The sequence below is a fragment of the Pipistrellus kuhlii genome, unplaced genomic scaffold (assembly GCF_014108245.1).
Source record: "Pipistrellus kuhlii isolate mPipKuh1 unplaced genomic scaffold, mPipKuh1.p scaffold_m20_p_163, whole genome shotgun sequence".
NCBI lineage: Eukaryota > Metazoa > Chordata > Mammalia > Chiroptera > Vespertilionidae > Pipistrellus > Pipistrellus kuhlii.
In genome coordinates, this window is record NW_023425475.1 from 84,664 (window position 1) to 140,877 (window position 56,214).

A 56,214-nucleotide genomic window follows, 5' to 3' on the forward strand; every position below is an offset into this window, starting at 1 on the left:
GGGAGGGCTCCAGGGTGTGTCTGGCCCATCTCACTCAGTCCTCATTGGCTGGACCCCAGCAGCAAGCTAACCTATGGGTTGGAGCATCTGCCCCCTGGTGGTCAGTGCATGTCATAGTGAGCGGATGAGTGGCCTTAGCATATCATTAGCATATTACACTTTGTTTTTAAATATATATTTTATTGATTTTTGTTTTACAGAGAGGAAGGGGGAAAGTTAGAAACATTGATGAGAGAGAAACATCAATCAGCTGCCTCCCACTGGGGATGTGCCCGCAACCAAGGGACATGCCCTTGACCGGAATGGAACCCAGGACCCTTCAGTCCACAGGCCGACGCTCTGTCCACGGAACCACACTGGTTAGGGCAGCATATTACACTCTGATTGGTTGTACGGCCGATTGGTTGAACGGGCAACCCTGCTCTTAGGATATTACGCTTTTATTATAGGATTCGTCTCATTATTTAATCCTCGCCCGAGGACATTTTTTCCATCGGTTTTTAGAGAGTGGGAAAGACAGGGAGAGAGAAAAACATCGATGGGAGAGGACTCATTGACTGGTTTCCTCCTGCACGCGCCCTCAGCGGGGCCGGGGAGGAGCCTGCCATCGAGGTACAGGCCCTCGAATGGAGTCGAACCCCCGTGGGCGCTGTGACCCGCAGGTTAACTTTATGGGCCCCTGTGCCTGTGAGACGGACTCCGTTCACAGTCATTAAGTGACGGAAACATGACTTCAGCCGCCCTGCGGCCTAGGATCGCCCTCACGCACATTCCTCTCCGGGCCCACGCTGCCAGCAGGGATTACCCCGGGCCTCCTGGGTTCACCGTGAGCATTTGCAGGGATTAAACGGGATTAAAGGGGCAGAGCCTGCTGGCAGAGCAGCCTACCCTTTTATTTTTAAAGATGTGTTTTTAATGACTTCAGAGAGGAGGGGAGAGGGAGGGAGAGACGGAAACGTCAAGGATGAGAAATAACCATGGATCGGCTGCCTCTTGCATGCTCCACACGGGGGATTGAGCCCGAAACCCAGGCCTGTGCCCTGACCGGGGATCGAACCCTGACCTTCTGGTTCCTCGGTGGACGCTCAGCCACGGAGACACACCCAGTGGGGCCTGGCCAGGCTGTTCTTCTAGACAGTAGGGCCCAAAGCTCCTCTCCTCCTCACATCCTCTACTGGGGATGTGCCCGCCACCAAAGTACATGCTCTTGAGCGGAATTGAACCCAGGACCCTTCAGTCCCCAGGCCTATGCTCTACTCTATCTGGAGCCAAACCAGGCAGAGCTCTTGTTTCTATCTTAAGGGCAAGTAATTCCAGGGAGGCTCTGATAATTAAAGCACGGGCTTTGGAATAAGACAGTCCTGGATTCAAAGTTTGGATCTGCCAGTTTCCTAGTTGTGTGCTACAGGCTGATTTATTTATTTTTTTTTTCTGTCCTCGCTGGTTTGGCTCAGTAGTTGAGTATCAGCCTGCAGACTCAAGGGTCCCGGGTTCGATTCTGGTCAAGGGCATGGACCTTGGTTGTGGGCACATCCCCAGTGGGGAGCATTCAGGAGGCAGCTGATGGATGTTTCTCTCTTATCGATGTTTCTGACTCTCTATCCCTCTCCCTTCCTCTCTGTAAAAAAACAAACAAACAATAAAATATGTTAAGAAGAAGGAGGAGAAGAAAAGGGTTTACCGATCCTTCAACCTCGTGCACCCCCTACCCTGTGAGTGAATGCATGCGGATCACCTCCGTCGTTTCGCGGCCACCACCTTTGAGGGTTCCTTGGAGGACTAACCAGAATGGTGCGTGCTGGGCAGGTTCGAAGCCAAGCCGTGTCACCTAAGCGGCGTTTGCATCCATACCAGATCTCTTGGCTCCTCCCAGGCCTCTCTCCTCCCTCCCTCCCTCCCCTTTCCTCCCCAGCAGCGGCGGTGGCTGCGGCCCAGCGCCCGGGACGCGGAGGATGTCCGCCCAGGCGAGCAATCCATCCATCCAGAGCTGATCACAAAGCAAACGCGGGGGACCCGGGACCCGCTGCAGAGGGCGGCGCATGCTCAGTGAGGGCGGAGATGCCAGCGGCTGGAGAAATATGACAGGGGGCGTGGCCACGGGCGTGGCCTGGGAGGGAACGGAGCTGGGCATGCTCAGTGCGCCCGGGAGGCGGTGCCTGCGGCTGGAGGGGCTCCAGTCAGGGGCGGGCACGAGGGCGTGGCCGAGGGTGTGGGTGGGGCGAAAGCGAGGCCACGCATGCTCAGTGCGCCGGGTCTGGGGCGGGGATCCTTTGCGGCTGAAGGGGAGCCGGGCTGGGGCGGATCAGGGGGCGGGGACTGTCATGGGCGGGGCTTCCCCGGGGCGTGGCCTCCGGAGCGCGCATGCTCAGTGCGCCGCGCCCCGGGGCGAGGAGCCTCGCGGCTGAGGGAAAGCCGGGCTGGGGGCGGGGCTTGAAGGGGCGGGGCCTGTGCGGGGCGTGGCCGCGCGAGGGCGCATGCTCAGTGCCCGCGGCTGCTCCCTCGGTCCAGCGCCGCAGCCGGAAAACCGCAGCGGCGGCGGCGGCGGCGGCGGCGGCGGCGGCCGCGATCGGAGGCACCGGGCGTGACAGGGGGAAGCCCTGAGGGCGTCACCGGCCCGGGCGGGAGCCGGAGCCGGCGGCGGCGTCTCCGGGGCGGGCGGCGGACGCGGCGGCGGCGGGGGGCGCGGAGGAGGCCGGCCGCCGAGATTTTGACGTTTCCGGAGCGTCGCGCCGCCGGCCGCCCCCGCCCGCGCCCCCGCGCCGCGGCCCGAGGGGCAGCGCCCGCCATGGCGGGCCCCGGGCCCCGGCGCCGGCGCTGAGCCCGGCCGCGCCTGCAGCCGCCGCCCGCCGGCCCGGGCGCAGACAAAGGGGAGCGGCTCACGCGCGCTCGCGGCGGCGGCGGCCGGAGCGGGAGGCGGGAGGCGGGGGCTCCCCGCGCGCGGCCCCCGCGCCGCCCCGGCCCCGCGCGCCATGTGAGGCCGGCCCGGCGCCCGCACCCGCCGCCATGGGCGACGCCGCGGGGGACCCGCGCGAGCTGCGGCGGACGTTCATCGTCCCCGCCATCAAGCCCTTCGACCACTACGACTTCCCGCGGGCCAAGGTCGCCTGCAACCTGGCCTGGCTGGTGGCCAAGGCCTTCGGCTCAGGTAGGCGGCCCCCCGCCCTGACTCCCGCCCCCCTGACCCCCGGGAGGGAGCCCCGCGCCCCCTGACCTCCGGGAGGGCGCCCCCAGTTCCCCTGACCCCCGGGAGGGAGCCCCGCGCCCCCTGAAACCCGGGAGGGAGTCCCGCGCCCCCTGACCCTCGGGAGGGCGTCCCCCGTCCCCCTGACCCCCGGGAGGGAGCCCCACGCCCTTCTGATCCCCGAGAGGGCGCCCCGCGCCCCTCTGACCCCCAGGAGGGCGCCCCTAGTCCCCCTGACCCCCGGGAGGGAGCCCCCAGTCCCCCTGACCCCCGGGAGGGAGCCCCGCGCTCCGGCCCCGCGCCCCGCGCTCCCCGCCCTCCGGCCCGCGGGTCCGGGAGGGGAGGACGGAGGGACACGCGCGGCGGGTCGGGGCCGGGGCCCGGCGCCCTGGCCTGGTCGGAGGAGGGGGGGGGGGATGGGAGAAGATGGTCCCGACCGGCTCCTTGGATTCGATCGCGGATCTGGGATCGGGGATCGCGGATCGGTTTGATTTTAGGGCAATTTAGTCGGTTCTGACCTTTGGTTTTCATGGATGCATCCCCCGACCCCCCCTAGCTGTGCCCGCTCCGCCGGCCAGTCTGAGCCGGTGTCCCTGCGGTCGGGCCGCGGGGGGCGTAGCTCCGCCTGGATTTTGACATTTGGATCGAGGCGCCCGGAGTGGCTCGCCGAGGTTGCGGGCGCCGCGGCTGAGCCCCGGTGCCGCTTCCAGTCCGCCTCGGCCTACGGGAGACCCGTTCCTCTCCTCCTCTGCCCGGAACGGATGCGGAGGGAAAGAAGCGCTCCCGCCGCGGGATGTGTTTTATTTTTACTTTTCAAGCAGGAGAGGGCTTTCCAGGGCGCGGGCAGTGGCCGCCAATGGGCCGCAGAACAACAGGAAAAGGCCTCTGGCTGGGCCGGGAGCCCGGGTCGCTGGGAAAACGGGAGTTTTGCTGAGAGAGCCGGAGGCCGCGCCCCTTCTGGCCTGGCGGTTCCGTCCGGTGGCTTTTAGGGTCGTTTTGGAAGGTTCCGGGCCCGGTTCATCCTTCTAGGGCGTGTGGTGTGTTTGCTGGGGGAATGCCTCAGGGTTACACTCTTTTCTCCGGATGTGAAGGGAGCTCAGGGGTCCAGCTAGGAACCAGCGGGTCAGGGCTCGATGCCCGGTCAGGGCACAGGCCCGGGTTGTGGGCTCCATCCAGTGAGCGGTGTTCGGGAGGCAGCTGATCCGTGATTCTCTCTCATCACGGATGTTTCTCCCTCTTCCTCCCCCTCCTGCTCCCTTCTCCTCAGAAATCAGTTTTAGAATTTTTTGAAGATGGTTTGGGGCGGCAGGGGGTGGGGAGTGGCTTATGCCCCTTTAGAATTGTGACAGGAGGCGGGTCGGGGTTTAACGCGCGCTCGCTGCTCCGGGGTGCCCGAGGCTCTAACCCGGCGACGGGAAATCATCTGAATCCGTGTCAGGCCCGTTTCCCGTGGGTGTATTTGTATTCCTGTGACGGCTCTCTTTGCACTTGGATCCTCGGGCTTTGATACGTTTTAAAAACGGGCGTCAGGCGTAGACGTGATTTTTTTAAAAGGTCGTCTGGGGGGATGTCCGTGTCCGGGTTCCTCTGGGCCTGAGCATGTCGGGGACCCGAGGAGGGGCGCAGAGCCTGCCCGTGCGGTTTTATCTCCGGCACCTCTGCCGCCCGCGGGAGGAGAGGGCGTGTGTCTCGGTGCTGGGGTCAGCGGCCCAGGAAGCTGGACCCCCGGGAGGGTCTTCAGAGGAGGGGACGGAGGGTGCGATGGCGTGTGGATGGGCAGAGAGGCTCCTCACCGGAACCGGCCTCCTGTGTGTGTGTGTGTGTCTGTCTGTCTGTCAGGCACGTCCTCTAGCTTCTGGGCCCCGGAGGGACCCGTAGGGAACACGCTTCTGGGAGAAAGGAAGTGAAGGAATCGGATGTAAGCACAGCCCTGCTCGGCCGGCCTGGGCTCCGGGCTGTGCACTGAGCTGCCCACTTGGGATTGGGGGCTCCTGGCACCTCGGTGATGTCGGTGCTGTGTCCCCCTTTCTAGGACCCTCCCCCCCTCACCCCCACGCAGTGCACAGAGAGGCCGCACGGCTCCGCTCCTGTCACTCTCTCCCCGAGGCTGGAGGGCGGGATCTGACCGGCTCCGGGTTTGGCATGCTGCGGACGGGAGCACGTGGCTCCGTGCTTCCCACAGCACCCTCCTCCGCTGGGCTGTCCCGTTAGCGGGGGAGCAGCCGGGAGGTGCTGTGCTGGCGCTGACACATCTGGCCGCGGTGGGCCCCGTGCGCTCAGGCTCTGCCGCTGAGCCAGCCCTGCTGCCTGCCGGCTCGGCAGGCCTCTCTGCTCTCCTCCGCGGCTGTGAAGAGTGCCGGTCCAGCCTGGGAGCAGCCTCCTTTCCCTTAGAGAGCGGCCCTCTCGCCCTGTCAGCGGCCTCAATGGGTATTGTTGGCACTTAGTAACATTCGCCTTGGCAACAGTCGGAATGTACGAAAGACCAGGAAACCCCCAGCCCCGAGACCTCAGCGCGATGGAGACAAAGCGAGCGCCTCGGCAGCAGTGCTGTGCTGGCGGATTGTTTGTTTCCGAGCCAGCGTCTCAGAGCACAATGTACGGTGTGGACGGGGAAAGGGCGTTTTCCTCCTTCTGATGTCAGTGTTCTTCATTTGCTGCAGACACTTAGGCAGGAATGCTAACCGACTACATGTTTCAGAGGTCTCACCTAATAGTCAGTTAATCACTCGAAAATCAGCCCACCTTTGCTCTGGTTACTAAAATCACTTCTTTTTAAAAATATATTTTATTATTGCCGAGACCGGTTTGGCTCAATGGATAGAGCGTCGGCTTAGGGACTGAAGGGCCCCAGGTTCGATTCCGGTCAAGGGCATGTACCTTGGTTGCGGGCATATCCCCAGTAGGGGGTGTGCAAGAGGCAGCTGATCGATGACTCTCTCTCATCGATGTTTCTAACTCTCTATCCCTCCCCCTTCCTCTCTGTACAAAATCAATAAAATATATTTAAAAATAAAAAATAAAAAAATAAATAAAAATATATTTTATTGATTTTTACAGAGAGGAAGGGGGAGGGATAGAGAGCTAAAAACATCCATGAGAGAGAAACATCCATCAGCCGCCTCCTGCACACCCCCCAACTGGGGATGTGCCCGCAACCAAGGTCCATGCCCTTGACTGGAATCCAACCCGAGGCCCTTCAGTCCGCAGGCCAACGCTCTATCCACTGAGCCACACCAGTCAGGGCTAGAATCACTTCTTTAATGATGCCATTGGTATAGGGTCTTCGGGCATAGGGTTTTGTCTTTTCCCATGATAAACTGTCTAACTTCACATATTCAAGAGCAGTCCATTTTAGAAGCAGACGTTGAAAAGCCACCTACTAGGAAAACGATAGCAGAAATCCATGGTGGGCATAGAAGGAAGCGTCTGAGCCGTAACAATAAACAAAGCGGGAGCGTCTTACCTGGAAAGCAGACAGGCGGAGGCGTCGCTGAGCCCGGGTCCTGTGTCAGCTGTGAACCCCATCCTTCTCCAGACTCCAGCTGCCAGTTGTTTATTTTGTGGAAGAATGCAGACCCGGCTCTGAGGGTCAGGCGTCAGCTTGTTTGGATGCGTTGTAACCAGTAAACAGATGCTTCTCAGGACTGGGAGCGATGGGCCGGAGGAGGAGGCAGCCTGCGCCTTCTGATGGACAGCCCGCTGCCCCTCTCCCCACAAGGCCGTCCCCGCGTTGCGCCCCCGGCCGCGGAGGAAATGGTGGCGCGGAGCTTCCGCACTGAGGTCTGGTTTGGAGAGCGTGGTGGGCACTTCCTCATGCCTGCCGCGTCATCGTTTCCCTCTGTCCCATGGCGTCTCCCTCCGGCGTCTGGTTCAGCACATCAGGGCGCTGCTCTTACACACACACTGGACACTCTGTGTTTGTCCAGCACGTGCTGGGCCCAGGCTGCCTCCACGGAGCCCGCCGCGCTCATGGGGGTGAGGGCGGGCCTCAGGGGGCTCACAGCAGAGGCTGGCGTGGGAGGGAAGGGTGAGGGAGAGAGACATCAGTGATGAGAATCATGAATCAGCTGCCTCCTGCACGCCCCCTGCTGGAGACTGAGCCCGCCACCCAGGCGTGTGCCCTGATCAGAGATCCAACCGTGACCTCCTGGTTCATAGGTTGATGCTCAACCGCTGAGCATGCCCACCGGCTGCTCCCAGTTACTGGGAATTACACCTCCCGTGGCCGGCACTTCCCTGTCTTCTCTCACTGAACCCCAGGAGGCAGGGTGGAAGGAGGCTGGTCAGGGGCTGGAAACTGGCAGTCATTCCCGTTACACTGGCGGAGCCCAGGCCAGAGGCCAGGAGCTCATCACACCACCCCTCCGAGCGGAGTCTGCTCTTGACCGCCGCCCGGCGCGGGTGAGGCTGTCCGGCGCGGGTGAGGCTGTCCGGCGCGGGTGAGGCTGTCCGGCGCGGGTGAGGCTGTCCGGCGTGGGTGAGGCTGTCCGGCACGGGTGAGGCTGTCCGGCACGGGTGAGGCCGTCCGGCACGGGTGAGGCTGTCCGGCACGGGTGGAGGCTGTCCGGCGCGGTGGGGGCTGTCCGGCACGGGTGAGGCCGTCCGGCGCGGGTGAGGCTGTCCGGCGCGGTGGGGGCTGTCCGGCACGGGTGAGGCCGTCCGGCACGGGTGAGGCCGTCCGGCACGGCTGAGGCTGTCCGGCGCGGGTGAGGCCGTCCGGCACGGGTGAGGCCGTCCGGTGCGGGTGAGGCTGTCCGGTGCGGGTGAGGCCGTCCGGCGCGGGTGAGGCTGTCCGGCACGGGTGAGGCTGTCCGGCACGGGTGAGGCTGTCCGGTGCGGGTGAGGCCACCCGGCACGGGTGAGGCCGTCTGGCACGGGTGAGGCTGTCCGGCGCGGGTGAGGCTGTCCAGCATGGGTAGAAGCTCCCGGCACGGGTGAGGCTGTCCGGCGTGGGTGAGGCTGTCCGGCACGGGTGAGGCTGTCCGGCACGGGTGAGGCCGTCCGGCACGGGTGAGGCTGTCCGGCACGGGTGGAGGCTGTCCGGCGCGGTGGGGGCTGTCCGGCACGGGTGAGGCCGTCCGGCGCGGGTGAGGCTGTCCGGCGCGGTGGGGGCTGTCCGGCACGGGTGAGGCCGTCCGGCACGGGTGAGGCCGTCCGGCACGGCTGAGGCTGTCCGGCGCGGGTGAGGCCGTCCGGCACGGGTGAGGCCGTCCGGTGCGGGTGAGGCTGTCCGGTGCGGGTGAGGCCGTCCGGCGCGGGTGAGGCTGTCCGGCACGGGTGAGGCTGTCCGGCACGGGTGAGGCTGTCCGGTGCGGGTGAGGCCACCCGGCACGGGTGAGGCCGTCTGGCACGGGTGAGGCTGTCCGGCGCGGGTGAGGCTGTCCAGCATGGGTAGAAGCTCCCGGCACGGGTGAGGCTGTCCGGCACGGGTGAGGCTGTCCGGCGTGGGTGAGGCTGTCCGGCACGGGTGAGGCTGTCCGGCACGGGTGAGGCCGTCCGGCACGGGTGAGGCTGTCCGGCGTGGGTGGGGGCTGTCTGGCACGGGTGAGGCTGTCCGGCACGGGTGAGGCTGTCCGGCACGGGTGAGGCTGTCCGGCACGGGTGAGGCCGTCCGGCACGGGTGAGGCTGTCCGGCACGGGTGGGGGCTGTCCGGCACGGGTGAGGCTGTCCGGCGCGGGTGAGGCTGTCCGGCATGGGTAGAAGCTCCCGGCACGGGTGGAAGGCAGGCTGGTGGGAACGAGGCGTTAGGTCGGAGGGAGGGACCCGGTTCTGGTGACCGGACTTGGGGTCCAGGGAGGGTTTGAACTGAAGGCAGTGGGTGCGAGTGTGAGGCCACCGGAGGTCTGGGGCGCACGCGGTCCCCTGAGCTTTTGAGAGTCAGACTGGGAGGTGAGTCGTGATGCCATTGGCCAGTGGGGGCGGGGGGGAAGGGGAGAGCTTCTGGGTGGAAGCACGCCACCATTGTCTGAGGAAACCTTGAACTTGACATGTTGGCCACGTCTCTGAGAAGCCTAGGCGGCCGAGGAGGAGGGGGGGGGGATGACAGCGTGGAATTGTGTGTAAATGCGAGAGCACCTGGAGGGGAGGAGGTCCCCGGGCGAGAAGGCGCTGCAGCAGGATCCAGGGCAGCGAGCACTTCCAGTGCTTGAGGGGGGGCGGGGGAGGCCCAGATGGCAGTGGGTGTGGAGGGAACTGCAGGGGTCATTCCTCCAGGAGCTGCTCCTCTCGTGGGCAGGTCTCATGAGGCAGCTTAGAGGCTGTGCTCATTGGTGACGGAGGGAGACCCAGTGGGCGCACACACAGCTCGCAGCCTCCTCACTGTCTCCACAGGGAGATGGGAACCCCCGGCTCCTGCCCACACTGCCATTCCGGCCCCCACAGGTCATTCCGGTCTCCCCTTCGTGTGTGCGTGTGCGTGTGTGTGCGCGCGTGTGTGTGTGTGTGTGTGTGTGTGTGTGGTGGAGTGAGGCTTCCTGTGCCATGGGGAAGAGATGGAAGAGATGAGCAGCCGGAGGTGTGGTCACGGGAGGTGTGGTCACTGCAGAGCAGAGGAATGCTGCCGGCCCAGCACCTCGCCCGCCCGCCCGACATGTGATGGGAAGGAGGGAGCGAGCTCTTCCCTGGCTTCTGCTCCGAAGACTGCCCTGAGTCACTCCCGGGCGCGGGGTGCGGGCCGTCCTGGTCCTCGTCCTTGTCCTCGGGGCCAGGACCCGGACAGGGACACATGCTGCCGTCCGGAGGCCCCCGCGGCGGGCGGAGGCGCCCTGAGCACCCGAGCCGTAGGCAGTGACTGTTCTGTAGGGAATGGAGAGCACCGGGGCAGGGAGGTGCCAGTCGCTGAGCGATGGGAAGAGCCCCCATGAAGGGTGGGGAGGAGCAGCCGGGCTGCTGGGCGCAGAGGTGGCTCTGAGGGGGACACTGCGCCGGGGCGGAGAGCGGCCAGGGGGCCTTCCCTTCCGGGCGCTCGGCTGCAGCGGGCAGCCACCCAGCCTCACAGAAAACGGCCGTCGCCTGGGGCAGCACGCTGTGCCCGTTGGCGGGTTCGGACCCAGAGCCGGAGGGTCACTGCACGGTTGGCGGCTGGGCCGGGCTGGGCACGAGAAAACCCGTCGGCGTCCCTGGCAGGCCCGGGAGGGTGCTCCCTGGATCCCTCTTATCTGGGCCGCACCGGGAGCGGGCGAAACCTCTTATCGCCGTGCCTGTTTATCTCCCAGCGCGCGTTTCGGTTCACGGGTTTCAAAACGTGATGCAAGCCCGAACTGCTCTGAAAACAGAGTCCGCCTGTGGGTAGAATGAGACCTTTCCCGGTCGCACGTGACTCCTCAAGACTTGGGCCGGGACCGGTGTGGCTCAGTGGATAGAGCGTCGGCTTGGGGACTGAAGGGTCCCGGTTTCGGTTCCGGTCAAGGGCATGGACCTTGGGTGCAGGCACATCCCCAGTAGGGGGTGTGCAAGAGGCAGCTGGTCGATGACTCTCTCTCTCATCGATGTTTCTAACTCTCTATCCCTCTCCCTTCCTCTCTGTACAAAATCAATAAAATATATATTAAAAAAAAAAAAATAAGACTTGGCTGTAAAGTGACCTGCTTGGGCCCGGCCAGCGTGGCTCCGTGGCTGAGCGTCGACCTAGGAGCCAGGAGGTCACGGTTCGATGCCCGGTCAGGGCACAGGCCCGGGTTGTGGGCTCCATCCCCAGTGTGGGGCGTGCAGGAGGCAGCTGATCCCTGATTCTCTCTCATCATGGGTGTTTCTCTGCCTCTCCCTTCCTCTCTGAAGTCAATAGAAATAACATGCACATGTGCACAGCGACCTGCTCTGGAACAGTCACTGCCGCCGCGGCTTCTCTGGGGGGGAAAGGGATCTTTCGCCATTTTTGTGAAACAGCTCCTGGGTGCTGGGTGAGGTGGGTCCTCGGCTCCTGGGTGCTGGGTGAGGTGTCCCTCGGCTCCTGGGTGCTAAGCTAGGTGGATTCCCAGCGAGCGTGTCCCCTGCCCAGCAGCGGGCAGCCGGTGGCCGCTGGTGGTTGCAGCTGCGGGAGGAGCCTGCTTTCCATTATTCAGTGGGCGGCTATTTTTAGATCGCCCCCAGATCCCAGATCGCTCCGGCTACTGCTGACCCGCTTCCGGCGTCCCGCCTGGGCCCAGCTGTGCGTGGATATTTGCACTCGGCGTGGGTGCCGTCCCCTCCCCGCCCTCCCCGCCTTCCTCCGTGTGAGAGCCGAGTGCTGGCTCCGGGGGATGCTGTCCGGCTCGCCTTCGGCACCGCCGGTCCGCTCCTTCGGGAGCGAGCAGCTGCCGTCCTCTCGGGAGCCTTGGCGGCGGTGGCAGGGCCACACCGGGCACACGCGTCCTCTGCGGAAGCCTGGAGCGCCCCCTCTGCCCCCAGAGCACGTGCCCGAGGAGCTGCGGGAGCCTTTCTACACGGACCAGTACGACCAGGAGCACATCAAGCCGCCCGTGGTGCAGCTGCTGCTGTCGGCCGAGCTGTACTGCCGCGCGGGCAGCCTCATCCTCAAGAGCGATGCGGCCAAGCCGCTGGTGGGCCACGAGGCCGTGGTGCAGGCCCTGGCGCAGAAGGGGCTGTACGTCACCGACCAGGAGCGGCTGGTGACCGAGCGGGACCTGCAGCGAAGGCCCATCCAGATGGTGAGCCCCGTCCCGACGGGGCAGGGGCGGAGGGCGGGGGGGAGCGCCTGTCCGCGCACGGCCGGCGTGACCCGGCCAGCCTCTGCCTGTCATGTGTGTTCGTGCAGTTGCGAAGCATGAGCTTTTCTGCAGAGCTGGCCTGGGCCATGCAGGCAGGGCCCTGCAGGACGGTGCCCCCTTTACATGTTCTTATCGGTGTCAGAGAGGAAGGGGAGGGCGGGAGGCGGCTCTCGGATTTCGGGACGTCCCCAGCACCTCGGGCGGCTGAGCTGTCCCGCTCCGTTGCAGAGCGCCCACCTGGCCATGATGGACACGCTGATGATGGCCTACACGGCGGAGATGGTGAGCGTGGAGAGGGTCATCGCGTGCACCCAGCGGTACGCCCCCTTCCTCCAGGCCACCGACCTGCCCTACGACATCGAGGACGCCGTCATGTACTGGATGAACAAGGTGGGTGCACGGGGGGGGGGGGGGGGGGGGGGCAGAAGGCAGGTCCTCGCTCACGCTCCGCGGGGACTGCGGGTGGGGAGGGACCCCGAGCTCCCTGCCTCTTCCGGAGAAGATGGCCGCCAGACACGGGCTCTCCCCGCCCCATCCCGCCCCCGCCCCCGCCCCCGCCCCCGCCCCCACAGGACCGAGGGGTCTGTCTCTGCTGCTCACAGCTGGTGTCGCCCGAGCACAGACACTTCATTACCTTCTGTTCTAGGTCACAGCAAGAGCACAGGTTGTGCAATCTTGTTAACATTTCCCACCCCACCCCACCCCCTTCTTAAATGTCTTTTTCTTTCTTTTTCTAACTTTCTTTTCCCCCCCAAAGGGGAAGGGAGAGGAGAGAGGCTCCTGCTGGCCTGTCCCACCCGCAGGGGTGCTGGGCAGCCTCTGAGTCCGTGCGCTCACCCCCCCCCCCCCCCCCCGAGCGGACGCAGCCCCCGTAGGCGCCTCCTTCCGGCCGGGAGGGGAGGTGTCCCCTGGAGGGGGCGCTGCTGACACACAGAGGCGCGGGAGGCGCGTGACAGGCCTTCCCTCCGGGGCTGTGTGCGGCAGGTGAACGAGCACTTGAAGGACATCCTGGAGCAGGAGCAGAAGCTGAGGGAGCACCACTCAGCGGAAGCGCCCGGCGGTCAGAAGGTACGCGTCTCCGCTCAGAACGGGCCTCGCGCGGCTGCGGGCGCGCCCACGCGGGCCGGTGCCCCGGGAAAGTTCACTGGCTCTTGGTGACGGTGCCAGTGCCGGAAAGCCATGCCGGGAACACGACCTCCGTGGAGCACCAGGCAGAGGGGAGTGGACGGTGGTGCTTAGGAGACTGCCAGCGCCTTGAGCTCAGGTTCTGAGCTTCGTTTGGAAAAAACAGTGGTTTAGACTTTGGTGAAATGCATGGAGCCCCACGGGAACAGGTCAGGCATCCGCCCTGTGATGGCGTGTAGGAAGGCCGACTTAGCCGCAGAGTCCCAGCAGCTGTGGGCGTGCACACGGGAGACTGTGGGCGTGCACACGGGAGACTGTGGGCGTGCACACGGGAGACTGTGGGCGTGCACACGGGGAGACTGTGGGCGTGCACACGGGGAGACTGTGGGCGTGCACACGGGAGACTGTGGGCGTGCACACGGGAGACTGTGGGCGTGCACACGGGGAGACTGTGGGCGTGAACACGGGAGACTGGGCGTGCACACGGGAGACTGTGGGCGTGAACACGGGAGACTGTGGGCGTGAACACGGGAGACTGTGCGCGTGCACACGGGAGACTGTGGGCGTGAACATGGGAAGACTGTGGGCGTGCACACGGGGAGACTGTGGGCGTGAACACGGGGAGACTGTGGGCGTGAACACGGGGAGACTGTGGGCGTGAACACGGGGAGACTGTGGGCGTGAACACGGGGAGACTGTGGGCGTGAACACGGGAGACTGTGGGCGTGCACACGGGAGACTGTGGACGTGCACACGGGAGACTGGGCGTGCACATGGGAGACTGTGGGCGTGAACACGGGGAGACTGTGGGTGTGCACACGGGGAGGCTGTGGGCGTGAACACGGGGAGGGCCTTCTCCAGGTGCGGACTGGACCCGGTGACATGTATGGAACATGGAAATAGGTCAGGGCGTCCGCCCTGTGATGGCGTGTAATCAGGCCGGCGTGCCAGCGTGCGAGGGGCCGCGGAAAGTGGGGCACTGGGTCGCAGGGACGCGTGCAGCGGACGTGCTGCTGGAGCCAGCAGAGCAGGGGCTGGGTCCACGGGCTTGTGTCCTCACGTTTATAAGACTGACTGTCTCGAGAGTCTGTGTCTCAGGACGTTAAAGGGACGAGTCTGCTCGGTGTCATTGCCCCTCTTCAGAGAGAGAGATATCGGTGAGGGGCTCTCGGGCCGGCACGGGGGAAGGAGTGCCTTGGAGAAGGGACACCCCTGCGTTCTAACTGCTTCCGCTCGAGGTGGAGTCTCAGAACAGCCTCCTCTCCCGGTCTCCGCCGCCATGCGAGCCGCCGCCTAAACCCTCACCCGCTGTGTCTGACTCCGGTTCTCCCGGCAGCGCCGAGTGCCTGGGAGACAGGGCTCTGCCGTCAGGGCCATTGGGAGGAGATGCTGTCCCCCGTACCCTCTGTTCCCTCCCTCCCCCGCCCCCCCGGGGCCCCTCAGAATGACAGGCCCGTTTCCCGACATAAAGGCCCCTGGAGAGCCTGCCATCAGTCTCCCAAACACGCGTGACCTCTGAGCCCTGCTGTGAGTGGCAGGCGCTGACATCCCAGACCCGTGTTCTTTGGCACCTGCTCTGGGAACCTGGTGTCGAAAACCTGCAATGTTCTCATCGACGCGGGTGTTCCATACGTGTGTGAACACACAGAACAAACACAGGCTCTCACAGTGCGCCACCCTCACATGCACCGCCACCCTCACATGCCCCGTCACCCTCACATGTGACTCCTTGCTTACCTGGGTCCCTCTTCACGCTGTTATTTCCACCAAATACTGCGAGGCCTCGGCAGCCTGATTGGGCGACCTTCCCTTAGACCCCGCCCTAGTAGCCGGGCTCCATCCCTCCTGGATTTACGAGGATCCCGCTGTCAGCAGGTCTGTCCTCGCTGCTGTCTGTATGAACTTAACGGGTGTAACGTGTTTCTGTCCGTGTGCGCTGCTTGTAAACGGACTGTGGGCTGTAAGCTGGAGTGTTACCCGGCGTTTGGAGAGGTTACGGGCCGTCACTGGGCCCGCGGTGGGAAGTCTGCAGCTTCACCGACACTAACCCTGACGACTTTCCTTTCCCTTCCCCTCCGCTGCTCCTCTGAAGTCTCCCTCCAAGTGGTTTTGGAAGCTGGTGCCCGTAAGTGTGCCCTGAGAACCGTGATCGTAGCGTGGCCTTGTCGTGTCCTGCCATGCGGTCACACGTAGCTGTCAGTCACGCAGAGGGACGCCAGGCATGACACTGGGCAGGGAGGTGGAGCCCCGCCACAGCTGGCTGGAGCCTGCAGGCGTTTGACATGAAAGCATCTTTGCTTATCTTGTCAGTGACCACAGACCATCATGACCAGGTTTTTAAAAAGCATGTTTTTTTTGTTTGTTTTTTCTCAGTACATTTTATTGATGTTTTACACAGAGGAAGGGAGAGGGAGAGAGAGTGAGAAACATCGATGAGAGAGAAACATCCATCAGCTGCCTCCTGCACCCCCCCCCCCACCGGGGATGTGCCCGCAACCAAGGTCCATGCCCTTGACCGGAATGGAACCTGGGACCCTTCAGTCCACAGGCCAACACTCTATCCACTGAGCCACACAGATTAGGACAAAAGCATTCGTTTTAATGACGTTCGTGGGAGTGAATGTGAATTGCATGCGTGGATAGTTTGTATTGTAAAGTCACATTTTTGAAAGAATTCTCTTCAGATGAGTTGTAGGCACCTGTGCTAGAACGTGACCAACGGTCCTCACCAGCTCGGACTTCCCGTTTCCGTTCTGGTGAGACCGGAGGCTGGTCTCCCAGGGCTGAGTCTGGGGTTGGCCCACTCACAGTGTCTGGCGTGCCTCCACGTCTCTGGCGGATGTTGTAAACATGGACATTCACTGCTGAAGCCCAGCAAAGCTGTGTGCGCGCGCACACGTCCACACACACGTGTGTGTGCTTGTGCCTGAGCTTGAGCGTGTCCATGCATCTGTCCATGCATCCATGCATGTGTGTATGTGTGTGCGCCTTGAGCAGAAGGTGCTGGGCAGAGAGCACGGCAGCAGCCATGATCCCTGCCGGCTGGGACCTCCGCCCCAGGGTGAGCCGGGCACGCCGGCTGCTGCCGGCTGGAGGCAGTCATCAGTGCAGCTTTCCGCAGCGCGTGTGTGTGGTGTGTCTGTGTGTGAGTGTGTGTGTGTGAGTGTGTGTGTGTGTGTGGTGTGTCTGTGTGTGTGTGAGTGACGTGGCGAGGCGCCGGTGCTGAGAAGAGAGGATGCTGGTGACACGGCGTTGGGTTGTGTCAGACCACAGCACCCGCGTCCCCGTGTGCCCGTCTGAGCGCTCCCCCGCTGCCTGCAGGCGCGGTACCGGAAGGAGCAGACGCTGCGGCAGCTGCCCTGCATCCCGCTGGTGGAGAACCTGCTCAAGGACGGGGCGGACGGCTGCGCGCTGGCCGCCCTCATCCACTTCTACTGCCCCAGCGTGGTGCGGCTGGAGGGTGAGTGTGGGGCGGGCGCCGGGGGCGTGCGTGTGCGTGAGTGTGCGTGTGTGTGTGTGTGTATGCGGGTGCGCGCGGGGGTGGGCGCATGGGGACGCGGGCGGTGGTCACGGCTGGCGCGGCTTCCAGTCAGCTGGGTGATCGCTGTGACCGAGGGGCGGCGAGAGGCGTGCTTGCTCTGTGTTGAGTGAGTGTGCGTGTGTGTTAAGCAGACTCCAGGTGCATGCGTGTGTGTGCGTGTGCGTGCACGCCCGGAGTCGCGAAGTGGGGTCTGAAACGTGTGTTTTCCAATCCACCCCAAGTGCTCACCTCGCTCTCTTCCCGTTTGAAGATATTTGTTTGAAAGAAACCATGTCTTTGGCTGACAGCCTGTACAACCTGCAGCTGGTGCAGGAGTTCTGCCAGGAGCACCTGACCCAGTGCTGCCATTTCTCGCTGGAGGACATGCTCTACGCCGCTGCGTCCATCAAGGTGCGGCCGCCCCCTCCCCCTCCCCCTCCCCCTCCCCCTCCCCCTCCCCCTTCCCCCGGGACCCGGCTCCGGGAGCCGCAGGAGCTGTCAGTCAGCCAGGGCCTTCTGGAACAGCCACACATGAGAGAGAGAGAGAGGGAGGGAGGGAGAGCCGTATGCAGCTGCGTGAATATCGTCAGAGCCGGAGAGAGGGGCTGGAGGGGAAATGCACTGGGTGCAGGTCACTCCTGCTGACCGTCCTTTGTGAGCTGCGGTGCTGGGACCCTTGTCCCTCCCTCTGCTGACCTCTGGTGGCCACGCACGGTACCACCGCCCCAGCGAGCAGGAGCCCCCTGAGCAGCTGCACTTCACCGTCTGCCCTCCTCCCTCCAGAGCAACTACCTGGTGTTCATGGCGGAACTCTTCTGGTGGTTCGAGGTGGTGAAGCCGTCCTTCGTGCAGCCCCGCGTCCTGCGTGCACAGGGAGGTGCGTGCGTGCGTGTGTGTGTGTGTGTGTGTGTCCGTGTGTCCGCGCCCCATTCCCTCCCCCGCCGAGTGTCCTGCGCGTGAGCGGGAGGCCGGTGGCACTCAGCCCCTCCGGCGGGGGAAGCCCTGTCCGCTCAGGCTCGGCGGTGACCTGGATACACCCGGCTGGAGGGTGAGTGTGGGGCGGGCGCCGGGGGCGTGCGTGTGCGTGTGCGTGCGTGTGTGTGTGTGTGTGTATGCGGGTGCGCGCGGGGGTGGGCGCATGGGGACGCGGGCGGTGGTGAAAGCCACAGGTGCTCCGGGCGGGGCTGACGCCGGAGAGGAAGCGGCAGCGGCTGGGACGCGGGCTTTTAGCTCCGACTGCCGGCCGCGTTCTCTCTGCATCGTGCACCCAGCCCGGCTCTCGTCCCCGCTGAGATTCTGTTTTCACCATGGTTACCCAGAATCCACTTCCATGTGCCGTTTGAACCTGTCCTTAGACCATAGGAAGGTGTGTGTGTGTGTGTGTGTGTGTGTGGTTACCGCAGTACCAGGATCTGGTGACTGCACATGCTAACAGCCGTCAGAAATAAAGGCCTGGCCAGTGTGGCTCAGTGGCTCAGCCTTGACTGAACTAGGAGGTCAGGGTTCGATCCAGAGGGCACATGCGCAGGCTGTGGGCTGGACCCCCAGGAGGGGGCGTGCAGGGGGCAGCCCATCCATGATTCATCGTTACTGCTCCTGTCTCTCCCTCGGGAATCAGTAAAGATTTTTTTTTAAAAGAAGATAGCTTTACATAGACTGGGATTTCCCTGTGCGTAGTAAGGGAAGCTGAGGTTAAAGTGATCTGTGGCCTGGAATTCCTGAGATGGTGTTGGAAACGCGCTGCCCGTGTGTGTAACGCTGAGGGTTTTTGTCTCTGTCGCAGCTGAGCCTGCAGCGCCCGCCCCGGACGCCCGAGCCAGCACCGCGGACAGCTCCCCGGGCCCCACGAGGTAGGCCCCTCCCCTCCCGCTGGCCACTCACCCCGGAGCCCCGAGCCTCAGCCTCCCCCGGGGACTTTGAGCTGAAAAAGCCGGCGTAATGTGTTTCAATTTGGCTGGGATACAGTCTCCTGTTGGTCATGGTGGTCTCGGGTGTACAGCATAGAGATGCAGCATTTGCATGCCTTACCTAAGTGTGGTCACCCCCTGATTCCGGTGGTCACCTGTCACCGATTAACGTACCACCGTACGCCTGGCTATGGTCCCCTTCACGCTTGTCTGGTCTCAGCCGCCTGTGTACAGTTTCCACGCAGAGCGGAAGCACACAGCAACATTGTAACAGCGGCTGTGACGTTGTAACAGCGGCTGCAACCTTGTAATGGTGTCTCGGTTTGCGTTGCAGCGCGGGAGATGTGTTCCCTCATCGCTTGTCTTCCAGACACGCGCGCCCCCAGCCTCCTGCAGCCTCAGGTAATCTATCGGAAAAGCCGAGGGAATGCCACGTCAGCAGGTTCACTGCGGGACGCCTGAGAGTGAACGTGAACGGACACGCACACCCAGGGTGTGAATTCTGTTCAGTCGCTATAGTTTACATTTTTTATGTGATCGCAATGACTTTTTTTCTCCATGCGAAGGAGGAATCCGGAGGTCTTCGTCCATGTCTTACGTCGACGGCTTCATAGGGACGTGGCCGAAGGAGAAGAGGTAAGCGGGGAATTCCGTCCGTCTGACGTGACCGGGAAGCGCTGCGCCGTCTGTCCCCTCTGCCGTCGGTCACATCGCAGCGCCTTCCCCGAGCCTCTCACGGGAAGGGGGCGGCGTGGGCGGGACCGGCCGCGGCTGCGAGGGGAAGGTCATGTCCTCACCTGACCTTGAGGAGGAGACCCCGTGCATCCAGCCAGCTGCGGCTGGAACATATCGGGGGGGGGGGGGGGGGGGGGGGGGGGGGGGGGGGGGGAGGGGGGGGAGTTCCTCTGTGCTCACGTGTCCTGTGTCGTCAGGGTTCCCAGTCTCCATGACGTGACACACAGTGCACGGGAGGGCGCGGAGGGTCACCCGCACACTCTACCGCTGACAGGAGGGACTGGAGCGTCCTGGGTTCGGGTCCCCCCGGGCGCCCGGAGCGGCCTCTGCAGGTGCCGGGAAGACTGTGATCGTAAAAGCCATTTCTCTCCCGGGATCACTGAAGGGTCTTCTCTTTGGATTTCGTTCAGGTCGTCCGTGCACGGCGTCTCGTTCGACATTTCCTTCGACAAAGAGAACACGGCGCCGAGGAGCGCCCCCAGCCGGGGCATCCCCCGCTCCGTCAGCAACGAGGGGCTGTCCCTGAGCCATGGCCGGGCAGCCAAGACCACGAGGAAGAGCCTGACCTTCCAGCCCGTCAACGGGGAGGGCGAGGCCGGGGGCATCGCGGAGGAGCTGGGCGACCCCCGCGGGGGCTTCCCCACCTACGTGCCCCACCCCCCGCCCAAGCTCGGCTCCGGCGAGAACTCCCGCCCCCGGCTCCCCAACGGGGCGCTGCAGCCCGGCCTGCTCCCGGGCGAGCCGGGCGGCCCCGGCGAGACCCCGAGCATCGAGGAGGCGCTGCAGATCATCCACGACACAGAGCAGCGCCCCCCGGCGGCTCCGCCCGGCCACGTCGCCAACGGCTTCTTCCTGCACAGCCAGGACCCGAGCCCCCCGCCCGCTGGCCTGCAACTGCGCCCGCCCAGCCCCGACCCCCTGGCCAGCCCCGCCGGCGCCCCGAGCCCCGGCACCGACGACACCGAGGTGGACACCGGCATCCACGTGCCGTCCGAGGACCTGCCGGGCACGGTGGACGAGGACTCCTCGCTGCGGGACTACACCGTCAGCCTGGACTCGGACACGGAGGACGCGCCCAAGCTGCTGCGCGAGGCGCCCAGCCCCTGCCCCAGCTCCGTGAGCACCCGCTCCCAGCCCGGCAGCAGCGCCTCCTCCGGCTCCGGCGTCCGCATGACCAGCTTCGCCGAGCAGAAGTTCCGGAAGCTGAACCACACGGACGGCCGCAGCAGCGGCAGCAGCTCGCAGAAGACCACGCCCGAGGGCTCGGAGCTCAACATCCCGCACGTGGTGGGCTGGGCGCCGGGCGCGGAGGACGCGGGGCCGCCGGGCAGGGACAGCGCGCAGCTGCTGGCCTCGGAGGTGCTGCAGCTGCGCATGCGGCTGGAGGAGAAGCGCCGCGCCATCGAGGCGCAGAAGCGCAAGGTGGAGGCCGCCTTCACGCGGCAGCGGCAGCGCATGGGCCGCACGGCCTTCCTCTCGGTGGTGAAGCGGCGCGGGGACGGCGCGCCGCTGCGCGAGGAGGCGGCCGGCGCCGAGGACGAGCAGGCGTTCCGCGAGCCGGAGCCCGGGGCCGGCGGGCAGCGCGGCCCGGGCCTGGCGGACGTCAAGGAGGGCGCGGAGGGCGCGGCCGGCCCCTGGCCCCCCTCGCCCACGGCGCCCGGGGACCCCGGCGAGGAGCCGGCGGAGGGCGAGGTGCTGGAGTACACGCGCTCCATCGAGAAGCTCAACGCCTCGCTGGGCTTCCTGCAGCAGGAGATGCAGCGCCTGGCGCAGCAGCAGGAGGCGCTCATGCGCATGCGGGACCGCCAGGCCTGGGTGGTGTCCCCGCCCCAGCCCCAGCCCCCCCGCCCCGCCCGGGACCCCCGGCCCGCCCGGCCCGGCCCGGCCCCCGAGCCCCCGCGGCCCGCGCACCCGGCCCCGCTGCCCCTGCCCCGCAAGAGCGCGTCCTTCTCGGTGCGGACGCCGCGGGCGCCGCGGCCCAGCGAGCTCAAGATCGCGCCGCTGACGCGCACGCTGACGCCGCCGCGCTCCGTGGACAGCCTCCCGCGGCTGCGGCGCTTCTCGCCCAGCCAGGTGCCCATCCAGACGCGCTCCTTCGTGTGCTTCGGCGACGGCGAGCCCGGGCCCGGCCCCCCGGAGGCCCCCGAGCCGCCCGCGCGGCCCCCGGGGGAGCCCGTGCCGGCCAGCGTGGCCGAGGTGCTGGCCCAGCCCGTGACCGAGACCGTGTGCCTGACGCCCGGCGCCGACGCCCCCCGGCCCGCCGGCCCGCCCGCCGCCCCCAAGGGCGCCAGCCTCATCGAGGTGTCGCTCTCGGACCTGACGGCCCTGGAGAAGGCGGACGTGCCCGCCGAGAGGGAGGACGGCGAGAGCGACCGGGAGCCGCCGGACGAGGAGCAGAAAGTGTGCTGCGGCTTCTTCTTCAAGGTGCCCGCCCGCCCACCCGCCCGGCGGGGGCGAGGGGAGAGGAGCCGGGGCAGCTCTGCCCACCAGCCCAGGCCCCAGCCCCAGCCCCAGCCCCAGCCGGCTTCTCCCCCGGGCCCTCCACACACGCGGCCCGCTGGTTTCTAGAACGTTCTCGTCACGGTCACGGTGCACATCCGGAGGTGCTGGCCTTGCGCCTCTGCCTCTCTCCCGCACACGGAGCTGTCGGCCTGGCGGGTGGGGCAGGTGGAGCCTCCTGCTCCTGCAGAGCCCGGCCGGCAGTGCCCCCCGGAGCTGCTCGCAGGGTGACTGCCGCCTCCGGGGCAGCGTGAGGGCCTTTCCGTGCCTTTAAACACAGTCGGGAAGGCGCGCCTCTGTCCCTCCCCCTGTCCGTGGCGGCTGGCTCTAGCTGAGTCCCCGGCTCGGAACCAGAGTCTGTCCTCAGCCACCGGGTGGACGCAGCACCTCCGTGCACTCCCTCCCTCACCTTCGGGAACGTCCGTGTGGGGCTGGAGGGAGGGGGGTCAGGCTCAGCCAGAACGGAGGCGGAGGGGGTGGGCCCCTGACCCTCCGTCTCCGTGGCCGCGCCAGGACGACCAGAAGGCGGAGGACGACATGGCGCTGAAGCGGGCGGCGCTGCTGGAGAAGCGGCTGCGGCGGGAGAAGGAGACGCAGCTCCGCCGGCAGCAGCTGGAGGCCGAGCTGGAGCACCGCAAGGAGGAGACGCGGTGAGGGGGCCGGGCAAGGAGGGGCAGGGGAGGAGGGATGGGGAGGAGGGACGGGGGAGGAGGGACGGGGGAGGAGGGACAGGGGAGGCCGAGCTGGAGCACCGCAAGGAGGAGACGCGATGAGGGGGCCGGGCGAGGAGGGGCAGGGGAGGAGGGATGGGGAGGAGGGACGGGGGAGGAGGGACAGGGGAGGCCAAGCTGGAGCACCGCAAGGAGGAGACGCGGTGAGGGGGCCGGGCGAGGAGGGGCAGGGGAGGAGGGACCGGGGAGGAGGGACGGGGAGGAGGGACAGGGGAGGCCGAGGAGGGGCAGGGGAGGAGGGACCGGGGAGGAGGGACAGGGGAGGCCGAGCTGGAGCTCCGCAAGGAGGAGACGCGGTGAGGGGGCCGGGCGAGGAGGGGTAGGGGAGGAGGGACAGGGGAGGCCGAGCTGGAGCTCCGCAAGGAGCAGACGCGGTGAGGGCGCGGCCGCGAGGAGGGACGGGGGAGGAGGGACGGGGGAGGGCGCGGTCTGAGGGGGGGACAGGAGGGTCAGTGGTTAGAGCTGCTGGTTTGCAGGCGGAAGACGGAGGAGGAGCGGCAGCGGAAGGAGGACGAGCGGGCGCGCCGGGAGTTCATCCGCCAGGAGTACCTGCGGCGCAAGCAGCTGAAGCTCATGGAGGACATGGACACGGTGCTGCGGCCCCGCCCCGCCCCCCCCAAGCCCAAGAAGCAGCGCCCCAAGTCCATGCACAGGGACCACGCGGAGCCCCCCAAGACGCCCACCCAGGGCCCGCCAGGTAACGCGCGCGGCGAGGCGCCAGCCTGTGGGCATGGTCACGTGACTGCACATGGTCACGTGACTGCACGGAGCTCCACTGGCCGAGACTGTCCACACACCTCCCGTCTGGGGAGCCGGGCGGCTCAGGTGCTCGTGTGGCTGTTGTGTGGGTGTGTGTACACATGCAGGTGGGTCCCGTGTACACGTGTGTCCGCCCCGTGTGCATGCATGTGAGTCCTGAGGGCTGCTCCCTCAGGGCGTGACGTTAGCGTGTCTTTCAGTCTCCAGCCTCTCCCTGGCGTCACTGAACACGGGCGACAGCGAGAGCGTGCACTCCGGCAAGAGGACGCCCAGGTATCCGCCCTTCTGTCCGTCCATCTGTCCGCTGTCCCAGGGGGGGGACTTCCGTCTTCCAGGGTGAGGTCACAGCCGCCAGCTCGCACAGGCTGAGCCGACTGGAACAGAGCGGTTAGGACGTGTGCACGGGGGTCTGTCCGCCTTCCAGGGAGCGGGGTCTGGAACCAGTGACGCTGATGAGTCACTTCCATGAACCACAGACACGGCAGCAGGCGGGGTCCTGGCAAAGCCACGGGCTGTGGACCGGAAAGGGCACCGGCTCCAGCTGTTTTCTGCCGAATATAAAGGGCCTCCTCTTTACCCCTGTTCGCCCCGGGCGGCTGCCCTCACCCCATCACCATGTCCCGAACCCGGGGCCGCACTCCTGTGCCGGCTCCTCCGGCCGCCGTCCGGTCCACGTGGAGCCGTGAGCGCCCACAGCGGTGCCCCGGCCGTGGGAGGTGCGAGGGGGCAGCCCACACCGCGCTCACCGCCCACGCCCCCGGCGTCTGAGACGTGGCCGCGTGGCTGCTTTCAGGTCGGAGTCGGTGGAGGGCTTCCTGTCGCCGAGCCGCTGCGGCAGCCGCAACGGGGAGAAGGACTGGGAGAACACGTCCACCACGTCCTCCGTGGCCTCGGGGACCGAGTACACAGGTGGGCGCCGCGGACCTGCTCTCCGGCCTTGTCTGGGCTGTCGTGGGCCAGAGACGCCGCCCTGGGACCGGGCGGCTTTAGTGGATCTGAAGGCCGAGAGGCATCAGCCCAGCCCCGGGGCCCCCGCCCCCGTGTCCATCGGCCCCCAGCCCTGGGGCACCCAGCCCCGTGTCCATCGGCCCCCAGCCCCGGGGCACCCGGCCCCGTGTCCATCGGCCCCCAGCCCCGGGGCACCCGGCCCCGTGTCCATAGGCCCCCAGCCCCGGGGGCACCCAGCCCCGGGGGCACCCAGCCCCGTTTCCATCGGCCCCCAGCCCCGGCCGGCAGGCGCCGCTGGGACCGAGCTTCCCGGGTGCGGGGAGGGGTGTGGCCCCTGGCAGGTGAGGGGAAGGCCCCGGGGTGGGCATCGGCCCCGTCCAGGAGGGACTGCAGTGGCGTTAGAGGGGTCGCCGCCATGTTGTGCGTGTGGGCCCGGGTTCCAGGCCGGGTGCCTGTGGCCGTGGTGCCGGGGGGCGTGCTGTCCTCTGGCTCGGGGTTGCTATCTGCCGTCCATCCGCCCGCAGGACCAAAGCTCTACAAGGAGCCCAGCGCCAAGTCCAACAAGCACATCATCCAGAACGCGCTGGCGCACTGCTGCCTGGCGGGCAAGGTGAACGAGGGCCAGAAGAGGCGCATCCTCGAGGTGAGCAGCCGGGGGCGGGCAGGAGGACGGCGCCGGGGCTGCCTGCCCTGAGGGACACACGTGGCTCCGCACGGCGGGGAGGGTCGGGGTCGCGCTGGTGGGCGCAGGTCCCGTGGCTTCCTTTCCCGCCGCCCTGGCTCTGAGGGCCTGTGCGCCGTGCGTGGGGCTCCGCGCTCAGTGCGCCCTGTGGTCCATCCCGCAGGAGATGGAGAAGTCGGACGCCAACAACTTCCTGATTCTGTTCCGGGACTCCGGCTGCCAGTTCCGGTCCCTGTACACGTACTGCCCGGACACGGAGGACATCGCCAAGCTGACGGGCATCGGGCCCAAGGCCATCAGCAAGAAGATGATCGCGGGCCTCTACAAGTACAACTCGGACCGCAAGCAGTTCAGCCACATCCCGGCCAAGACGCTGTCGGCCAGCGTGGACGCCGTCACCATCCACAGCCACCTGTGGCAGAGCAAGCGGCCCGTCACGCCCAAGAAGCTGCTGCCCGCCAAGGCGTAGGCAGGTCCCGGACTTCGTGGCCGCCGCCGCCCGCCGGGGCCTCCGGGCGCCCGCGGACGCTGCAACCGCCGGGCACAGCCGCTGCCGGGCTGGCGCTCACCGCGCGGGGCGGGTCTCCTCGCCGGTGGGGCCCGCGGCGCCCGGCGCCGGGCGGGGCACGGGCACCACCTCCCACACGCTGGACTGCAGGCGGGGACGGCCGTCCGGAACGGGGGTTACCTGTTGCTTTTTTAAACACTTTCCATTACGCGCTTGTCCTCAGAGGGTTTATTTTGATACTTTTCCCCCGTGGGTTCATGCCGAGGCCCCTCGTGTGTGTTTCCCGGGAGATCACGGGGGACGGACGTGGCCGCCCCACGCCTTCCTGGGCCTCGGGGAACGCGCGTGGGGCTGACGGCCCTCGTGTGTCCTGGTGTCAGACGTCTGTCCATCCCTCACAGTATTAACGCTTCTCGGCTCCGGGGGAGGCCCGTGCGGTCCGCCCAGCCGCTGGAAGGAGCCGGAGAACGCGCCGCGGTGATCAGTGTTGTCTGCTCTGCGCCCGGGGTCGGGCCTGAGCCGGGGCGGGGCGGGGCGGCTCTTTTCCTTCTTTTATTTATAACTGACGTCCAGACTCCGTTAGAACTTACACTTGTTCAAGGGCTACACTTTCATTTAAAGCAGCTTCCCTGCGTTCCTCACGTTGGCTTTTCTTTACCGCACCGGAGCGGGCGGCTCAGCGAGCACACACCTGCCGTGGGCGTGGGTGTCCCCGGGCAGCCTCGTCTCAGGAAGATGCGGACGGTCACGTGGCCTGGGCGTGTGGGTGCAGCGGCCGTGGGCCTAGGGGAGCCTCAGCGCGCCAGGAGGATGGAGACTCACCGCGTCGTTATGTCACTGGCATCTCCTGAGACTCCCGCACGCAATGAAGAGAGTCGGCTGGATGTCGGCCGGGGCCGCCCCGAGTCTGTCACCAACGTCCTCGATGCTGTCGATTCCGTACTGTAATTTATGTCCTCATATTTATGTATATTTGTTACAGCTGTAAAGAGTTCGCAGGTTCCCCCCCCCAGTATCTGTGCAAGATGTGTGTGTAGCTCAAACTGCGCCTGACCTGCTGTCTGCATGTGAGAGGGGCCGCCTGGCTCTCATGTTGTAAGTGGATACACGCCGTGTGTGACGTGCGCATTAAAACGGGGAAACACACGTGACCGTCCGGTGTATCACGCTAGGGGGACGCAGCTATCAAATGGCGTTTAGGTTAAATAAACCGAATTGAGATGTGGTAAACAGTCACCAGAAAGAGAATTAGTGAGCATTTTACATAACTACAGTTGGCCTTTTTTTTAAACGTATTTTTATTGATTTCAGAGAGGAAAGGAGAGGGAGAGGGATAGAGAAACATCAAGATGAGAGAATCCTGGATCAGCTGCCTCCTGCAAGCCCCACACTGGGATCAAACCCAGGGCCTGGGCCTGTGCCCTGACCGGGAATCGAACCCGGGACCCTGTGGTCTGCAGGCCTTTGGCCTCTCACACCGGGTCTCACTTCGCAGCGTCTTCCTTGTGCTGCCCGGGACGCTAACTTTCCGAGGACCGGACGCAGGTCCGTGGAGGCGGCATCACGGCGAGCAGCGCCCCCTGGTCTCCCCCGCGCTGGGTCCCGCGGCCGCAGCAGTCCGCCCCCTCAGGGCGGCATCCGCTTCTAAGCAGGAGGCCCTGGGCGGTGTCTCGCCGTCTGTGGGTTTTTTATCTCACGGAGCAGCCGTTCCTGAAAACCACGTCTGGAGAGTCAGAGGCAGATCACGGACTCGGCAGCCGGGGGTTCCCGGCGACCGGCCGGCCGACAGGCACCGAGCCGGGCGCCCGCGCCGGTGCCTCAGCTGTCTGCCGAACACGTGCACCGCTCCAGCGCCTCCCGCCCTCGCAGCCTGGGGCGGGGTGATGGGCACCGTGTCCTCTGGGGCTTCTGGTGCTGTGAGCCTCGGCCGTGTCCCTGGCACGGCACGGCTCTCCGCGCCCCAATAAACGCATGGCACCGGAGACCGCGTCCGGAGTGAGATGTGGGCTCTGTTGGTGACACTCGGGCTCAGGGCAACCCGTCATGCAGTTCTGTCTCCACCTGCCAGCCGTGTGTGTGTGTGTGTGTGTGTGTGTGTGTGTGTGTGTGTGGTGTGCGAGTGTGTGTGTGTGTGACATCACGGGAGTGTGTGTGTGTGTGTCCTGGTCCAGGAGTGGCCCAGACGGGAGGGATGCCTCACCAAGTAAATCCTCGGCCTTTGTGTCGGGGACCCCCTAGTGCCGCCCCTGAGGCCTCTCTGAGGGGTCGGCTCGCCTGCATGGCTCCTGGAGGCCTGGCTGCCTCTCCCTGCCCTGTCCCACCTGCCAGGGGCCACAAGGGGCTGGGGGGGAGGGAGTGAGGCCGGGGCACACGGCTGCAGCCACGGCTTTCCCTCTGAGTCACCCGGGGCCCGGGGCTCACGTTGAGACCCTCCCTGCCCTCCACCAGCGCCTGTGCGGAGCCTGCCAGTGTGTGAAAGAGTTGAGTGTCTAACATCCTCCCCTGGTGCCCGCCAGGCCTTCACACACACACACACACACACACACACACACACACACACGGCCACCACCTCCCCGGGCTGTGTGGTCTGTAGGAAACCCCATCAAGTGGCCACTTGGTCACTGATTCCCGGCCACCGGGCCAGTGAGTCCCCCGAGAGCGTGGCCCCTGAGGAGGTGGCTTTGCCAGGGGGCCTCACACTCACTCCGTTACTGTCAACCGGCAGCAACTGAACTGGTAGCCATCTGTCCGTCCTTCAGCCCAGGACCTCGGGCCTAGTGAACTGCGACCCCACTGTGTGCAGAGAGAGCGACCTCCCACTGTGTGCAGAGAGAGCGTGTGTCCGGGAGGCGGGAGCCGCCCTCTGTGATGCCAGCCATGGCCCGGGGCCCTGCAACCCAGAGACCTGGGTGATGATGTGGCTTCTGCCTTCTCACCACGCCGGTGGCTGGCACAGCGGAGCTAAGCCACACATGCTGTGGCTCAGGGGTGGAGCATCGACCTGTGAACCAGGAGGTCACGGTTCGATTCCCGGGCAGGGCACACGCCCCGGTTGTGGGTTCGATCCCCAGTGAGAGGGTGTGCAGGGGGCAGCTGATGGATGTTTCTCATCATGGATGTTTCTAACTCTCCCCCTCTCCCTTCCTCTCTGTAAAAAGTAAGTAAAATATATTAATAAAAAGAAAAAGAAACATCGATGAGAGAAACATCCATCAGCTGCCTCCTGCACACTGAGGATGTGCCCACAACCAAGGCACAGTCCGCAGGCCGACGCTCTATCCACTGAGCCATACCGGTCAGGGCAAATATATATATATATATATATTTTAATTGGAGGGGAGAGTTATAAGTAAACAAGGGGCGGAAGTAAAATCTACCCTGAAAGCAGTCCAGGTCGGGGCATCAGCTGCCTGTGTCTTGGGTGTGTCTGCCTCACCTGCCAATCACCGTGATGGACAGAGAAGCCCTGAGCATGAGGGGGGGAGGGAAGGGGAGAGGGGCCCTGCTGCTTGGCTTTGTGGACCCCCACCAGCAGGCCCCCAGGCCTCCCAGATCGGGGAGGGTGTCTCTGATGGATTGGCTTCTCCCGTGGGGAAAGGAGGAAGTGGGCCTGGGTCCCCGGCCACGAGCTGGGCGCCCACCCGGGGCGGCCGGGCCCCTCCGCTTCCTGCCCTCAGACAGGCTCCGAAAGGCCCTGGGGCAGGTCCCGCAGAGAGAAGCCGCGTGTGCCCTGGGCCCCGCCTTCCCTCGGGCGCGAGACCACAGCCCAGGAAGCCAGAATCTGTGTTTTTAACAAACAACCATTTCCACTTCCCCACCCGCCCAGTCCCGCTCGGCCGCTCCCCGAATTCTCGTCCCCCCCCACCCCCGTCGCCTCTCTGTGTCAGAACCCCTGGCTTTGGGGGCGCTGGGTCTGGCAAGCGGGCGCTGCCTGGTGCCACCAAGGGAGTAGGCTCGCCCCCCAGGCCCCTGTGGGGTCAGACATCAGGGCAAGGTCTCCGAGTCTCCCAGCCCTCAGATCTCCCCGCCCTGGGTGTGGGGGCATCAGGGGGAACCCAAGCCTGGCGGCTGGAACATTCTGGAGGGAGGAGCGGGCATCCGTGGTTCCCCGGCTCCCCTCGCGCTGCCTTCCTCCATCTTGTAAGAGGCCCGGCCGGGAGAGCACCGCCTGGGCCATGGGGACACCCCCAGGCGGGCGATCTTCAGCCCCAGGGCAGGCCTGGCTCCGGGCCCAGGCGGATGGGGGACCAGGCCCCGCAGACACTCGGAAGGGCCCTGGTTTGAATCAGGCCCGTGGTCGGCAAACCCATCCGTCCACAGAGCCAAATACCAACAGCACCACGACGGACACGTCTCTGGAGAGCCACATTTTTTAAAACTTAAACTCCTTCTAAAGCCACTTCTTCCGCACAGACCCGCCCAGGCCGTGGTGTTTTGTGGAAGAGCCGCCCTCCAGGGGCCAGAGAGCCGCCTGTGGCTCGAGAGCCGCAGTTTGCCGACCACAGCCCTAGGCGTTGAACATTGACCTATGAACGAGGGGGTCACGGATGGATTCCCGGTCAAGGGCACAGGCTGGGGTTGTGGGCCTGGGTAGGGGGCGTGCAGGAGGCAGCCAATCAGTGATTCTCCCTCCTCCGGGCTATTTCCCCTTTCTTGTCTGAAATCAATGAAAAAGGCCATATATATATGTGTGTGTTTTTTGTTGATTTTTTACAAAGAGGTAGGGAAAGAGAGAGAAACATCGATCAGCTGCCTCCTGCACGTCCCCCACTGGGGATGTGCCCCCCACCAAGGTCCATGCCCTTGACCGGAATCGAACCTGGGACCCTTCTGTCTGCAGGCCGACGTTCTATTCACTGAGCAGCACCGGATAGGGCTGTATATGTTTGTTTCTTTTTAGGCCACTCTGCATTCAGACGTTTACCCCGACCTGTCCGGAAGAGGGAGGGAGGGGGTCTCAGTGAGGATGGAGGAGCTGGATCTGTTCAGTAGACCCAGTGCTGGCTACATTTGGCCGGCTCAGCGGTCAGGGCCGGGCCTGGGGCTCCCTGAGGCCTCCCTGGAGGCCCCCCAGGGCCTGAGACCGGACCACAGGGAGACCCGCTAAAGGTCCAGTGCACCTGGGCGCCCTGCCGACCCGCCAGCCCCCGGGTCCGAGGCAGATCCCCAAGGGCAGGCTCCCCTTCGGCCCAGCCTCCCTGCAGGACGTGGCCGGGTGCAGACGAGGCCCCATGCCTACGCCCCAGCCTCCGCACCTGCGCACACAGCGGCCGGGGCCTGGGGGGCTCTGGGGCACCCCCGCTCTTGCACCCTCACAGCAGGGGGCTCCCCGTGGCGGCCAGGCGGGTCTCCCAGCCCCGAGGCCCCGAGGACTTGTCCTCGGAGGACCCAGCCATGGAGAAGTTTCGATTCCTGCACCTGGGAGCTGTCCCTCCCCCCACCTCCTCCTCCACACCCCTCCCCCCTCTCCCTCCCTCCACCACCCCCTTCCTGCCCACCATCCCCTGGGTCTGGGAGGCAGGAAGGGAGGTGCTGGGCACCCACAGAGCTGCCGCCCGCCACCTGCGCCCCGCGCTGCGTCCTGGGTGCCTCCTGGGCGCGCACAGGCCTCGGCCCATCGCCATGCCCCCCACCGCGCCCTGGAGCCCCAGCCCGGCGCCCTGGGAGGACTCGGGGTCCGGGTCCGGGTCCGGGTGGGGCGCCCTGGACGAGGAGCTCGCTCTGTGCGCGGCCGGGGAGCTGCCCCACGCGCGCGTCCTGGTGCCCACGCTCTACCTGGCGGCCTGCGCGCTGGGCCTGCCGGGCAACGCGCTGGTGCTGCGGCTGCTGGCGGGGCGGCGGCGGGGCCCGCGGGCGAGGCTGGCGGACACCTTCACCTGGCACCTGGCGGCCGCTGACCTGGGCCTGCTGCTCACGCTGCCGCTCTGGGCTGCGGCGGCGGCGGCGGGCGGCCACTGGCCCTTCGGCCGCGCGCTCTGCAAGCTGAGCAGCTTCGCGGTGGCCGCGTCGCGCTGCGCGGGGGCCCTGCTGCTGGCCGGCCTGGCGGCGGACCGCTACGTGGCCGTGGTGCGCCCGGTGGGGGCGCGGCCGCTGCGCTCCCCGCGGTGCGCGCGCTCCCTGTGCCTGGCGGCCTGGGCCGCGGCGCTGCTGGCCGGGCTGCCCGCCCTGGCGGCCCGGGACCTACAGCCGCGGCCGGGCGGCGGCAGCCAGTGCGGGGAGCGGCCGGCGGACGCGTGGCAGGCGATCGGGCTGGGACTGCTGCTGCTGACCTGCGCGCTGCCCCTGGCCGCCTCGCTGCTCTGCTACTGCCGCCTCGGGTGCCGCCTGCGCCGCCGCCGCACCCCCGCCGGGCCGCTGCGCATGGTGTGCGCCGTGGAGGGCGCCTTCGTGGGCGCCTGGCTGCCCTTCGCCGCCCTGCGCGCCGCCCTGCACCTGGCGCGGCTGCGGGCGCTGCCCGTGCCCTGCGCGCTGCTGCGGGCGCTGCGCGGGGGCCTGGCTCTGGCCACCTGCCTCGCCTTCGCCCACGGCTGCGCCAACCCGCTCATCTACCTGCTGCTGGACCGCTCCTTTCGCGCGCGGGCCTGGCGCCTGGCCCGGCGCCGGCTCAGCTCCGCGTCCTCCCGCTCCGGGGGGGACCCCAGCGCCGAGGGCCGGGGCGCGGCCGGCAGCGGAGGGCGAGCGCGGGCGGAGAGCCAGAACCTGGCCCGCGCGTAGCGGCCCCGGCCCAACGGATGGATGGATGGAGGGCCCGGGGGCGGCCGGGTTCCAAGCGCGTCTCCTCCGCAGGCACAGGGCCTCCCTCCGCCGGCACCGGGGGGCGCGTCTCCTCCATCGTCGTCGTCGTCTGCTTCTCCTAACCTCAGCGCTTCCTGCAGCCCCTGCCAGGATCTCCAGTCCCTTCAGGATCCCTGGAAACCAGCGGACGGCGGCGGGGACCCCCGCGGGCCCGCCAGGGAACAGGACCGGGGAGCGGGTCCCCGCGGCGCCCCGGAACATCCAGCTCAGAGCCCCGAAGCCGCCGTCTCCAGCTGCCGCTTCTCTGGCTCCTCCAACAGCCACCGTCTGCTGAGAAACACACCAGACCGGGGATCCCTCCAAAAAAAATGCCAGAAACCTCCAGCCGGTGGGAACGGGCTGCCCTTTGGGTGTCATCTCTGGCGCCGTCGCCCCGTCATGAGTCACCGTTAATTCAGATTTTCGCTTTCAAAGTTCCCCAAAACCCTGGGAACCAACCGGCCCCGCATCGCCGCCCGGGGATGGGTTTCCCCAGAAGCAGGGCCCTGGTCCGTGGACTCACCTGGGACCCCAGGAACCGGGGTCTCGGGGTGCCTCCCCGCCGCCCGCCTCGCCTCTGTGCTGAGCAGCGGCAGTGACATGAGTGTCAGGAGGCGGCTGGACTGGGGGGTCAGACCACACTCCACGGGGCCCCTGAGGTTGGCCTCAGGCCCCTGAGGATTTGGGGCCATGCCCCCCCTCCCCCCACCGTGGGCGTTCGCCGCCTCCACGTGGGCGGAGCAGTCCCGAGGCCAGCCGCGGCCTGGCGGTTCTTCTTCTTATTTTAAAGGATGTTTGTTTCCCGTGTTGAACAACACGCAGATGCAAGGGCACCTGCCAGCTGGCCAGGTGTCACTTCAAAGGGGGGCTGTGCCCTGTGGGGTTCACCTGGGCATTGGGCCCTGGCAGGTGTGTGGGGTTACCTGCTTCTCAGCCTGCGGCGCCGCTTTGAGGTTTGGAGGGGCAAGGAGGGGGGCCTTGGAAATTCAGTGTTTGTGAAAAAAACCTGTATAAATGGAATCACTCACGTCATAGTGAAGTCAGAGGTGGTCTCCAGAGGAATTGCCTTGGCCGTTCTTATGCCTCAAACCTTTGAGGCAAAAGAACCCTTGGGCTGGGCTGGCAGCAACATTGTATCTCTAAGAGCTAGGTGCAAAGTGGCAACATTGTATCTGTCCCTAAGAGCTAGGTGCAAAGTGGCAACATTGTATCTGTCCCTAAGAGCTGGCTGCAAAGGTAACAGTCGGCATCCTTGTATCTCTAAGAGCTGTTTGTAAAGATATCAAACGAACGCTGTGGTTTCGGGACTGGAACTGAAAACGCTGTTTAGAAGGAGGGTCGCTGTGATTGTCTGGGTGCTCCTGTCCCCTCTGCTTTCTCAGAAATGCCCCCGGCCTTGGCCTCCTAAGCCCGGCACCCTTTGGGCTTCTGTCTGAGCAGGTGCTTCCGGAATCTGCTCCTCTTTTGATCTCAAATAAATGCTTGTTGCTTTGCACGCTGGCCTTTCATTTTGTTGGGTTTACGGGACTTCTGAGTTAAGAGGATTTGCCCTAAAGGAATTCAGGAATTTTCCCCAAGGGAGGCAAGCCTGAGTCTGGGGGTGCGGGAGGGGGGGAGGAGGGGGAGGAGGGGTAGGGGGGGACAGGAGCCGGCCAACCGGCTCTCTCCTGCCCGAGGGCTCAGGCCTGGGGGGAGGGGGTCCCTTCCAGCCGCTCAGCCCCCCGTTTCTCAGTGGTTGAGCCAGCACCCAGGAACCAGGAGGCCAGTGTTCGATTCCCGGTCAAGGGCACAGGCCCAGGGTGTGGGATTGATCCCCAGGGTGGGGCGTGCAGGAGGCAGCCGATCCGCGATCCCCTCTCATTGTTGTGATGTAACCGCCATCTTACAAAGGACGCCCCAAAAAGTCCAATTAGGGACTTAAAAAAAATCCTTTTAATTCATTTATTAAAAGCCGCGGCATGGGAGGGAGCAGGGCTCCAGACCTCGCAGCCCCGAACGACTCGCCGCGTCTGGCTCGTCTGGGCAGAGTGTCACTAAGGCATCGATTATACCTCTGGGTCTGGAATGAGGAACCTGTTTCGTGGAAAAGCGTTTTCACAGAAGCAGAATCTGAGCAACTTAGTTCTCCCCGAACCACTGACTCTACGGAAACACGCTATCTTTAGCAGGAACCATCGGGCCCTTTAGAATAAGTGTGAAGTCCAGATTCTGGGACCCCTGAGTCAGCAGGAAGGCACTCTCTGCAGCTAACGTGTGCTCCTCTGATTCCGGGACCCCTGAGTCCGCCGAAACCCGTTATCTGTAGCTGCGGGGGCCATTCAGGATCATTGATCTGTCCGGGTCTCGGGAGAATGTCTTCCGTGACCAGTGAGATCACAGTCACTGGGACATTCGACCCGCCAGCCAGGGAGGGAGTGTACAGTCACACGTACATTCAGAAAATCAAAATAACTTTTCAATGAGGACAGAACCCAAAACAGCCCTAACCACGGTCTTGGCTCGGTGGATAGAGTGTCAGCCTTCAAAGTGAAGGGTCCCGGGTTCGATTCTGGTCAGGGGCATGGACCTTGGCTGCGGGCACATCCCCAGTGGGGGGTGTGCAGGAGGCAGCTGGTCGATGTTTCTCTCATCAATGTTTCTAACTCTCTCCCCTCTCCCTTGCTCTCTGTAAGAAATCAATTATATATATATATATATATATATATATATATATATATATATATATATATATATTTAAAGAACCCAAAACAGCAAGGTTAAAATATTAAACAGCAATCTTTACCCAAGTATAGTTGCTACCATCATCATGGATGTTCCCCCCCCCCCTTCCTCTCTAAAATCAAATTAAAAAATTTTTTTAAAGAAAGAAGTTGCCGAAACCAGTGTGGCTCAGTGGATAGAGCACCGGCCTGCGGACTGAAAGGTCCCGGGTTCGATTCAGGTCAAGGGCGTGGACCTTAGTTGCGGGCACATCCCCAGTGGGGGGTGTGCAGGAGGCAGCTGATGGATGATTCTCTCTCGTCGATGTTTCTAATTCTCTATCCCTCTCCCTTCCTCTCTGTGAAAAATCAATAAAATATATTTGAAAGAAAGAAAGAAAGAAAGAAAGAAAGGAAGAAAGAAAAAGAAAGGAAGGAAGGAAGGAAGGAAGGAAGGAAGGAGGGAAGGAAGGAAGGAAGGAAAGAAAGAAGTTAGTGTATCTACAGCCAGGGCCCCAGGAACCTCACGCCTCACCTCCTCGGTCAGACGGCGGCCGGTGTCAGAGGGCGGCCGTTCTCGAAGCCCTCGGGGCCCCGGTGTCATGCAAATGTGAAGAGAGACTGGAAAACCACACCTTCGAGAAGGCGACCAGCGTGCCCTCTGAGGCCCCGCGCGGAGGGCGCATACCGGGCACTGCTGTCTTTGGGTCCGAAAGCGCCGCCCACACAAAGTATCTCTCACTCTTTCCGGTCTGGAGCGGCCTTTTTGTTGTTTGGTGTTTTCCCTCTCGGCGCTGCCTGATCAGCTCCCAGCTCCGTCCCTGAGCCGCTCGGCGCGTCTGGGCTCAGGCCCCGCGGCCCCGATCGAAGTGTGTTTCCTCCGATCCACGCCTGCCCCGCGCTGGGCCTGGCGCAGGGGCGGCCGCGAGCCCTGTCTTCATGTGGAACGATATGACACACCACGAAGGCGGACGGCCTTCTGCCCGTTTTATAAAATGGCACACAGCCCCGGCCGGTGTGGCTCCGTGGATAGAGCGTCGGCCTGCGGACTGAGAGGTCCCGGGTTCGATTCCGGTCAAGGGCGTGGACCTTAGTTGCGGGCACATCCCCAGTGGGGGGTGTGCAGGAGGCAGCTGATGGATGATTCTCTCTCATCGATGTTTCTAGCTCTCTGTCTCTCTCCCTTCTTCTCTGTACAAAATCAATAAAATATTTAAAAAAGAAAAAGAAAAAGAAAAAAGGAAATGGAGGTGGGGAAAAGGATGTGAAATCTTTTTTTTTCCTAAATATATTTTATTGATTTTTTTTTTTTCTTACAGAGAGGAAGGGAGAGGGAGAGAGAGTTAGAAACATCGATCAGCTGCCTCTTGCACACCCTCCCACTGGGGATGTGCCCACAACCAAGGTCCATGCCCTTGACCGGAATCGAACCCGGGACCCTTCAGTCCTCAAGCTGACTCTCTATCCATTGAGCCAAACCGGTCTCGGCCCCACCTCCATTTCTTTAGTCTCGCAATGTTCTATAAACTTTTTCTTAAAAAAAAAAAAAAAAAATATATATATATATATATATATATATATATATATATATATATATATATATATTATTGATTTCAGAGAGGAAGGGAGGGAGAGAGAGAAACATCCATGAAATGATGAGAGCAAATCCTGCATCTGCTGCCTCCTGCACGCCCCCCACTGGGGATGGAGCCCGCCACCCGGGCCTGTGCCCTGACCGGGAATCAAACCCTGCCCTCCTGGGTCACAGGTCAATGCTCAACACCTGGGCTGAGCTTTCCATTTTCAAGGGCCTTTCACAATCCTGGGCCCGAGTCGGGGGTTGGGGGTGGGAACTCCCAGGCTCCTGAGCCTCTTGGAGCAAAGGAACTGGGTTCTGGAAAGTCCTGGTGAGCTATGGTGTGTGGGCAGACCCGGCCCAGGACGGGTCCCGGGGACCATCCATTCCAGCCGCCCCTGCCCCCCTCCCTGTTATCACCAGACACCAGAGGAGAGAGAGAGAGAGAGAGAGAGAGAGACAGAGAGAGAGAGAGAGAGAGAGAGAGAGAGAGAGAGACAGAGAGAGAGAGACAGAGAGAGAGAGACAGAGAGAGAGAGAGACAGAGAGAGAGAGAGAGAGAGAGAGAGAGAGAGAGAGAGAGAGAGAGGAGCCGGGCTGGGTCACGAAAGGTCAGCCCTGGGCACCCGGCACCTGGGCATGCTGGCAGGGGTGTGAGCTGGTTCTCTGACTCATTCTGGGCTTCCTCCTCGCCCCTGACCCCAGCTCTCTCGGGCGCCGTGTGGGAACCGGGCTGGGTGCTGAGTGATCTGGGGAGTTCAGGGGGGTGGCAGGCTGGCAGAGCGGGCGGGTGACTCGGCTCCCGCCGGCCTGGGAGAGAGAGAGTGAGGGCGCCGTTCGCTCCGAGGTCATTGCCACACGCCTCCCGCCTCAGCCGAGCGGCCTGCACCCCCCATGGGGCCCCCAGCCTCAGTGACGGGGGCACAGGGAGGCACAGGGAGCGGGACGCACGGCTGGGGGTGAGAGAAGGGAAGCAGAGATGTGAACAGCACACACTGGACTGGGGGCGGGGGTGGGTCAGGGTGGTCAGACCCGAGGGCTCCATCCAGGTCTGACACAGCAGAGCTGGAAGTGCAGCCCCCGCCCCCGCCCCCAAACGGCTGCCCCACATCTGGGCAGAGGCTGTGGTTTGCCCCCAGCAGGTGCCAGACAGCCGGGCTGAGGAGTCTCTCCCCGCAGCTCCGAAAATGACTGTCAATGAGGTGCCTGCCCCGCCCCCTCCCCAATGCAACACTTACTCTTCACCCCAGACTCCCCCAGGAGCAGGCGGTGCTGGGCTGGCTCCGGCTCCGGGTCCGGGGTCCGCCCCCCAGCAGTGGAGTGGCTCCCAGGCATTCATTCTGCCCACCGGCTCCCCGGCTGGCAGCGCCCTCCTGCCCCCCTCCCTCCTGCCCCCCTCCAGTCCCCTCTCCTCCCCTGCCTCTGCCCCCTGCTCCCCTCCCCCTGCCCCCTATCACCCTCCCCCAAGACCCCCTGCAGCCCTACTCTCCTGGCCCCTGCCCCTCCTTCCCCCTGCCCCCTCCCCTCCTGCCCCCTGCCCCCATCTCCCTCCCCCTGCCCCCCATCTCCCTCCCCCCTGCCCCCATCTCCCTCCCCCCTGCCCCCCTGCCCCCATCTCCCTCCCCCCCGCCCCCCTGCCCCCATCTCCCTCCCCCCTGCCCCCCGCCCCCCTGCCCGCCATGGGCTGCAGGATGCGGTCAGGAGAGGAAGGGGCCCGGCCCGGCTCAGCTCACTCTGGGGTTTCCCACGGGCGTCTTGCCGCCGAGGGCATGGCCGGGGCACGTCTGGGCCCGGGAGAACCGAGCTCCTCACCCATGGGGGTGGGGGCAGGGGAGGTGAGCGAGCGGGCTGGTGCCAGCCTGGTGCCGAGCCTGGCCCGCTGCTGGGCCCCTGGTGAGGGCTGAGCCACCGGGCCCAGGGCAGGGCCGGCCGGGGGAGCCCTCCCTGGTGTGTGCCAGGCAGACGGCAGCTCTCAGGAGCCCACTGGGGCCCCGGCCGGTGCGGCTCAGCGGACAGAGCGCCGGCCTGCGGACCGAAGGGTCCCGGGTTCGATTCCGGTCAGGGGCACGGACCCGGGAGCACATCTCCCCGAGACCCCAGGCCCAGACACCTGGGGATCCCCACTCCGCCTCTTCCTGTGCACCAGCCGCTCCCCGCAGGCGGGTCTGCCTGTGACTCACCCCCCTCGCACCCCCAGGCCCGGTGCCCGTGAGTCAGCCCCCCTCACCTGCCCCGCGGGCTGTCTGGCCAGGGCTCCCCAATTTCCAAAGTCCCCCCTCCCGTCACTCATGCATCAGAGTGAGTCTCGCTCCTGTCATCTCTGGGACCCAGTCAGTCTTCAGGGGGGTGATGGCTCCTTTAAAAACAAAAATTATATATATAGTCCTGACCGTGTGGCGCAGTGGATAGAGCGTCGGCCTGCAGACTGAAAGGTCTCAGGTTCGATTCCGGTCAAGGGCATGGACCTTGGTTTCGGGAACATCCCTAGTGGGCGGTGTGCAGGAGGCAGCTGATGGATGTTTCTCTCTCATCGATGTTTCTAGCTCTCTGTCTCTCTCCCTTTCTCTCTGTAAAAAAATCAATAAAATATATATAAATATATGTTTTTATTTGAGAGAGATGAAAACATTCACGATGAGAGAGAATCATGGATCAGCTGCCTCCAGCACACCCCCTACTGGGAATGAACCCTCAACGTGGTTGACACTCAACCACTGATCCTCACCAGATGGGGAGGCTCAGAGTTTGAGCGTTGATCTAGGAACCAGGAGGTCCGGGTTCGATTCCCGCTCAGGGCACAGGCCCGGGTTGCGGGCTCCATCCCCAGTGGGGGGTGTGCAGGAGGCAGCCGGTCCATGATTCTCTCTCATCGTGGATGTTTCTCTCTCTCTCTCTCTCCCTCTCTCCCTTCCTCTCTAAAATCAACACAAATATATTTAAAAAACAAATTTAAAAATTTAAAAAATAAACCGTAGGCTCTGAGTAAAGCAGATTGCCCTCCATCCCATGGGTGGGCCTTGCCCAATCAGCCGAAGGTCTTAAAAGAAACCAGACTGACCTGAGATGAAGAGAGAATCCTGCTCGCCGACTGCCTTTGGAGTTCACCCGAACCTCTCCCCTGGGCCGGGGCCTGCCGGCCAGCCCACCCTGCAGTTCCGACGTCAGCCTTCCCAATCCTATCCTATGCAATAAAAGCCTAACGTGCTAAGTGTCCTTTCCACTAAAGTGTAATACCACCTTAACGATATGCTAAAGCCTCTCGATTGCTCGCTATGACGGGCACTGACCACCAGGGGGCAGACACTCTGACTGGTAGGTTAGCTTGCTGCTGGGGCCCAGCCCATCAGGACTGAGATGGGCAGGACATGCCCTGGAGCCCTCCCACGTCCCTCCCTGGCCCCGATTGTGCACCCGTGGGGTCCCTCAGCCTGGCCTGCGCCCTCTCGCAACCCGGGACCCCTCGGGGGATGTCGGAGAGGTGGTTTCAGCTGGATCCTGCAGGCCAGGCCAAGGGGACCCACTGGTGCATGAATTTGTGCACCAGGCCTCTAATATATATCTACATATAATTCCCTCCTGGTTCAGGATAAAAATCCTGCATCCTTCGCTAGCCACAGCCGGTTGTGCACACATTAGAGGAAGCCGGGATCCTGGGGCGGGCGGGCGGGCGGGGCGGGCGTGAGCGGGCCCGTCCCCTTAGTTCCATGCACAGCCTGGAGCCCCACCGGCCCGCCTGCCCGGCTCCCACCTTCCACTCCTGTGCCCCGCCCTCCACACCCGAGAATCCTGCAGCTTTCGTGTGTGTGTGTGTGTGTGTGTGTGTGTGAAATATATATATTTTTATTGATTTCAGAGGGGAAGGGAGAGGGAGAGAGAGAGACAGAAACATCCGTGATGAGAGAGAATCACGGATCGGCTGCCTCCTGCACGCCCCCCACAGGGGATGGAGCCCGCCACCCGGGCCTGTGCCCCGACCGGGAATCGAACCCTGACCTCCTGGCTCCTAGGTCGCTGCTCCACCCCTGAGCCACAGCGGCTGGGCATCACCCTGCGGCTCTCTGCACCCGCTTTGCCTGGCAGCGTTTGCACCTCCCGTGCTGGGTGGCTCCCCTCAAACCTCCCAACCCCCCCAACCCCCCCAATCCCCCCAACCCCTCTCAAACCTCCCCAATTTCCCCCAATCCCCCCCAAACCTCCCCAACCCCCCCAACCCCCCCAGTCCCCCCAATCCCTCTCAGACCTCCCCAATTCCCCCCAATCCCCCCCAAACCTTCCCAACCCCCCCAATCCCCCCTCAAACCTCCCCAGCCCCCCCAATCCCCCCTCAAACCTCCCCAATCCCTCCCAATTCCCCCAAACCTCCCCAATTACCCCCCAAACCTCTCCAATCCCCCTCAAACCTCCCCAATCCCCCCTCAAACCTCCCCAATCCCCCCAAACCTCCCTAATCCCCCAATTCCCCCCTCAAACCTCCCCAATCCCCCCTCAAACCTCCGCAATCCCCCAATTCCCCCCATCCCCCCAAACCTCTCCACTCTCCCCCAATCCCCCTCCTCAAATCTCCCCAAATCCATCCCCACCTCCTGCGCCAGGCTAGGCCCGCCCCTCTGAGCCCGGGTTACAGCCGTGCCCTCACGGACGCTATTGCCGCTGGATCAGTGTGGGGGTGGGGGTGTTGGGGTGGGGGTGGGGGTGGGGGAGAGGGTTGGGGGGCACCGGGGGTGAACCTGAGCCGGTTACTGAGCCAAGGCGAGCAGAGAGCGGCGGGAAGGAATGAATGAATGAACGGTGGGCGGGCGCGGCACGTGGCGCACAGAGCCGGGCTGAGAGGAGGGGGGGCCCTGCGGGCTCGTGGGGCGCGCGGGAGCCGGGAGGGGCCTGCCTGAGGGTTGGGGCGCCCCCCCAATCCCCCCGCTTCCCTGCCCGCCCCGCCCCGGGTCCGGGAGACGCAGCGGCCCCGCCAGGCCGGCCGGAGCGCGCGGACCAGGACGAGGGCGGCGCGGACGCGGGGCCGCGGGAACCCGCCGCGCGGGGGGGCCTGGCGCTCGGGAGCCCGCAATCGGGGTTCAGGGGGTTCTGCCGGGTCCTTGGAACCGGAGTCCGCGCAGCCCTCCAGCCCCCGGGGCCCCCTCCCCGCGCCAGACGCGCCCCGCCCGGCTCGGGGGCGGGGTCCCCAGCCCCCCGGTGCGCGCGCCCCCCCTCTCCGCGGCGTGGTCCGCCCCGGGGACGGCGCCTCGGGGTCGGCAGCGCCGGGGATGCTGCGAAGGCCGGCGATCCCGGGGGCTCCTCCGGGCGGGGCGGGCCCGGGGACGCGGGGCACGGGGGCGGCGGCCGGGGCGCGCGGGGCCTGACCGGGGCGCGGGCGCCGCTGCTGCGGGGACAGGTAAGGGGGAGCCGGGGCCCCCAGACGGGGGGGGGGTGGAGGGATGGGCCCCTGAACCCCCTCCCTCGGCTCCGCGGCGGGGACGCCCCAGGAGACGGGGATGCGCCCTGCGGGGTGGGGGGGATTGGAGATCCCGGGGTCCCACCCCGCGCGCCCGTGCCCGGCGCCTCCGCCTCCCTCTGGGCCCACCCCCCGCGCCCCCCGGTCCCCGGTCCCGGGCCGGGCTCCGGGAGGCCTCGGCAGCCGCCAGACAAAGGGGCCGCGGCCCCGGCGCCGGGACGCGGAGGGCGCGGGGGAGGGGAGCGGCGGACGGACAAAGGGCTTCTCAGCGGAGCCGCGCCTGGTTCCAGGGCGCGCGTCTCCGGCCGGGGGTCCCCGTCCCCCACCATCGCCGGCGGAGGCGAACCCCTCTCCCGGTGGGAGGGGCGGAGAGGGGAGAGGAACGGGGCGTCCTCCCTGGCCCCTGCGCCCCTGGGCCTGCGGGGTCCGGGCCTGTTGCTCCCCGGCTACTGGCCTCACGGCCCCCGCGCGGACTCCGGGCGGTTCATTCATTCCTGGGGGGTCTGGGCGCCCCGGAGGCGGGCCGGCTGGCGAGCAGCCCGGGCCTCGGTCCCGAAGGACTGGGGTCTGCGCATCCGGAGACACCCCAGGGCCGAGCCTGGTCCTGGGGAGCGGCCGGCGGGGTGTGGGCTTTCCTTCAGGCGGGGAGGTCTGCAGCGAGGAGGTCTCCTGGGGGGTCAGCTGCTAGTTCTCTGATGGGGTTCAGGCAGCTGTGGGGTGCCCAGCCCTGCCCCTGAGGTCTGCGCCACCTCCCCTGCGCATTTTTAAAAAAATATTTATTGATGTCAGAGAAGAAGGGAGAAGGAGAGACAGAAACATCCACGAGAGAGAATCCGCTGCCTCCCGCACGCCCCCCACCCCACTGGAGATCGAGGCTGCACCCCGGGCCTGTGCCCTGACTGGGAATCGAACACGGGACCCTTCAGTCAGCAGGCCGACGCTCTGACCGCGGAGCCCAGCCGGCCGGGGCTCCCTGGGTGTTTTGAATGGAAGGACAGACAGACAGATAGACAGACAGACGGAGACCCGGGGGCCCGGGCGTCGTGGGCAGCTGGGGTGCCCCTCCGTCTGCACATCCCATTTTTGGCCGAGCTGGCTGGCGTGGGGTCCCCCTGCCCGTGCGTTTGAGGGAGCAGCGGGGAGGGAGTCCCCAGAGGCAGGGGGTCCTGAACCGAGATGGTGGGAAGATGTCGCGCCATCACCGGTCCCGCCATCGCCGCGGGCAGCAGAGAGGGGGCCCCCCCGGCGAGGAGGGGGAGCAGCCGCTGCAGGAGCCGGGCCGGGCCGGGCCGGACCTGGGCCCCCGCCGCCGGTCGGAGCCGCCCAGCTGCAGGCCCCGGGGCGGGGCGGGCCGCGGGAGACCCTGGCCCACACGCCCGCCCGGCACACGGGCGATCCCGCACCCCGTCTGCGCAGAAGCACGTGCCCGGCGGGTGTGCTCGGCGCGGTGGAGTCCCCGGGATTCTCCTCGGGGTTGCTCTGCTGGAGGAATGCTGCCGGTTCCAGAAACACCCCTCCCTAGGCTCCCACCTGGAGCGGGGGGCTGGGCGAGGTGGGGGAGGGAGGATGGCAGTTACTGCAAAGTCAACTAGCTGCCCTCCCAGGGGGAAGAATGTGGGGACGGCGGGGGGCGAGGGGGCGAGGGGGCGGAGGGCTGCGGGAGGAAGGCCTGAGGCCCCACTGGGAGGGGGCTGTCCCCTGTGGGGCCCCTTGGCCTCTGCCCCTGCCCTGCCTCCCCCTCCTCCGCCCGCCTGGGGAGAGGGCTGGTCAGCTCTGGGGGCCTGGGCCTGCATTGTTTGCGGAGACTCGTGCAGGAATGTGAGGGTGAGGGGGGGGGTGTAGGGGCGGGGGCAGGGGGTCAGAGGGGAGGGGGCTGGGGAGCTCCGGGGCACCTCTGACTTCTCCGCCACCTGCTCTGGGGGAGGGGGTGGGAGGATGGGGGAGGGGAGAGCCTTCCAGAGCCATGTGGAGCCCTGGCCGGTGTGGCTCAGTGGATGGAGCGCCGGCCTGCGGACTGGGGGTCCCGGGTTCCATTCCCGCCAGGAGCACGTTACCTCGGTGGCAGGCTCCTCCCAGGCCCAGGCCCTGGTTCGGGGCGCGAGCAAGAGACAGCCCATCGGTGCGCTTCTCTCGTTGGTGCTTCTCTCTCTCTGTCTCTCCCGCTCTCTGAGAAATCCGCGGGAAAGTATTTTGGGGTGAGGACTAACAGAACAAAAACAGAAACACACGGAGCTCTGTGGAGGTGCCAGGATCCCAGGGAGGGGGCGCAGCGTGGAGACCCAGAGCGTCCGCCTGCCCGCCCGCCCGCCTGCCCCAGGCCCGGAGCAGGCGGTGGGGAAGGCCCGGCTGTTGTGCCGGCCGGCGGGCAGGTTCCGGCCCCCCCCCCCCCCCCCCGGCTGGTGGCCTGGGGGCGGGTGAGGGGCGAGGCTGCCTCAGGCCCCAGGGCCCTCTGAGGTCCGTGCTCTGACGCCGCCTGGTTTTCTGGGAAAGTGAGGCGGCTGGGGGGGGCGGGGAACCCCACTGAGGTCGGGGCGTTCCCCCAGCTGCCCAGGTGGGACCCGGGGCTGGGCTCCGGTCAGGGCCCTGCTCTCTGCTCCTCGGGGTGGGGTTTGGGCGCAGTGGGGGGGCGAGGGTTGCTGATTACCCCGGGAGAGGCCAGGCCTCAGGGGTGGAGACAGACGGGGATTTCAGAGCCGAGGGAGCCTGAATCCTCGACCTTTCACCCCGCCTGCGGGACATAGCCGGGATTCCAGCGGCGTTTGCCCGCGGGCCAGCAGGCTCCCAGGGGCAGCCTCACCCTCCGCGGTCAGGGAGTGGGCTTAGAGGTCACAGTGGCCTCCGGTGGGGGAGGGGCCGGGATCGGGGTTCAGTGCCCGTGGACCCCGCTGAGGGAGGATGGCCGGCCCCCAGGAGGCGTAGGGGGTCGGGGGGAAGGGCTGGGGCCGCCCTGGCCGGTGCCTCTGTGCTTGGAGCATCCCGGGCACCGAAGGGTCGCAGGTTCGGGTCCCAGTTGGAGCAGGTGCCCTGGTGTCCGGCTTGATCCCTGGTCCCCTGGGAGGCCCCCGATCAATGTTTCTCTCTCTCCCCTTCCTCTCCCTCTAAAGATCAATAAGAACACATCCTCAGGTGAGGGCTTAAAAAAGCAATTAAAAAGTGGGGACAGTCTGTCCTTCTTGGGTCCCCAGAGCCTTCCTGAGGGTTTTTTTATTTTAAAATACATTTTATTGATTTCAGAGAGGAAGGGGCAGGGAGAGAGACAGAAAGATCCATGATGAGAACCACGGACCGGCTGCCTCCTGCGGGCCCCACACTGGGGATCAAGCCCCCACCCCGGGCCTGTGCCCTTGGCTGGAATCGAACCCGGGACCCTTCACTCTGCAGGCTGACGCTCTATCCACTGAGCCACACGAGCGGGGGCCTTCCTGAGGTTTTGGGGTGAGCCAGCACCAGGGGGGCCTCGCCTCCTATGTATCTGAGCTTCTTGCTGCTGCTCCCTGTGGACGGGGGCCCTGCACCCGCTTCGGGGGGAGGGCCGTGTGTGCCTCAGAGAGGGAAACGGGGGTACAGCAGGGCAGTGACCCCCCCAGGGAGGAGCCCAGGTCAGGGCAGGAGGGCGAGGGGCCCCTCGGCTCAGTAGGGTGATCCCGGCTGCCCCCTGTGGGTGGAGGAGCCCTCCCTGGGTAAGTCGGGGGGCAGGGGGGTGCAGGCGGTCCCCTCTCCCTGCCGAGCAGGAGGCCCGGGCGGTCCGGGCAGGGCTGTTCCGGGAGGGACTGCTCCCTGCTCCTCCCTCCGACTCAAGTCCCAACAGGCTCCTGGCTCGGGGCGGCCGCCGGGGGGAGGGGCCGGGCGGCCGGGCTGGGCCGGGCCGGCGTGGGGACCGGGAGCCAGAGCAGGTCCGAGGCCGCGCAGGAGGCCATCCTGTAGCTGGGAGACCCCAGCTGTGACATGCACGGCCGAGGGGCCCCCTGACCGGGGATGGGGGCTGCATCCCGGCTCCCGGACTCAGACGCTCGGCCAGAGCAGGTGAGGGTGGAGCAGGGCCTGGGGCCGGGAGCGGCCGGGCAGGGGCCAGGACCCGTCCCCTCCCCCCGCGGCCTGCGGCCTGCAGCTGGCCGGGCCGGGCCGGGGGGCGCTGGGGGACACGGGGGACCCGTGGGGTGCTGTCCCTGTAGTGGGAGCCCTCAGTCTCACAGGAGGAGGGGCACGCCAGCGGGAGGCCCCGGACCTGCTTCCGGGCACGGAGAGGGACCCCCCCCCCGGGGCTGGGCCTGAGGGGTGCGGGGTCTCCACCGGCCCCCCTCTGGGCTCTGCCTTTCTCTGGGGACCTTGTTCGGCCGGGCGGGCGGGCAGGCAGGTGGACGGACTGCTGCTTGGGCCCCGAACAGGCTGAGGGGCCGCGGGCAGGACATTCCTGTGTGGGGAGGAGGCACAGAGCCCCAAGCCCCAGGCGCCGGCCCTGCAGGGGGAGGGGGCTCCCGGGCTCTGTCGGAGGGGCCGGGGTCAGGGGTCAGACCCCGTCTCCTCTGCTCCCTGCCCCCCCCGAGGCGGGGCGGCTCTCCAGGGGAGCGCAGGCTCGAACCGGGGTCTGGGCTGGCCCAACCCAACCGGGAGCCCTCAGTGGGCTCAGCTTCCGGCTGGGACCCCCCCAGGCCAGTGCCTCCCCCTTGACCCCCGCGACTGGCGAGAGGCCTGCCTCCCCCCTCCCCGAACCCCCCATCCTGGGACGGCCCCCCCGGGCGGCACAGCTCCCGGCAGCTCCTTCCTGGTTAATCATTGATGAGCAGGTGTGACGAGTGAACGCTCCTCGCACCCGGTCCTGCCTGGGCCCTGGCGGGGGGCGGGGGTGCTCACCTGCCCCCCTGTGCCCCCCGTCCCCCGTCCTCTCTCAGGGAGGATGCACGGGGTGCAGGAATGTGGGCACCGTCTGACTCGGGGCCCCGTTTGCAAAGACCCCATTTGCCCGGGACAGCCGAGCGCCGAGCGCGGGGCGCACGGTTCGGGTGGCAGCTCCCCATGCACTGGGGGGAGCCTCAGTGTGTGTGAGGGTCCCCCAAAGCTCTCCACTCTTCCGCCTCCACAGGCTCAGAGGGGCCCTGAGCTCAGTCCCCGCCCCTCGCTCTGCCTGGCTCTGCTCTCGCTTTCTCCCCTGGGGCCGGTGGAAGGCAGCCCCAAGGCCCCCCTGCCCTGCGTCCCCCCCCGCGCCCCTGCCCCGGCCCCCCGCCCCCGTGTCCCGGCCTGGGAGGCAGGATAAGCTCCAGACAGAAACTGCGGGACCTGGCGGAGCTGTTGTTGCTTCACGCTGACTCAGTGTGGAGGTGGCTGGCTCCCTCGGCTGCCCGCCCCGCCCCGCCCCGCCCCGCCCCACAGCCCAGCGGGCGGCCAGCTGCACCCCGACCAGGCTGTGGGTTCGAGGAGGAGGAGGAGGAGGAGGAGGAGGAGGAGGAGGAGGAGGAGGAGGAGGAGGAGGAAGTGACAGGTGTTGCTTTGCCCACTGGAGCCAGCCGGGCCGGCTGACACCCAGCGGGGACAGCACCCACTGGGCCACCCTGTGCTCACAGCCCCAGGGAGGCAGAGGCGGGCGATCTCGCGTCCCCGGCGGCTGCCACACCACGCCACACCGCCCTGCCACGCTCCTGGGGCTCCCCGGCCCCCCTGCAGGGGCCTCCGAGGCGCGGCAGGCGGCAGGGAGCTGGTCCGGGCTCGGGCACACTCTGGCACCCGCCTGGACGGGCGCCTGGACGGAAGGCGGGCAGCCTGGGCGTGGGGCAGCGGGGTGGGCCTCGGGCCCCTGGGCGTTCCGTGGCAGAGCACAGGGGGCCCCGCAAGGGCCGTGCGCCCCACGAGACACCACCTGTGTGTGATTCCACTCCTTTTCACTTTTAAAAAAAAATATATATATATATATTTTGCCGGCACCGGTTTGGCTCAGTGGATAGAGCGTCGGCCTGCGGACTGAAAGGTCCCGGGTTCGATTCCGGTCAAGGGCATGGACCTCGGTTGCGGGCACATCCCCCGTGGGGGGTGTGCAAGAGGCAGCTAGTCGATGATTCTCTCTCATCGACGTTTCTGGCTCTCTGTCCCTCTCTCTTCCTCTCTGTGAAAAAATCAATAATATATATATATATTATTGATTTTTTTACAGAGAGGAAGGGAGAGGGACAGAGCGTTAGAAACGTCGATGAGAGAGAATCATCGATTAGCTGCCTCCTGCACACCCCCCACGGGGGATGTGCCCGCAACCGAGGTCCATGCCCTTGACCGGAATCGAACCCGGGACCTTTCAGTCCGCAGGCCGACGCTCGATCCACTGAGCCACACCGGCTTCGGCCACTCCTTTTTACTTTTAAAAACATGTTTATTGGTGTCAGAGAGGAAGGGAGAGGAAGAGAGAGAAACATCCAAAAGGAGAGAGAATCGTGGATCAGCTGCCTCCTGCACGCCCCCCACCGCGGCTGCCCACCCCCTTGGCGAGAGGACCAGGGAGGAGGCGGCAGGGGTGGGGTGTGCTGGGGGACCCTCCCCCCCCCCATGCTGAGAGACCCCCCGCCTGTCCCAGCACCGCTCCTTCCCCTGCGCCCCGCCCTGGAGGTGACGTCCTGAGCTCCGTTTGGGACCAGGGGGTCACCCAGCGTGTCTGTGACTCTCCTGACAGCTGGGACCCACCAGGCCGCCCGCAGGCCCCGTCCCAGGCGGCCCTGCCCCGCGCCCGTCCCCGGAGGCCGCCATGGAGAGCAAGGACGAGGTCAGCGACACGGACAGCGGCGTCATCCTGCAGTCAGGTGAGCTGCCGGAGGTCTGAGCCCCAGGGAGGCCGGGTGGGGGCGCTCTGGGCTGGGGTGGAGGGCTGGGGGTCCGGGGAGGGGTGCCTCCACTGGAGGGGACAGTGTTTCTTTTCTCCTTTTTAAAAATATATTTTTACTGGTTTCATAGAGGAAGGGAGAGGAGAGAGAGAGGGTGGGGGGAGAGGGAGAGAGAGGGAGAAACATCCATGAGGAGAGAGGATCACGGACCGGCTGCCTCCTGCACGCCCCCCACTGGGGATGGAGCCCGCCACCCCGGCCTGTGCCCCGACCGGGAATCGAACCGGTGACCTCCTGGTTCCGAGGTCGACGCTCAGCCACGGAGCCCCGCCGGCCGGGCTGGGCAGTTTTTCTGGCCGGAGGCGCTTGGTCTGGATCCTGGTGCGCCTTCAGCATCGGTGCCAGCGAGGCCGGGGGTGAAAACTCCGCCCTGTGTCCTATGGGCCCAGGCAGGGAGCGGGCGAGAGAGAAGAGGTCACACACGTGTGCGTGTGTGCGCACACATATGCACGCGCACGCACAGACATGTGCACACGCCCGCGCGTGCGTGCCTGTACAGGCATGTGCGTGTGCCGGGCCCCGGGGGGTCCGGCCGCTCTGACGGCCCCCCTCGCGCCCCCTCGCCCGCAGGCCCGGACAGCCCGGTGTCCCCGCTGAAGGAGCTGACCCACGCCGTGCGCCGGCAGCAGCAGGCCCTGGAGCACCGGCTGGAGGCCTGCCTGGAGGAGCTGAGGCGGCTGTGCCTGCGGGAGGCGGTGAGGGCGCCCCTGCCGGGCTCCTCCGGAGCCGCCCTGGGAGCCCGGGCGGAGGGAAGGGGGTGCTGGCAGTCAGACGGGGTGGGGAGGGCAGGACTGTGAGGGGGATGGGGGGGACCCAGCAGACAGAGGGGGCAGCTCGGAGCGGTGAGCGAGGAGGCTTGAAGGGGGTCAGAGGGCAGGGGCAGTGAGACCCCGGAGAAGGGCTTGGGGGGCTTGGGGGGAACTGGGGGGCAGAGCTGGGGGGACAGGCTCCTCTGGGCGGGCCCCGGGCAGGGTTAGGGTTAGGGGTCAGGGTTAGGTTTATGGGTTAGAGGTTAGGGTTAGTGTTAAGGGTTAGGGGTTAAGGTTAAGGGTTAGAGTTAAGGTTAGGGTTGGGGGTTAGGGGTTAGGGGTTAGGGTTAGGGTTAGGGGTTAGGGTTAGGGGTTAGGGGTCAGGGTTGGGGGTAGGGGTCAGGGTTAGGGGTTGGGGGTTACGGTTAGGGTTAGTGGTTAGGGTTAGAGGTTAGGGGTCAGGGTTGGGGTTAGGGGTCAGGGTTGGGGGTTGGGGGTTACGGTTAGGGTTAGTGGTTAGGGTTAGAGGTTAGGGGTCAGGGTTGGGGGTTGGGGGTTACGGTTAGGGGATAGGGGTTAGGGTTTGGGTTAGAGGTTAGGGGTCAGGGTTGGGGGTTAGGGGTCAGGGTTAGGGGTTGGGGGTTACGGTTAGGGGTTAGGGGTTAGGGGTTAGGATTAGGGTTAGTGGTTAGGGTTAGAGGTTAGGGGTCAGGGTTGGGGGTTAGGGGTCAGGGTTAGGGGTTGGGGGTTACGGTTAGGGGTTAGGGGTTAGGGTTAGGGTTAGGGTTAGGCTGGGCCGGACCGGGCATTGGAGGGGGCCTGGCTTGACCCCGCTTCCCCCCCAGGAGCTGACGGGCGTCCTGCCGGCCGAGTACCCCCTCAAACCCGGGGAGACGGCCCCCAAGGTGCGGCGCAGGATCGGGGCGGCGTACCAGCTGGACGCGCAGGCCCTGCACAGGGAGGTGAGCAGTCTGGTCCCCGCGCTGGGCCTCTCCCGCCTGGAGGGCAGGAGGCGGCCCGGGGCCTCCCCGGAGCCCGCGGGCCAGCCCGCCAGGCCCATGGGTGCTGGCTCTGTGGACCAGCCTCCAGGGGTTGGCGGGCGGCGAGGGAGGGCCCGGGAGCAGGACAGCGGGCGCTCCGGGAGGGCGGGTTCGGCCTCGGCGGCAGGAGCTGGGCGCAGAGGGACCCGGCGCAGAGGGACCCGGCGCCGAGGGAGCCGCTGGCCCAGGGAGAGGCCGCCTGTTCAGGCAGGTCCCGCCGGGCCGGTGGGGGAGCCCGTCCCTGGGGTACGAGTGGTGGCTCCGCCCCCCCTCCCCGCCCCCACTCCAGGCTCACCTGCCCAGCCCTTTGGGGTCAGGAGGAAAAGTGCCCCACTTGGCTGTGAACCCGCCCGGCTCCGCCTGCCAGCGGGTGGGTCCCAGGCCAGCCTTCCTGGCCGACAGCTTAGCTCCTGGCACCTCCCGGCCCTCCACCCTCTGCCCCACACGGCAGGCAGGCCAGGGCCGGGATCCAGGGTCCTGACTACACTGCACAAGCAGAGGGCCCTGGGGGAGCTCCTGGAGGCCTGCCTGGAGGAGGAGGACTGTCCTCAGTGACTCCAGGGACCTTAGGTCTCCTGTTCCCAGCTCACCGTCCCCCCCCCCCCCCAGGACCCCCTGAGCAGCCTGGAGCAGGAGCTGGCCCTACAGCTGCAGATCTTGGAGGCCTGCCTGGAGGAGGAGGACTGTCCTCTGACTCCAGGGCCCCCTCCCCAGGCCTCCCGTGTCCCAGCTCACCGTTCCTCTCTCTCTCCCCCCCCCCCCCCAGGACCCCCTGAGCAGCCTGGAGCAGGAGCTGGCCCTGCAGCTGCAGATCTCGGAGGCCTGCCTGGAGGAGGAGGACGGTCCTCTGTGACTCCAGGGCCCCCTCCCCAGGCCTCCCGTGTCCCAGCTCACCGTTCCTCTCTCTCTCCCCCCTCTCCCCCCCAGGACCCCCTGAGCAGCCTGGAGCAGGAGCTGGCCCTGCAGCTGCAGATCGCCGAGGCCTCGCGGCGCCTGAGCCGGGAGGAGAAGCTGAGCAGGCAGGCCCGGCGGCAGCGCAAGCACGCGGTGCTGCGGGAGGAGGAGAAGCTGCGGGCGCTGGAGCGCTGCCTGGGCGAGCAGCGGCGCCACCGCGGCTCCCTGCCGCCCGCCGGCCTGCCGCTGGGCCGAGGTGCGTCCGGCCGCCCGCCCGGGGGCTGCTGGGGGGGGGGGGGCGTGCACCCCGCTGACCTCTGCCTCCCCCACACCCCAGCGAGACCTGTCCCCAGCTCCTCAGTGTCCCCTTCCTTCCTTCCTTCTTTTTAAAAAAATATATTTTATTGATCTTGTACAGAGAGGAAGGGAGAGGGACAGAGAGCTAGAAACATCGATGAGAGAGAAACATCCATCAGCTGCCTCCTGCACACCCCCCACTGGGGATGTGCCCGCCACCAAGGTCCATGCCCTTGACCGGAATCGAACCCAGGACCCCCCCCGTCCCCAAGCCGACGCTCTATCCACTGAGCCACACCGGTCTCGGCCTTCCTTCTTCTTCTGTCTCAATCCGCCCCCCTCCCATCCCCCGGGCGGACCCGGAGCGAATTCAGGAGCCTCACCCACGGGTGCCCGTCCCCTCCCTCCCCCCCCGCCCCCCTGCCCCAGCCCTCCAGGCCCAACCAGAACGGAAGTCGGTCCTGGGTCGGAGCTCCCCACCTGGTTTCCTTTCTGACCGCCAAGTCCCAGATCCCCACCCAGGGCTGGTTTCACAGGCGGCCGCGGGACCCGCCCAGAAGGGGGCAGGGGCAGGGGCAGGGGCAGGGGCAGGGGCAGGGCAGGGCAGGCCGGCTGCCCCCATGTGGATGTGGGTGTGGGTGGGTGTTGATGGGGTTCCTCACCCCCATGTCTTCTCCCGCCTCTGTCCTCCAGAACTCAGCGTCTCGGACGACAGCTCGCTCTCCGATGGGCTGCTCCTGGAGGAAGGTGAGAAGGGCCGGGGGCGAGGCTGGGGGTGCGGGGGAGGCGCGGCCCGGCCGATGACGAGGCCTGCAGGGGGGAGGCGGCTGCCCCTCTGACCGACGCTGGTGGCTCTGCCCGGCCCCGCTCAGGGGGACGGCCCTCGCCTTCTCATCTGGACGCTGGGTCCTTTTGACAGGAAACGGGGCTCAGCTCTTGCCTGGCCCCAGGCCTCCCGCCTCTGTCCTGCACCCCTTTTCTTTGTTTTTAATATGCATTTTATTGATTTTTTACAGAGAGGAAGGGAGAGGGAGAGAGAGTTAGAAACATCGATGAGAGAGAAACAGCCACCAGCTGCCCCCTGCGCACCCCCCACCGGGGATGTGCCCGCCACCAAGGTCCATGCCCTAGACAGGGAATCGAACCCGGGACCCTTCCGTCTGCAGGCCGACGCTCTATCCACTGAGCCATACCATTCAGGCCTTTTTTTTTTTTTTTTTTCCTTTTTAAATATATATATTTTTTGTGGATTTCAGGGAGGAAGGGAGAGGGAGAAGGAGAGAAACATCCGCGATGACAGAGAATCACGGACCGGCTGCCTCCTGCACAGGCCACACACTGGGGGTGGAGCCCGCAACCCGGGCCTGTGCCCTGAGCAGGAATCGAACCCTGACCTCCTGGTTCCCAGGCCGAGGCCCAACCACTGAGCCACACAGGCCAGGGCCGGGGCCTTTACTTCAAGGCGCACCTGCCTGAGCCGAAGAGCCCTCTGGCAGTCACTGCCGCGGGGTGCCGGGTGCGGGGCACAGGGCACAGGGCGCCGGAAGCGGGAGTCCTAGATCAGGAGCCCCGGCTACGAGCCCCAGGGGTGTGGGGTTCAAGGTGAGGGAGGTGTGCAGTCCCGCCCAGGGAGTGCCCGAGTCAATAAGGAACCGGCACGCGGGCTCGGCGGGGGCGAGAAGAGCAGGCACACGGGCGGGCGGGCACTCAGATGCAGGGGCGGGAGCAAAGGTTAGACGCGGAGCTGTGAGCCCGGGAGAGGCCGTCGGGGTAGGGCAGGGGGAGGGGGTGGGAAGGAGGCAGGAGTAAAATGGGGCTGCGAGGGGAGGGAGGGGTTCCGTCCCAAAGGAGAAATCATTAAAAAAAATTTTTTTTTTCTTTTAAATCGATGTCAGAGAGGAAGGGAGAGGGAGAGAGAGAAACACATCCGTGAGGAGAGGGAATCATGGATCGGCTGCCTCCTGGTCGCCCCACACTGGGGGTCGAGCCTGTAAATCAGACAGGTGCCCTGGGGATCGAACCCAGAACACTTCTGTCCACGGGCCAATGCTCGGTCTATGGAGCCGACCCAACGGGGGCGAGAATAAGTCCTTTTATTAAAATAATAATAATAATAATAAATACATTTTTATTGATTTCAGAGAGGAAGGGAGAGGAAGAGGAAGAGGGAAAGGATGAGAGAGAATCATGGGTCGGCTGCCTCCTGCACACACACCCCTCCTAGGGGGGATCGAACCTGCCACCTGGCCATGTGCCCTTGGCCGGAATGAAACCCGTGATCCTTCAGTCCGCAGGCTGACGCCCCATCCACTGAACCACACCAGCCAGGGCCAGAAGTCATATTAAAATATATATATATATAAATATATATATATATATATATATATATTATTGATTTTTACGGAGAGGAAGGGAGAGGGTTGGAGTTAGGAACATCCACGATGAGAGAGAAACACCGATCAGCTGCCTCCTGCACACCCCCTACCGGGGATGTGCCCGCCACCAAGGTCCTTGCCCTTGGCCGGAATCGAACCCGGGACCCTTCAGTCTGCAGGCCGGCGCTCTATCCGCTGGGCCGCACTAGCCGGGGTCTGAGCCACGGCCTGGCAGGGCCGGCTGCCCGGCGGCTGCCGTCACCGGCGTCCTCTCTCCTGCAGAGGAAGCCCAGGCTCCCAAGCTGGCCCCGGCAGCGTCGTCCGAGGCCCCGAGCCCCGAGGGGCCGCCGCCTGCCGGCCCTGAGCCGGGCGCCCTGGACCCCGCGCCCATCCAGAACGGCCCCTGGAAGGAGACCAGCCTGGACCAGCCCTACGAGAAGCCGGCCAAGTCCTCGGACCCCAGCAGCGAGTCCAGGTGAGGCGGGGAGGGCCGGGGTGGGGGGGCCGGGCGGGCGGGGCAGGGCAGGGCGGGCGGAGAGCCCCGGTCCCGGGCTGCGGCCGGTGGGATTCGGGGATCCCCCCCCCCCGAGCCCCGAGATCCCGCCCTGACCCCCGTCTCCGCTCTCTCCGCAGCAGCACGGCCTCCACGCCCCAGGACGGGCCCAGCACCCCCGGCCTGTGGCTGCCCGAGCCCCCCTCCGTCCCCGGGGGCCCCGTCCGCGGGGTCCAGGGGCCCCGGCAGGGCCGGGCCAGCGCCCCCGCCACCCCCACCACCCCCACCGCGCAGGGCAGGCGAGGCCAGGCGCCGGCGCTGAGGTGAAGGGGGACCCGGGCGGGAGCTCGCGTGGTCGGGCGGCGGGTCCTGGACGGGAGGGGCCGGGGGCGTGCGTGTGGCCAGGGACACCATAGACGCTGGGCGTCCGCGAGGCCTCTCACTTATTTTATTTTTATTATATTTTTTAAAAATATATATTTCATTGATTTTTACAGGGAGGGAGGGAGAGGGGAGAGAGAGTTAAAAACACCAATGAGGGCGAGAGACATCCATCAGCTGCCTCCTGCACGCCTCCTGCTGGGGATGTGCCCGCCACCAAGGTCCATGCCCTTGGCCGGGAATCGAACCCGGGACCCTTCCGTCCGCAGGCCATCGCTCTATCCGCTGGGCCACACCGGTTTCGGCATATTTTTAATTTTTTTTTTTTTATTGATTTCAGAGAGAGAGGGAGAGGGAGAGGGAGAGAGAGAAAGAGAGAGAGAGAGAGAGAGAGGGGGGGGGGAGAGAAACATCCACGATGAGAGAGCATCACGGACCGGCTGCCTCCTGCACCCCCCTCACTGGGGATGGAGCCCACAACCTGGGCCTGTGCCCTTGGCCGGAAACCGAACCCTGACCGCCTGGTTTATTGGTTGATGCTCCACCACTGAGCCACACACGCCGGCCGGATTTGAAGGGCGTCATTTTAGGGAGATCTGAGCCAGGACCTGGCCTGTGCCCTCCCCGCTCAGGCGTCTGTCTCCCCCCCCAGGATGGACTCCTTCCGGGCAGGCCCCCGCCGCCGCCCCACGCACTACACGGTGACCGTGCCCAGCTCCTGCTGGCCCCCGAGCGGCCCCCCGCGGCCGCCCCCCGCCCCCCACTCCTGCTCCGAGGACAGCAGCTCCGACGGCTCCTCCAGCGTGTCCCACGCCGCCTCCCCCGGCAGCAGCAGCCCGGACCTGTGCGCCCTGAGGCCGCTGTCCCCGCCCGGGACCCCGGGGCGCCGCGGGGGCTGGGCCCCGGCCACCCCCCGCCCGAATCTGCTGCTGCCGCCGCCCCCCGGGGCCCCCTTCCCGGCCGCGCCCCCCTTCCCGGCCGGCCGCTACGTGCTGGTGGCCGAGGGCCGCCTGCCGCCGGGCGGGGAGCCGGACCTGGGGGCCCCCGAGGAGGAGGGGGGGGGGCTGGCCCTGCGCCTGCAGCAGCTGCAGCAGCTGCAGCAGCACCTGCGCCCGCGGGGCCGCCTGGCCCGGGCGCCCTCGCTCAAGGACAGCCCGGCCGGCCGGGCCCTGTGCCGCGCAGCCGTCACCCAGGAGCTGCAGTCCTGGCAGGAGCGCGTCCGCCTGCGGGGCGCCCGCCCCCAGTCGCTGGACCGCCAGGGCGCCTTCCGGGTGCGCAGCCTGCCCCCCGGGCGCGGCCTGGGGCCCCGGGCGCAGGTGAGCGGGGGCCCGG

The 56,214-nt window shown here is 65.8% G+C and overlaps 3 protein-coding genes across 4 annotated transcripts; all 3 read left to right on the forward strand.

Annotated features, from left to right (window-relative positions):
- Positions 1-2,493: 2,493 nt before the first annotated feature.
- CAMSAP2 (calmodulin regulated spectrin associated protein family member 2) lies at positions 2,494-25,381 on the forward strand. 2 transcript variants are annotated; one of them, XM_036440174.2, is made up of 18 exons: positions 2,494-3,145; positions 11,568-11,827; positions 12,116-12,277; positions 12,872-12,955; positions 15,105-15,137; positions 16,334-16,472; positions 16,804-16,943; positions 17,316-17,409; positions 18,316-18,382; positions 18,774-18,841; positions 19,006-19,075; positions 19,585-21,598; positions 22,187-22,323; positions 22,881-23,101; positions 23,364-23,436; positions 23,957-24,072; positions 24,636-24,754; positions 24,957-25,381. In XM_036440174.2, exons 1-18 carry the CDS (start codon positions 3,004-3,006, stop codon positions 25,260-25,262), a joined length of 4,245 nt encoding a protein of 1,414 aa, XP_036296067.1. In that variant the 5' UTR covers positions 2,494-3,003; the 3' UTR covers positions 25,263-25,381. The 2 variants fall into 2 exon arrangements, with proteins under 2 accessions (XP_036296067.1, XP_045438424.1); XM_045582468.1 differs by lacking the exon at positions 15,105-15,137.
- A 5,411-nt stretch (positions 25,382-30,792) lies between these two features.
- Positions 30,793-32,174, forward strand: GPR25 (G protein-coupled receptor 25). Its single transcript, XM_045582469.1, has one exon. It carries the CDS (start codon positions 30,924-30,926, stop codon positions 32,013-32,015), a length of 1,092 nt encoding a protein of 363 aa, XP_045438425.1. The 5' UTR covers positions 30,793-30,923; the 3' UTR covers positions 32,016-32,174.
- Positions 32,175-45,713: 13,539 nt separating this feature from the next.
- INAVA (innate immunity activator) lies at positions 45,714-56,208 on the forward strand (the record flags this gene model as incomplete). Its single annotated transcript, XM_036440179.2, has 9 exons — positions 45,714-45,816; positions 48,446-48,572; positions 49,224-49,348; positions 50,248-50,364; positions 51,370-51,592; positions 52,327-52,380; positions 54,291-54,483; positions 54,642-54,824; positions 55,535-56,208. Coding segments are annotated over exons 1-9 (1,744 nt in total), but the record flags the coding sequence as incomplete, so codon positions are not given.
- Between the last annotated feature and the right edge of the window lie 6 nt (positions 56,209-56,214).

Excerpts from the sequence above, each read along its gene's own strand:
- CAMSAP2 (XM_036440174.2), top strand. The coding sequence starts at position 3,004 with ATGGGCGACGCCGCGGGGGACCCGCGCGAGCTGCGGCGGACGTTCATC. Across the intron at positions 18,383-18,773 it reads AGCTCCCCGGGCCCCACGAG|CGCGGGAGATGTGTTCCCTC; the intron begins GTAGGCCCCTCC and ends TTTGCGTTGCAG. Across the intron at positions 22,324-22,880 it reads CACCGCAAGGAGGAGACGCG|GCGGAAGACGGAGGAGGAGC; the intron begins GTGAGGGGGCCG and ends GCTGGTTTGCAG.
- GPR25 (XM_045582469.1), top strand. The coding sequence starts at position 30,924 with ATGCCCCCCACCGCGCCCTGGAGCCCCAGCCCGGCGCCCTGGGAGGAC.